General features: G+C 47.5%; 6 protein-coding genes and 3 pseudogenes across 7 annotated transcripts; 5 read left to right on the forward strand and 4 right to left on the reverse strand.

Annotated features, from left to right (window-relative positions):
* The first annotated feature begins 2,423 nt into the window (after positions 1–2,423).
* On the forward strand, positions 2,424–5,999 carry LOC136475222 (NF-X1-type zinc finger protein NFXL1-like). Its single transcript, XM_066472774.1, has one exon. The coding sequence runs from the start codon at positions 2,467–2,469 to the stop codon at positions 5,743–5,745; it is 3,279 nt and encodes a 1,092-aa protein (XP_066328871.1). The 5' UTR covers positions 2,424–2,466; the 3' UTR covers positions 5,746–5,999.
* A 1,027-nt stretch (positions 6,000–7,026) lies between these two features.
* LOC136475225 (uncharacterized) lies at positions 7,027–10,691 on the forward strand. 2 transcript variants are annotated; one of them, XM_066472777.1, is made up of 12 exons: positions 7,027–7,158; positions 7,633–7,888; positions 7,981–8,055; positions 8,155–8,213; positions 8,292–8,427; positions 8,577–8,673; positions 8,761–8,827; positions 9,084–9,182; positions 9,714–9,801; positions 10,092–10,248; positions 10,354–10,455; positions 10,557–10,691. In XM_066472777.1, the coding sequence occupies exons 2-12, from the start codon at positions 7,636–7,638 to the stop codon at positions 10,654–10,656; spliced, it is 1,233 nt and encodes a 410-aa protein (XP_066328874.1). In that variant the 5' UTR covers positions 7,027–7,158; positions 7,633–7,635; the 3' UTR covers positions 10,657–10,691. The 2 variants fall into 2 exon arrangements, with proteins under 2 accessions (XP_066328874.1, XP_066328873.1); XM_066472776.1 differs by lacking the exon at positions 9,714–9,801 and having other exon boundaries at positions 10,094–10,248.
* Positions 10,692–10,880: 189 nt separating this feature from the next.
* Positions 10,881–14,489, forward strand: LOC136475224 (pentatricopeptide repeat-containing protein At5g38730-like). The gene is made up of 2 exons (XM_066472775.1): positions 10,881–12,159; positions 12,347–14,489. Exons 1-2 carry the CDS (start codon positions 10,881–10,883, stop codon positions 12,889–12,891), a joined length of 1,824 nt encoding a protein of 607 aa, XP_066328872.1. The 3' UTR covers positions 12,892–14,489.
* Positions 14,490–33,906: 19,417 nt separating this feature from the next.
* On the forward strand, positions 33,907–36,750 carry LOC136478398 (uncharacterized). Its single transcript, XM_066476843.1, has 8 exons — positions 33,907–34,303; positions 34,451–34,538; positions 34,661–34,749; positions 35,443–35,521; positions 35,604–35,663; positions 35,754–35,875; positions 35,965–36,036; positions 36,418–36,750. Exons 1-8 carry the CDS (start codon positions 34,050–34,052, stop codon positions 36,518–36,520), a joined length of 867 nt encoding a protein of 288 aa, XP_066332940.1. The 5' UTR covers positions 33,907–34,049; the 3' UTR covers positions 36,521–36,750.
* Positions 36,751–36,960: 210 nt separating this feature from the next.
* On the reverse strand, positions 36,961–41,869 carry LOC136478397 (uncharacterized; annotated as a pseudogene).
* Positions 41,870–44,873: 3,004 nt separating this feature from the next.
* On the reverse strand, positions 44,874–49,209 carry LOC136478404 (uncharacterized; annotated as a pseudogene).
* Positions 49,210–49,388: 179 nt separating this feature from the next.
* On the reverse strand, positions 49,389–54,814 carry LOC136478407 (uncharacterized; annotated as a pseudogene).
* Positions 54,815–54,986: 172 nt separating this feature from the next.
* LOC136478406 (transcription factor MYB77-like) lies at positions 54,987–55,818 on the forward strand. The gene has a single exon (XM_066476854.1). The coding sequence runs from the start codon at positions 55,026–55,028 to the stop codon at positions 55,653–55,655; it is 630 nt and encodes a 209-aa protein (XP_066332951.1). The 5' UTR covers positions 54,987–55,025; the 3' UTR covers positions 55,656–55,818.
* A 152-nt stretch (positions 55,819–55,970) lies between these two features.
* LOC136478403 (sucrose transport protein SUT4-like) lies at positions 55,971–60,695 on the reverse strand. The gene is made up of 14 exons (XM_066476852.1): positions 60,051–60,695; positions 59,284–59,349; positions 59,086–59,184; positions 58,937–59,001; positions 58,773–58,857; positions 58,611–58,644; positions 58,423–58,522; positions 57,848–57,923; positions 57,364–57,714; positions 57,115–57,258; positions 56,786–57,019; positions 56,639–56,702; positions 56,510–56,553; positions 55,971–56,420 (listed from the first exon to the last, which is right to left on the reverse strand). Exons 1-14 carry the CDS (start codon positions 60,321–60,323, stop codon positions 56,250–56,252), a joined length of 1,806 nt encoding a protein of 601 aa, XP_066332949.1. The 5' UTR covers positions 60,324–60,695; the 3' UTR covers positions 55,971–56,249.
* Positions 60,696–60,948: the final 253 nt, after the last annotated feature.

Below are 60,948 nucleotides of genomic sequence, written 5' to 3' on the forward strand. Positions count from 1 at the left end.
CCGACGCCAGGGCTTGTTTCAAAAACCTAAAAACTTCCTCATTCGATCCCTGGCGCGCACCGACGCTAGGATCATTAAGTTCTGTCTCAATCCAATCCCCGCGCTTAAAAACACCTCGGCTGCACAATGACGCCATGGTTAAACAAAATTCCATCTCAAACTAAAAACATGCATAAACGCCTGCTAAGACAACACCCCCAACTGGTTCAGCCTGAACCACCTAGGGCTTGGGGGCTACACCCACGAGTGCGCTCGTGTGCACCCGCCGGCAAGACAAAAATCCCCCAGACGATTCTGTCCGAATCGCCCGGGGGCTCGGGGGCTCCTATCGGGTTCATAAACCCGGGGTCCCTTGGGGACCGGCTTCCATGCCAAGGCTCGGCCTAGAAGAACGGCCTTTTCTTCTTTCTGGACCGGCCCAAAAGTCTAAAACCAACAGACCAGAGCACTCGCTTCAGGCCTAGGCCGCCTTCGGCCCATCTCTCCGACCGGAGCACTAGCTCAGGATCAGGCCAGCTCCGAACGGCCTCTCCGATCGGAACGCTAGCGTCAGGCCCCGGCTACCTCCGCACGGCCTCCACTCGGAAAGCCTAACCCGAGGACCGCCTCTGACTCCGACCTCGTGTCTCCGACCGGGATTCATAGAAAAACACCACCATCACTATTCTTCGACTGGCGTGCTAGAACCGACTAGGGACTATCCGACCGGGGACGCCCGCTCGGAAAGAACCAGAAGGCATGCGAAGAAAGGCAAGACATGGCTCACAAGTCAAAACCACTGTACCAGGGACCATACCCTGCATGGAACAGTGCTTTGCAGCCACCCTGACACAAAGTATTGTAGGGGTCGTTAGAAACTCTCATATGGTAAGCCCCTCTGCGTATCTCTAGACATCGATTGCGGTATGGGCTCTAGGATTTGCCATACCGGGTGAACATAGCGTAGCTCCTCACATGCCACTAGGCATCCAGAAGTATTTTGCAGGTACCGACGTCATCCTTCCTAAAGAAGATAGCTCGACCTTCCATACACATCTGACATCCTACAGCGACATCGACAATATCGAGGGGCTTCCACCATTATCCAGTTTTCATCACCGTAGGCATCAAGGCTCAGAAATATCTGTACTCTCTCTCTCTCTCTCACCTGTAAAAAGCTATCTCCTTCATCTATAAAAAAGGATGCGCCCCCTCTGATGAGGGGAGATCGACTTCTTCAAGCTCAGACTCACTAGATCGACACCAACCCCTTACAACCGCAGTACCACCAAGTTCCGACCGCAACCCTTCCGGTCGGAGCCTTCCGAACCTCTTGTATACCCCCTCCTTTCTCCTTCTCGTTTGTAACCCCACTATAGACTTCGAGCACCTAGGCTCAGGAATAAAGTCGCCGACCGACCCTGACTGGACGTAGGGCACGTTGCATGAACCAGTATAAATCATGTGTCATTGAGTGCTAGGCCACCTCCGATCACAACATACAACAAAACTACAAATATTTACTAGTTGGTCACTTTCTGCACCGACAATACACTTGAAACACACGTGCATAATCATTACAACATTTGCAACACCGATACGAAACAATTGCAACATATCTCTAAAATATCTGAAACATATGTTTGCAACATGTGCTTTCAGTATGACATCTCCTTGTTGCTTGGGAATGGAGGCTCGTTGGCGTGTAGAGTTCACCGGTGTAGAGCTCGCTACTCTGGTGGAGAAGGTCGCGACGGATCTGGCGCGATTTGTCACCGCTCCGGTGGAGGAGGCCGTGTTGTGCGTTGGAGAAGGCCGCGGCGGACGGGAAGCGCGACAGAGATGGAGGAAGGAAGGCAGCCGTAGCAGGTTGGAGGCGTGATGGAGACGGAGGAAGGCGGGCGGCCACGCTCGGACACGGTGGAGATGCCGGCCGACGGGCAGTCGGATGTCATGGAGAACGTCGAGGCGGCGAGACAGAGGGCGGCCACAGTGTTGGAAGCCTTATGGAGTACGGAAGTGTCCGAGTACTAGAGAGAATATTAGGCCGTTGGGCCGGTGTCGCGGCCCGCGATCTGGAGCGTCCGATCGGACGCCCTTAGCACATCATTTCCATTAAAAGATTAACACAGCAGCTAAAAAAACCTTTGGCCAATACGTTTTGTTGTATTTGTATATAAATATACGAGCATGCATCTTTGTTAGTATTTCCTAGGAAATAAGTGTTGTATTTCTAACTTTTTAAAAAAATCTCGTGCGTATTTCCTATCATATCAAATCTTTTGTATATTCTTTTCTGTTTTCTCAAAAAAAAAAAACACGAGGATTCTTCCCAACACATGAAGATGAACCGACGAAGGAGTAGAACGGAGGGCCCACTTGTCAGCCACGCGTGCTTCTCGAACCAAGGATCCCTCAAATACCCGGCGTCCCGGCCGCCTCCCCTTCCACACCACGTCTTCCACCACTACCCGCCGCCGTAACCGTATGCCGCCCTCCACGGATCGCCGCCGCGGGGGTGGATCCGTGGCCACCGCCTCCCGCCTGTGGCGCCCCCGCTACGCCGCCCCTGCCCCCGGCCCCGACGGCGCCGCCCCGATCCTGCCCCTCCCTACGCCCGCCCCGGAGGCCCGCCCACGCCACCGCCGCCCGCGCCGCCCCAATCACGGCAACAGCGGGGATAATCGCCGCCCCGACCCTCCTCAGGAGCAGAACGGCGACGCACTCCACCATCACCACGGCCCGCCGCCGCCTGCCCCGGCCCCTGCCCGTGAGACTCGGGGCGATGGGGCGGTGCCGCAGCTGGTGCAGGAGATCCAGGACAAGCTCGCCCGCGGCGCGGTGGAGTGCATGATCTGCTACGACATGGTCCGGCGGTCGGCGCCCATCTGGTCCTGCGGCAGCTGCTTCTCCATATTCCACCTCCCCTGCATCCGCAAGTGGGTGCGCTCTCCGGCTTCCGCCGCCGACGCATCCCCGGCAGCAGCAGACCCCGCCTCCGCTTCCCCCTCCTGGCGCTGCCCGGGGTGCCAGTTCGTCTACGCCACCCCCGCCCGCGACCTCGCCTACACCTGCTTCTGCGGGCGCCGGAGAGATCCCCCCAGCGACCACTTCCTCACGCCCCACTCCTGCGGCGAGCCCTGCTCCAGGCCTCTCGAGAGGGCGGAACCGCCGGGCGCCAAGGGGGAGGACGCTGACGCCACCAGGTGCCCGCATGTCTGCGTCCTTCAGTGCCACCCGGGCCCGTGCCCGCCCTGCAAAGCATTCGCTCCGAATCGGCCCTGCCCCTGCGGAAAGCAGATCATCGTGCGGCGGTGTGCGGACCGGAGCACGCCTGTCACCTGCGGCCGCCCTTGCGAACAGATGCTGACCTGCAGAAGGCATCGCTGCGACAAGGTTTGCCACACTGGTTCTTGCGGGGATTGCGCCGTTCTCATCTCTGCGCGGTGCTTCTGCAGCAAGAAGAACGAGGCATTGCTATGTGGAGACATGGTGGTAAAGGGGAATCTATCTGAGGAGGACGGCCTGTTTTCTTGCAGTGAGGTGTGTGGCCGCACACTTGCCTGTGGCAATCATGCCTGCAAGGGTATGTGCCACCCAGGGTCTTGTGGGGAGTGCGAGCTTATGCCGGGGAAGGCCAGTACATGCCATTGTGGCAAGACAAGGCTGCAGGAGAGGAGGGAAACCTGCTTGGACGCAATCCCCACCTGCGACAAGATATGCGATAAGAAGCTTCCATGTGGAGTGCACAGGTGCAAGGTCAACTGCCATGATGGAGAATGCCCGCCTTGCTTGGTGCGCGTTGAGCAGAAGTGCCGTTGTGGCTCATCAGGTCAGATGGTGGAGTGCTATAAGGTCTCAATGGAAGAGTTCCGCTGCAACAAGCCTTGTGGCCGCAAGAAGAACTGTGGGAGGCATCGGTGCAGTGAGCTCTGTTGTCCACTGTCCAGAAAATTTGCACAGCTTGAAGGTGGCGACTGGGATCCCCATCTCTGCCAGATATCATGTGGCAAGAAGCTCCGATGTGGGCAGCATTCGTGCCAGCTACTCTGCCACAGTGGTCATTGCCCGCCCTGCTTGGAGACTATATTCACTGATCTCACTTGTGCCTGTGGCAGAACTTCTCTCCCACCACCTCTGCCTTGTGGAACACCAACACCATCTTGTTCGCATCAGTGCTCAGTTCCCCAGCCTTGCGGACATCCAGCCTCGCATTCATGTCATTTTGGGGACTGTCCACCTTGTGTGGTGCCAGTAATGAGAGAATGCATCGGGGGACATGTGATGCTGAGGAACATCCCTTGCGGATCGAAGGATATCAGGTGCAACCAACCATGTGGGAAGAATCGCCAATGTGGAGTCCATGCTTGCAATAGGCCCTGTCATCCTCCCCCTTGTGATCAGCCACCTGCAAATGGAGATGCTAGCTCAAGCTCTGGTGGCAAAGCTTCTTGTGGACAGGTATGTGGTGCTGCAAGGAGAGAATGCAAGCATACATGCACTGCCCCATGCCACCCATCGTCCCAATGCCCAGATTTGAGATGTGAATTCTCTGTGACTATTACCTGTTCTTGCAGACGAATCACTGCAACTGTTCCCTGCGGTGCTGGTGGAGCCTCCATGGGTGATAATATGTTTGAAGTCTCCATCATCCAGAAGCTGCCAATGCCTCTCCAGCCAGTGGAATCAAATGGGAGAAGGGTGCCTCTTGGGCAGAGGAAGCTTTCTTGTGACGAGGAGTGTGCAAAGATGGAGAAGAAGAGGGTCCTTGCTGAAGCATTTGACATCACTCCACCCAATTTGGATGCATTGCATTTTGATGAGAATTCAAGTTCATCGGATTTGGTTGCTGACTTGTTCCGGCGTGAGCCGAAGTGGGTGCTGGCCATAGAAGAGAGGTGCAAGTTCCTTGTACTAGGGAAGGTGAGAGGCAGTTCTTCAAGCAATCTGAAACTGCATGTCTTTTGTCACATGTTGAAGGACAAGAGAGATGCTATCAGTCTAATTGCAAACCGATGGAAGCTTTCTGTTCAGGTGGCTGGTTGGGAGCCTAAGCATTTTGTTATCATCCATGTCACACCCAAGTCGAAACCGCCTGCTCGCATCCTGGGGTCCAAACCAGGTGCACCTGTTACAGCTGCCCATCCTTACTTTGATCCACTGGTTGACATGGATCCGAGGGTGGTTGTCGCAATGCTGGACCTGCCACGGGATGCTGATGTCAACGCTCTAGTCCTAAGGTTTGGTGGGGAATGTGAATTGATCTGGCTGAATGACAAGAATGCCATAGCTGTCTTCAATGATCCAACTAGAGCAGCAACAGCGCTGAGGCGGCTGGATTATGGGTCTGCTTACCAGGGTGCTGCGATGTTTATGCCAAGCAGTGCTCAGGCATCTTCTTCAGGCAATGTTTGGATTGGAGGGCAGAAGGATGGAGGTCTCGCTGCTAGGAGTAATCCTTGGAAGAAGCCTGCTTCTGCTGAACCTGACATGTCCTCTGGAGACAGGACTGGTGTTGCTGGGCATGCCCCAGCACCAGGATGGAGAGGCGCCAGCACTACCTCTCGAGTCATGGGGACTCCAAACCGATGGAATGTTCTGGAATCAGATGCTGCTGCAAGCTCTGTTCCAGGCAACGAGTGGAGGAGGGCTGCTCCACGCACCGATGCTTCATACAGCGCAATACCAAACGCTGGGAATGCTGGGCCATCGACCAAGCTGCAGCCAGATGTGGACGTGGACGACTGGGAAGAAGCTTGTGAATGAGGTGGCATCGGCAAGTTCAGTCCAGATGTTTTTTGTTCTTCTGGGATCGTGTATTAGTTTAATCTGCTTTGCTGGTAGTGGTACCATGTTGGTACCGAGCCTTTATGTTCTAGCACACATTTTAAAGTAGTTTGGTGATTGCCTGGTGGACTGTTTAAGTCAGAAGTGTTGATTTTTTTACGCAGACAAATGAATCTCTGTAAGGCTGCTGCTTATTTTTGCATGCCTTTTGTTGAGTTGAGAAGAAATTACTATTCCACAAGGTTTCTGTCTTTTATTGGTTATTATAGGTTAAAAAAACGTGGGATGTAATTTGTAGTTTTCCTCTGGCGCCACTTCCCAAACCTTCTTGATTCTTCCCCGCAGGCGCAAACCCTAGGAGACGAGAGGAGAGTAGCTCATCTAGGGTTTCGTTGTGGATTCTATTATAAACTACCACATGGAAACGAAAAAAAAACTACAAATAATCTAGGTGGAATGATCTCAGATTCATTCGAACAAGTAACGATATACAGTTATTATAACCATTATTGTTAGTCCCTGCTTTTGTTTGTGGTTCAAATTCTCCTGCATAACGAATGAGTTTTGTTTGTTAAATTCTGATTAATCTGACCCAACGTTGATTTCACGTTTTTTTTTTTTGTAATAATAAAGGATTTCAGATCTTAATGCCAATCTTCTCGCGGTTTCCCTTGCTGCTGGGTAACTCAGTTGGAATTTGAATCGGTAGCGGTATGATGCCTTGGGGGTGTTTCTCGTCTGTTTGAAAGTTGGAATAAGCAATTCTGGTGTCTTAGGATGATCGACTGACGAGTTTGTGTGCTATTTCCATTTTCATTTTGCCTATCCATATCCAGACACTCTAATTTTCAGTTTACTTCTCAGTTGAACCGCGTCATTACCTTCTTAAAAAAAAGCAGTTTTATCCTTTTCTTATGTTATGTTAACTTTGTTTTGGAGAAACAGGTGATACATTGGTGCACTGATTGCAGAACGAAGTGCATATGTGGCGTGGAACCAAACTGCTCCAACTGAAGGTGGAGAGGTAACTTATAAAGACAAAAAGTTACAGTTGGAATTAGTAATTTCTTCAGGATTAGTACTGGGGAGGTGGAGACGCCACAAGTTTTCAGCCATACAAAGGAGGAGGGGTGAATAAAGCGAAAAATCTGGTTGTGAGATTGTTGACGTGTCTTCCTGGGGCATGTGAGCTCTCAGCCACTTTGGTTGTTTGATGTCTATGTGATGCTCGTGACAGACTTAATTGGTTCCCTCTGTTGGTTGGCATTTATTTGACTAAATCACTGCACATTTGCCTCTTCAGTTTCTTTTCCTTTTACCTTTCCCCATTTCTTTTGAACTGCTGATCTTGAGCTTACGTGCTGAAGTGGATTCTCCAAGAGGTGCCACCGTGTATGCCCTTTCATCCATCCTTGAATTTGTTGCTGCTCCAGTTTCTTTTTTTCTTGAACAAGCTGCTTCCGTTTCTTGCTAGTGCCATGCCCTTGTTATGGCTGCTTCTCCATTCTTCAATGGCACTTTGATTTCATCTTCGTTCAGAATAAAAACCCTTTGATTCCGTGTGCTAGGGTGTTCTATGGGTAATTGGGTATGCCAGATTGAAGTTCTTTCATTGTGCTAATATTTCAATGACCGGTAGCCTTCATTTTATTTTGTTCTACTGAAAGGCACACAATTATTTTTGAATCACCTATTCAATGCTTGAACCTAAACGCATGCACATGTGTTACCTTAAACCTTCTCTTTTTTATTAACTGATTCAGTTTTCAGCAGAGCAACTATTCATCTTCTGGTCCACGACTTGATGCTGGGTCATATGTTGTTTCTTTTCCAAAAATTCTTACAGAAAAATCTGCAAACTTGCAGGAGATGGGGTGCTTCAATTCTAAGCCAAATGATGCCGGTGCAATCAGAAGAAGACCTGGGAACATAGGTGAGGTTGCTGTGTTTATACCTGGATTGCGGGTTCCTGAGAGTTTGGAGCTATCTCAGCCGCTAGGCGATGGCCACTCGAGGAGGCTGACCGAACGTTTGGCTGCGTTGAGGAGCCGAATAGTGGTCATGGCTGCTCATGAAGCATTGTCGGTGACTAGGCCCAGGAAGCGCACCTTTACACAGCATGGTTTGTCCATAGTTTGCATGATGGCTTCTTACTAATGTGAGCGAGCCAGAGAAAAGAGAAATACTTAACTCTCCGAGTATGATGCCCTGCAGGAGGATCTACATCAGCTGATCTTCCGCAGGCTTTGGAAGATTACTTGCCAGTTCTTCTTGGACTGGTAAAAGAGGGTAAGTATTGTATACTTTTCTCTTCCATCTTGCTCTGAATCAGACCAAACAAATCTGTTCCGATTGTTGTTGCCTTCATTTTGGTTCAATGCTTAACAGGGAGCAACTTGGAAGATAAGATACAGTTTTCCTGGATGGACCAAGAGGATGATGCAGAGGTCTGCTTACCCTGACCCTGTCAGTGTATGTTTTACGGTGCTATTGAAGAGTACTGATTAGCTGACTTCTGCTGGTAGGAGAAGGCATTGCCCAGTTCTTGGTATGAGGTGTTGTCAGTTTTGCACATGATGGCTATGCTGCGTTTATCTCAAGCAAATTCCCTGCCTCTTCCAAAGACATCACTTGAGGGTTACCATGCTAAAGTATCTGAAGGTCTGCAATACACAATACATTCATCGCTGCTGCAGAAATATATAATTATCTTTTTAAGGCTACAGAGGTGCATTTACAGATTTCAGCAACTGTAGTTCTTGTCAATTGCATTATGGTAATTAAGTTCTGTGATTCCATCCACTTTTCAGATAACAAACGTGCTTCCGTTGAAATATTTCTCAAGGCATCTGGGTTCTTGGAGTGTGCTATCCAACATGTTCTTCCTAGGATATCCCCAGAAAATAGGTGGGTGGAGTTCCTTCCCACTTGCAGAAGGCTCATAATTTTGTAGTTAGTGCAGGAGTTATTGTTCTTAACTGCCATTTCGTGTAGGAAAGGTCTTCCTGTAGACTTATCTGAAGGAGTCCTGAAAGCGATCTGCATGCAAGCTCTGGGTCAAGTATGTGTTCCCCTCTGTCTGTTTGCCATCCTTTTCTTCTCAGTTCATCTTTCTTGACAATGGCTGCTTGAAATCACACGATTCATGTGAAGATCAGATCAACTGTCCACTTCATAGTTTATCATGCCATTCATTCACGCCATGCATAACCTCACAATCTCACATAGATGATAGTTTTATGGCTCCTTTTACCTGTTTTGCCATCTGAAACACAAGCTAACCAATTATGTCTACATAAAAAATGTCATGTTGCCAGGCAATTGATGTCCAACTTGGGTTGGCAATTGACAGTCCAAAGGCTACCCTAGCAGTAAAAAGGAGGTTAGCATGTGAGATGGTCAAGTGTTGGCAACAGGTACGATTGATTGTTTCATCGTTTTTGTTTTCCTGTGTTTGATGTTTCGAACATATCAGAATTGCTCAGATGTTTGCACTTGTCAGTTGGCTCAGTTCAGTCCTGTATACTAATACTGACAGTAACAAGGATTTGCATGGCATTTGAAACATTTTAGTGATGTTTTGCCCTCGCTGGTTCTGCATACTGATACTATCGGCAATAAAGATATGCATGGGAAAATGGGATGTGATATTTAGTGTCACCCGGAGGCAATGCTCTGAATTTACGCAAGTTCTAAGTTGAACCACCCTTGGAACGCTGCTTTAGTCTAAAACTGTTGTGCCCCTAAAGTTTATCACGCCAATCTATGTAATACAATGAAGATTCTCATGTTCACGTAGAGCCCTGAAACTAATTAGCAGCAGAACAAGAGTTTCAAACAGTTATCCACTCCTTCTGCCTTCCTAATATTGTCATATAGTTTGAGAAATTAAGAATCAATCAATATACACGTTTATATCCTTAGAATCATCCTGAATTTATTCACAGGCACATGAAAGTATGGCGGATTTATCTCTGATTGATAGCTGGGGTGAGAAGCACTGGCTCTTTGTGACGTGGAAGTCTATTGAAGCAAAAAGTATGCGGTCTTTTCGCATTTCTTAAACATCATACTTTTTTCGTAATTTCTCTTGGCAAGTATGTTTCTTGTAAACTTTTTTTTTGTATGTAAGCAAAGCCTGTATCTGTCCCTTACTGTTTGGTGTAGAGTGTTAATCATACACCCATAAAAAAAAAAATTAACCATATAAGGTGGTAGAACTAAAAATGCTTTGCAGTTAGTGCCTTCGGTTTCAGTAAGTATGTGTAGAAACGAGCCATACAGCAAAAGGAGATAACTTTTGTATATCTCAACTAAAATGGTACAGGCTGCAGCATACTATTATCATGGTCTTATCCTTGACGAAGGCAACACGGAGAAATCCCACAGGATGGCCGTGGCAGCATTGCAATCTGCAGAGGAGTTTCTCAAGGAGAGCAAAGATGCGGCGGAAGCCTTCCACGCAGCACCTCCTGTTTCAAGGCAATGGCAATGCATCCATATCCCTGTATTAGTTACCTCTGCGTGTCTTTCGTCTTTGGTTGATTGAGCTGTGGTGTTCTAAAATAAAAACTGTTGGTTGCGCAGAAGCCCACCTGCGTGTGGATCGATGAAGTATCTCCACGTGAAGATCCAGAAGGACTCGTCCTGCAAAGTTCGCATCAACAAGGACCTCTACAGCAACGACAGGTGCTTGCTGTTACACTGATTTTACTCCCAAGACAGTTTACTTGCATTGTTGGTCTGGGTCTCTGTCTACAAGGCTGAACCTGTGTCGTGTGTTGTTGCAGCATCCGCGAGGCAGTGCCGGCGCTGCCGGATTTCGCTGTGGCTCTGAAGCCCGAGGAATACCGGCTCCCTGCTGTGACGGTAGGCGCGTCAAATGACTAGAGCCAGGAGGCATCAGGAGAACTCATGTGTTAAATTAAATGACAAAACGGATGTGTCGTGCAACCAAAATATGATCAGGATCAACGAGCTAGATGATATCCTTATTGGTGTTGTGGAAACCAAGAGAGAGTAGGAGAGTAGTTTGTAGGGAATTTTCTTGCATCTCTTATTACTGATGATGATGACGATACACGTCAACCGCTTTCCCGCCAGAGCGGCCTGCCATGCCACCCATGGCGGCATCCCGCGCCGCCGTCGACCTCTCACGAGAGCTCTGCGCCGCCATCATCAAATCCACCCTCCGGCCCAACCTCCACCTCGCGCTCCTCGCCGCCGCGCCGTCCCTTCTCACCGCTGTCCTCCACCGCCTCTCCCCGCTCCCCTCCGCCGCGCTCGCCTTCTTCCGCGCGCTGCCGCCGCCGCACCCGCTGGACGCCTCGCTCGCCCTCCTCCGACTCCTGGCGCCGCACCCGCGCCACCACCCCGCCGCGCGGGCGCTCCTCCGGGACCTCTCCCTCCGCCACCCGCTCTCCTCCCCGCTCCTCCTCCCCTCTCTCCTCGCCGCCGCCGACCCCCGCGTCCCCAGCTGGCTCGTCCTCGTCCTCGCCCAGTCCGCGCGCGCCCACGACGCCGTACGGGTGTTCGACCAGATGCGCGCGCGCGGCCTCGCCCCCGACGCCCACGCCTGCACCGCGCTCCTCACCGCGCTCGCCAGGGCCCGGATGACGGCCACCGCGCGCAGGGTGTTCGACGAAATGGCCAGGGCCGGGCTCGCCGTCAGCACGCACGTCTACAACGCCATGCTGCACGTGTGTCTCAAGGCCGGGGACACCACGCGCGCCGAGGCGCTCGTCACCAGGATGGACGCGGCTGGCGTGCCCTTGGACCGATTCTCCTATAACACCGTCATCGCGCTCTACTGCAGGAAGGAGATGAGGTACGAGGCCATGTGCGTGCGGGACCGCATGGACAAGGAGGGGATACGGGCAGATACCGTCACATGGAACTCCTTGATCCATGGCTTGTGCAAGAATGGCAGGGTGAAGGAGGCGGCTCAGCTCTTTGCAGAGATAGTAGCGGCACAGGCGACGCCGGACAATGTGACCTACACCACACTGATTGATGGGTACTGTCGTGCCGGCAATATTGAGGCGGCGGTCAAGCTCCGAAGCGAGATGGAGGCGACGGGCATGCTCCCAGGTGTCGCGACTTACAATGCCATTCTCAGGAAGCTCTGTGAGGATGGCAAGATGAAGGAAGTTAATCAGTTGCTTAACGAGATGGACGAGAGGAAGGTGCAGGCTGATCATGTGACCTGCAATACGCTGATCAACGCGTACTGCAAGAGAGGGGACATGACCTCAGCATGCAAGGTCAAGATAAAGATGATGGAGTCTGGGCTGCAGCTCAATCAGTTCACTTACAAGGCTCTCATCCATGGATTCTGCAAGGCCAAGGAGCTCGATGAAGCCAAGGAAGCCTTCTTTCAGATGGTCGATGCAGGTGCTTTGATTTCGTCTTATGGTTCCAGTTAGTACCACTAGCTAACTATAAGGACTGCATTTGGCAGTTTAAATGGCACTAAGATCATTATGTTGCGATCATAGGCAACCAGTTTGCAATCTCACTGATTGTCTTTCGATCATATCATAAACTCTGATGATGATGTGGTTGCTTTTGTTGTATGCAGGGTTTTCACCCAATTATAGTGTATTTTCATGGCTTGTCGATGGTTTCTGCAAGAAGAACAATGCAGATGCAGTGCTAGTCATCCCCGATGAACTTATGAAAAGAGGTCTTCCACCAGATAAAGCAGTATATAGATCTCTGATTCGAAGGCTTTGCAGAAAAGGGATGGTTGATCAGGCACAAAAAGTATTCGACCAGATGCAAGGCAAAGGCTTAGTTGGTGACAGCCTTATATACACCACACTTGCATACATGTATCTGACTGAAGGAAAGCCAGTTGCCGCTTCGAATACCTTGGATGATATGGCAAAGAATCAATTGTACATAACGCTCCAGATTTACAACTGCCTGTGTACCTCTTATGCTGATGAGAAGGAAACCCTCAATATGCTGTGGGTTCGTGCTATTGAGAGAGGCCTAATCAGGAAGAGTGTGTACAAACTGATGCACCAAGCAAGGCTGGAATCAACGAAGCTTGCAGTTGAGACTGGGGGGTGTGCTCCTGTTTCAAGGCCAGACTATCTAGAGGCTACACTTGGTACTTGAATACAACTGGATCCAGGACATTCATGTTCGGCTGGTATTAAAGCCGGCTGAAGCTGTTTTGTTGCGAGAGAAAAGTACTGTAGATTCTAGCTAATAAGCCGGCTGATAATTTCATCTCCTCCCATGTGCAACTTTGATGCTGTTGTTCCATGTGTCACACCCAGAATGAATGAAAATCTGATGAAGGAATTCACATGGGAGGAGATGAAATCGGCTTTGGATAGTATTGGGGACCCCAAGGCCCCGGGGCCAGATGGTATTTGGATAGTATTGGGGACCTCAAGGCCCCCGGGGCCCCGGGGCCAGATATCTGTCACCAAGTCCATGTGTCCCACTGTTATCTGGATAGTATTGGGGAGTGGGACAAAGGACTTGGTGACAGATATCTTCTGGGAAGAAGATGCAGCCACCATTTTAGCTCTGCCGGTACATGAAGGTATGGATGATATCATGGCTTGGCACTATGATGCAAAAGGTGGTTTTTCAGTGAAGTCTGCCTACAAAGTGCACTGCGATGATAGCCTGAGGACGAGTCGGTGAGAGGCTGCATCTAATAGCTCCAATGAAATCAGCACTGACCATATGTGGGGGGAAATATGGAAGTTAAATTGTCCAAACAGAATTAAGCACTTCCTATGGAGAATGGCTCATAATTCTTTGGCCTTATGCTGTAAACTCAAGAGAAGGGGAATGGATGTGGATACAAGCTATTTTGTGTGCAGAAGGCTAGACGAAGATGGAGGCCATCTCTTTTTGAAGTGCAAGTATGTAAAACAGGTATGGTGTGAGATGAACTTAAATGAGACCAGGGAGCGTTTGGCTTCATATGGGCCAGCAAAGGAAGTAGCTGAACATATACTAAGACTTGAGAGTGAACAGCAATTCAATGTCTTGGTGTCTCCTGAATAATTGGTGGTGTGAAAGAAATAGAATCAGAGAAGGGGAAAGGAAAAGAGAAGGATGGGAAGTTGCTCCCATAACATCTAGACAAGCTGATGAAATCAGGAACTTGCAACACAAAGAACACATAACATCTAGGGGCGGAGGAAGCAGAAGTGGCAGCGCCAGTACCAGGAACTCTAAAGATTAATGTAGATGGAGGTTTTGATCGAAGATGCAGCAAGGGGAGCTGGGGTTATGTTATTTGCGATGAGGGAGGCAGTGTGATTCAAACGGGTGCAGGGAGCCTGGAGCATATCTTTGATCCGATGCACGCAGAAGTGATTGGCTGTATCAAAGGTGTAAGAGCAGTTGTACAATTGGGAATTGCACGTATTTGTCTGGAGACTGACGCCTTGCAGGTGAAATTGACTACGCCTGGCCAATTTGGGAGGCCTCATCTATTACACGATGGCTTTGCTGATGCTGGTGTAGTAGCTTAGAGGTGGGACTTGGGCCGTGCCGGCACGGCCCTCTCGTGCTTCGTGCCGCTTCGGGTCGTGCCCTCTAGGCACGGGAGGCACGTCGGGCCGTGTCGATATGGCACGGTAAATCTTTCTTTTCGGCCCAAGCACGGCCTGTGGCACATCGGCACGCCTTTGTGTCATGCCGGCCTAAGCATGGCCCTCAAAATGTATCTGGTAGTTTTCTTTTTTTCACTCGTGATATGAAATATATATATTTTGTGTGTACTATTTTAATGAAAGTTTTAATCATTTTCATAATCTATTCAAGAATTAGATGAAAGAAAGTATAATAAATGCTAGAAAATTACATTGTATAGTTGTAGAAGTGTCTACGTGTCGTGCCGGTCCAAGCACAGCCCAAAATGCGGGCCGGGCCATGTAGCCCGCCGTGCCGAGATCCTGGGCACGGCACGACCCTTGTGTGCATGTCGTGCCGACACGGCCCAAAATATTTAGTGTCATGCCGTGCTTCGGGTCGTGCCAAAAGACCATGCCATGACCCGCCCTCAAATGGCACGGCCCAAGTCCCAGCTCTAGTAGTGTGGGGGTATTAACCCCTATACCCTTACGGCTAAGCTTGGGTCGGCCCGGATCAGTGGGTCCGGTCCACCAAAAGACGACGCGCGGCCCGGCCAACCTGTTCGGAGTCCCGCGCAAGGAGTTAAGACAGATTTGGCGATCAAGTAAGATCTTGGTCGGTTAGAATAGGAATCCTTATCCGGCCGCCTATGACAATTGTAACTGACTAGGATTAGTTTCCAGATCTGTAACCCTGTCCCTCGGACTATATAAGATGGGCAGGGGACCCCTCTAAAAAATATCTCTCATTGACATACAGCAATATAATCAGACGCAGGACGTAGGTATTACGCCTTCTTGGCGGCCGAACCTGGATAAAACCTCGTGTTTGTCTTGCGTCACCGTTTTGTTTGTGGCTTGCGCATCTGTCTGTCAATAATCTACTACCTTGGGCATACCCCTAGGTAGACTGCCGACCATATTTCGTCGACAGTGGCGCGCCAGGTAGGGGTTGTGCGTACTGCTCTCCAAGCAAACAAGATGGTCATCATCCCCGGTTCTATGGCTACACCGAACGGCCTCACGTTCACCGTCGGTCAGATCACCTGGACCACCGACTCCTACAACCTCATCGCCATGACCACGGAGGAGGCGCAGATTCAATCTGCGTCGACTACTGCTTCACCTGCATCGGCTACGGCTTCGACCACGGTGGATGCGGCTCCGACCACGGTGGATACGGCTCTGACCACGCCCGCATCATCTTCAGCCACGCCGACAACCCGTCGTCCGCTTCCCTGCTACAAAGGGAAGCAGATCGACAACACCGATCTGCTCGACTCCATCGATCGGGTCGGCACCAAACTCGTTGAAACCCTAGCTCTGGTAAGTGCAATTCAAGGTCAACCTAATGAGCAGGTAACCACTCCCCACAACAGATCTACCCGACCAGCTTGGGCCAGTCGTCCTGCACGACTTGGTACAGATCTCATGGTCATATCTACTCCTGAAGGGCGCTCCACTCGTCGCCGGTCAGCCTCCGCGATGGGTCTCCGGCTCTCCGAGTACGAAGCCTCGACGGAAAACTACCAGGCCCAGCCCTACGACATGCGAAACGCTGCCTCCAACTACGCGTATAATATACAGCGCTGCTCAGATCTGTGTCTTGTACATCGACCTCGGCCGAAGCCACGCAACTTCGTCAACATGATCCGGATTAAGGATTATCAAGAAGGATCCGTCCACACGGCCCAAGAGGGTGACTCCAGCTCCTCGTCTGGCATCGCATCTAATGCCTCCATCCACACCGAGCTCCAGCATCACGACGATGAAGGCGTCGAATACGATCTGGATATCCCAGACCACGCCTCGGGGTTCCCACAATTCTCGTCTTTCCCGCCAAGGCGAGGGGATTTGATCAATGTTGTCAGCAATGACGAACCGCCAGCAGTTGGCGAAATAGAACAAGAAAGGATTGCACGCGAGGCACGCAATATTGACCAGTTTAATCGTCGGCAAATCAAAGCTGAAGCAGAAGAGGAGGCACGACACATAAGGGTCCAGCCACGCGACCTCAACAATGCTTTCAATAGGGTGGGGGACAAACAGGTCTTCAAGACTCCAAGCGCCAACGTAGCCGTCGCCATGGCGATAATGCAACAGCTACCCAACACCCCCGAAACCCAAGCAGTTCGTGATGATATACAAGCTTATCTGACGGCTGCTATGGCTCAGACCGTAGAGATGGTGAATCAAGCCCGGGCTCCATCCGTTTCAGTTGAATCAAGCCACAGTCGCCAATACTCAAGTCGCTCACAGCCACCCAACGACCATGGCTCGCGTAACAACGACCCATCAGACAACCGTCAAGGCGGAAACAGTGGTCATGATAGTGGTTGGGACGACAACTGCCGTCGGGAGGACAACCGCCGCGATGTTCGGGATGACAACCGCCGAGATAACCGCGATAATCGCCGCGGTCACCACGGTCGCAGGGTTAATCAGGATGGCAACCGGGATCGTCGTAATGGCAATAACGATCTCTGCCGCTACCTCAGGGAACGCGATCTACGCGATCGCATCAACCAGAGAGCCAACGATCGAGCATCTCATGAAAGTTATCACCGTATGGAATATGACACTGCCCACGACCCGCCGGGTTTGAAGCAGTTTACTCCGTACCTTCGCCAAGTCATATGGCCCAAGAACTTCAAGCTCGAGAAGCTTCAGAAGTACGACGGCAAGGAGAACCCCGAATTATGGGTCATGCTCTACGAAACTACGTGCAGATCAGCCATGGCTAACAAGCACGTCATGTCTAACTACTTCCCAGTCGCTGTTGGCCATGCGGGTCACCAATGGCTTGTCAGCTTGCCGGCGAACTATTTTGATTCTTGACAAGAGCTCAAGCAAGCCTTCATCGACAACTTCGTTGCTACTTGCGAACAGCCCGACAACAAATATGATCTGCAACGGATTCGAGATCGAAAAGATGAGCCACTGCGCGAGTACGTCTGGCGTTTCTCGGAGATGCGCATCAAGGTTCCATCAATCTCCGACAACGATGCAATCGAGGCTTTCATCACTGGCCTCTGCTTCCACGACGCCCTAAGGGACAAGCTCCTCCACAAGAGACTTGAATCGGTCACAGCGCTCCTGGCCACCGCTAAGAAATATATGGACGCCGACGACGCTAAAAAATAATTATTGAAGAAGCAGCAAGGGTTCTATGCTCCGACCACCCCCCACACCACGATGACTACCGCGGCAACCATGGTCAGAACAACAATTTTGACCGCCACAACCAGCGCAACGACTCCCGCGACCATCGCGACCAACGTAATCAGCGGCATAATCATCGTGACGATTACAGGGGCAAGCGTGCTCGGGAAGACGACGGTGAGGTCAACATCGTTAAAAAAGGTGGCGGACATCGTAACTACGAAGATGACTATGCCAAAGCATTGAAAGGGCCCTGCCAGCTCCATCCTAAGTCAAACCATACCATAGAGAATTGCCGCGTTCTCAAGTCTATCTACACGCGTCAACAGGCTTCGGATACATCCGATAAGCCTAACGACGCAGGAGAACAGCACAACGAGGATAACAACGATGAAGACACAGATCCTCGTCACAAGTATGTTAAGCCAACCGATCGTGTGCACACCATCATCGGAGGCAAAGTGTCCATCGAGACCAAACGAGAACGCAAGCTGCTCGCCCGTGCTTGCTTAAACGTGGCCAACACCGACAACCTCCTTACCGATCCGTGGCTCCCTCCATGGTCTCACCGTGAAATCTCCTTCAGTAGAAAGGACCAATGGGTCGCAATACCTAAGTCAGGACATTTTCCCCTGGTCCTCGATCCTTGTATCAACAAGGTTTAGTTCGATAGAGTACTGATCGACGGCGGCAGCTCCATCGATATACTGTTCAAGAACAGTCTGCCCGCCCTGAAGATAGCCTAGGCGGACCTCAAGCCGTACGAGGCATAGTTCTGGGGTGTTCTCCCCGGACAGAGCTCTGCACCTCTCGGGCAGATCACGCTACCTATGTAGTTTGGGACCCCAGACCACTTCCGCACTGACTACGTCAACTTCGTGGTCGCTGACTTCAACGGCACCTACCATGCTATTCTTGGTCGACCGTCGCTCACCAAGTTCATGGCCGTACCTCATTACAGGTATCTGGTGCTCAAGATGCATACCGAGAAAGGAGTTCTAACCCTCTGAGGCAACGTGTACGCAGCTTATACCTGCAAGGACAATAGTTTCAAAATAGCAGAGGCTCACGACCTCTCTATTCGCATGGAAGAGACCATGCTCGACGCCAAGAAGACCTCGACCGACCACTTGGAGATCCCAGAGCTCGAGGCTCCATGCAAGAACATCAAGTCCAAGGAACACAAGGTGATCTGCTGGTCGACGGTGATCCTAGCAAGATGGCCCTTATCGGGGCCAACCTAGATCCCAAATAGGAAGACGCGCTCGTCAGGTTCTTGAGGAGCAATGTGGATGTGTTCACATGGAAACCTGCTGACATGCCCGGTGTACCTCGAAACTTGATCGAGCACTCCTTGAATGTCAACGGCAAGGCCAAACCTATCAAGCAGAAGCTACGACGGTTCGCTCGCGACAAAAAGAAGGCGATTAGGGTAGAAGTTACGCGGCTTTTGGCAGCCGGATTTATCAAAGAAGTGTATCATCCGGAGTGGTTAGCCAACCCGATTCTTGTACGTAAAAAGAATAATGAATGGAGAATGTGCGTTGATTACACTGATCTCAACAAACACTGCCCAAAGGACCCCTTCGGCTTACCTCGCATAGACGAGGTCGTAGATTCAACCGCCGGTTGCGAGCTGCTTTCCTTTCTCGATTGCTACTCTGGTTATCACCAGATCGCTTTAAAAAAGGACGAGCAAATCAAGACATCTTTTATCACGCCTTTCGGTGCCTACTGCTACATGACCATGTCGTTCGGGCTCAAGAACGCCGGGGCTACCTACCAACACGCTATACAGGCCTGCCTCAAAGACGAGATAAAAGACAACCTCGTCGAGGCTTATGTTGATGATATAGTTGTCAAAACCAAGGAAGCACATACCCTTGTTGACAACCTAGAACGCACCTTTGCAGCCCTTAACACATTCCAGTGGAAATTAAACCCAAAAAAGTGCATCTTTGGTGTTCCTTCTGGCATACTACTTGGCAACGTTGTCAGTCACGATGGCATACGCCCTAACCCGGAGAGAGTCAAAGCTGTCTTAGACATAAAGCCGCCCAAAAAGGTGAAGGATGTTCAGAAGCTCACCGGATGCATGGCCGCCCTCAGCCGTTTCATATCAAGATTAGGCAAAAAAGGATTACCGTTCTTTAAACTGCTCAAAGCATCCGAAAAGTTTGAGTGGTCGGAGGAAGCAGATGCTGCCTTCACATAGCTGAAACAATACCTTACGTCACCTACGGTCCTCACTGCTCTCAGAGAAGACGAAACACTCTTGCTTTACATTGCGGCTACTAATCGAGTGGTCTCCACGGCCATGGTGGTCGAGCGCGACGAGCCTGGCCACGTCTACAAGGTACAACGACCAATCTATTTCATCAATGAGGTACTCAATGAGTCCAAGACCAGGTACCCACAGATTTAGAAGTTGATCTACGCCATACTGATAACATCCCGAAAGTTGAAACATTACTTCGACGGATATCGTGTGGTGGTCATGACTGAGTACCCTCTACGAGACATTATTAGCAACAAGGATGCGAACGGCCGCATCGTCAAATGGGCAATGGAGCTATGCCCCTTCTCCTTGGAATTTGCAAGCCGTACTACAATCAAGTCTCAGGCACTCGTCGATTTCATCGTCGAGTGGACAGACTTAAGCACGCCTGCCTCTCCGGGGTCCGACGAGTATTGGAAGATGTACTTCAACGGCTCTCTCAACATTGACGGTGCGGGAGCAGGAGTCCTTTTCATGTCACCATCCAAAGAGCAGCTCCGGTACGTCCTCAGGATTTATTTCCCAGCATCTAATAATGTCGCCGAGTACGAAGCATGCCTACATGGTTTGCGCATTGCGATTGAGCTCGGCGTTAAACGTATCTATGTCTATGGAGACTCGGCTCTGGTCATCAACCAACTCAATAAGGACTGGGACACGACCAGTGAAAAGATGGATACATACTGCAAATCGATCAGAAAGCTGGAAGGCAGGTTCTATGGCATCGAGTACATACACGTGGTCCGAGACAAAAATCAAGCAGCGGATGCGCTGTCAAAGTTAGGATCATCCCGAGCCAAAGTCCCACATGGCATATTCGTCCAAGACCTGCTCACGCCTTCCATCGAAGAGGAAGATTCCACGGTGGACAAGCCTCCAGACCAGCAATTGGTGGCTACGGTTCTGGCGTCGAGCACCACCGAGCTGCCTCCGACCACTCATGAGCCCGACTGGAGAATACCTTTCATCAAGTACCTAACAAATGGTAGTGGTTACACTGATCGGACAGAAAACGAGCGCCTGATGCGTCGTAGTAAGCAGTACCTGCTCGTCAATGGCAAGTTATGGCGCAAGAACACAAAGGAGGAAATCTTGATGAAGTGTATAACCTAGGAGGATGGCGAACATCTCCTGGACCAAATCCACTCTGGCTCCTGCGGCAACCACGCGGCCTCAAGAATGCTGGTCGGTAAGGCTTTCCGAGCAGGATTCTATTGGCCGTCAGCAGTAGCCAACGCAGAGAAGCTAGTCTGCCACTGTAAGGGTTGTCAGTTCTTCGCCAAGAGAATCCACGTACCAGCACATGAGATCTAGACAATACCAGCCTCTTGGCCCTTCGCATGCTGGGGACTGGATATGATCGGGCCCTTCAAACTGGCTCCTGGGAAATTTACATGCGTCTTTGTGCTGATCGACAAATTTTTTAAGTGGATAGAATACATGCCTCTGGTACAGGCATCCTCAGAAAAGGCTATCACATTCCTCGACTAGGTCATCCACCGTTTCGGCATACCCAACAGCATCATCACTGATCTGGGTACTCAGTTCACCGGGAACGCTTTTTGGGACTTCTGCGATGAAAGGAGCATAGTAGTAAAATATGTCTCGGTGGCGCACCCTAGAGCTAATGGACAAGTCGAGTGGGCAAATGGCATGATCTTGGACGCATTGAAGAAGAGGATGTACAGAGAAAATGACAAAGCTTCTAGAAGATGGCTCAAAGAGTTGCCAGCCATGGTCTGGGGCCTCAGAACTCAGCCCAGTCGTAACATCGGCGTCTCACCATACTTTATGGTTTACGGCGCTGAGGCAGTCCTCCCGGTAGATATAGCTTTTAGATTAGCATGGGTAGAGAACTTCGATGAAGGCAAGGTCAATGAAGTACGGGAGCTAGAAGTGAATAGTGCAGAAGAGAAGCGGCTTGATTCTTGTGTACGTACAACCAAATACCTTGCTGTTTTGCGTAGGTACTACAACAAGAACATTAAAGAGCGGTTCTTCGTGGTCGGGGACCTGGTCCTGAAGTGAAAGACGAATCAGGCTGGTGTTCATAAACTCGCAACCCCATGGGAGGGGCCCTTCATGATCAAGGAAGTCATACGACCAACGTCTTATAGGTTAGCTCACCTAGACAGTACGGACGTACCAAATTCATGGCATATCGACAAGCTTAGACGTTTCTATGCTTAACTACTGAGATATATACTCCTCTTGTACTTTCGATTTACTTCAATAAAGTTATTATGATTTCTACGACCACTCTAATGTGTCACTTTGAATTTTATGGTTATTCTAACTTAGCCAGTAAAAGTCGACCACCATTCCTTCCACGGTTTTCGGAGCAGGCTCTATCTCCGGTTCCTCCCAACGCGTGCATGGGATCCGCTCTCTATGCTACGGGTGATCGGCAGGTCCCCCTGGTTTGACTTGTCCGCGTCTACGTGTGCATAGGTCACGCACCTCACACTCTGACCACATGGCAAACTAGGGCCGCACAAACTTTTTGGGATGACGTGTCGAGTAAAATGGTACAGCGAAACAAAATGTTAACATGTTCTCACTCAGTTACACTAACATGAGTTTCAAGCTTAAATATGTTTTATACAAAACAAACAAGCTTATAATGATATACAGTTACGTTATTACAAGCTTGCCTGAAGAGGTACAAGTTTACAATAACACAACTACATTCTTCTTCTATAGCTCTAGCCTATCCTGTTGGCTGGTCGGGGCACGCGGCACCTGCTGCTCACTACTTCTGACATCCCACTCGAGTCTTGGGGACTCTTGTACTGGTTGAGCTAAAGAGGATGGCCCTGCCGATGCCTGGCTAGTCAAGACCGCAGGCTTCGCCGGTTGGCTCACAACTGATGGTGTTTCTAGCTAGCTTATTGATGGCGTACCCTATACAGGTGTTGTCCCACCTCCACACAAGTTAATATCGCCAATTATCTTTGAAGACAGGTCCAGCTGGGCCATCCAAAGCTCCTCAGCCTTGTCTGGATTTACCTCCTTCGGGTACTTAGCCTCCAGGCGCTTGAGATCGATCAGGGGGTAGTGGGCATGCACCATGCTTAGCACATGTGCGCCTGTGTACTCACCCGCTTCCTTCACGAACTCTTGGAACCATTCCCATGCCTTTCGGCATCTCTCGACCAATCCGAGCTACGGCATCCTTGGCGTTTCCTCTGTAAGCGCTGGGTCGATAAGGTTGAGGACGGGCAAAATACCAGTTGCCACTTCCTAGCACCGATTCTTTCATGTGTCCCGATCCTCAGTGATCTCTAGGCATTGCGCCTTCCAGCCATCATGATCTTTCATCACGGTTTCCAGATGCTTCTTGGCATTGACTTTCAAAACTGCAAACCGCACAAGACATTAAAATGTCACACCACGGCAAGATAACGCGGGCAACAGAATGAGCAAGGTGGTCTGGAACACTTACTTTTTAGTTCCTCTTTCATCTTGGTTGTGCGGTCCTAAAGTTGCGACTGGTCATGAGCCAGTTTCTTGTTGCCCTCCTTCAGGCGACCACACTCTACGGCCACACGGCTATTCTCCTATTGGAGACGGACTACTTCGGCTTCTAAGCCTGCACTACAACTGTTACTACCAACAATGCAACAACACGCGTCATGCACTTGTTGTGATAAAGTGACAACTTACTTGTTTTCTTGCTCTTTGTTACTGAGCTGGACGACTAGGTTCTGTTTTGGTGCCTCTTGCTCCATCCTCTCCTGGTCGGCGGCTTCAAGTTGGTGGTGCAAGCGTTCCACCTTGACCGCTAGTTCTCTATTGCTTGCCGCGATCCCCCTCAATCTGGTCAAAGCACTTTTTTTGGTACTTTGCGGTCTTCATCAAGTCCTGCATGTAAACAAGCTAAGTCAGACAGTTCGACTGAGTAGCAGGGTCAAGTGGTCAAGCCAAACATACCTAGACTTCCGTCACTAGATGTTTTGCCGCTCGTTCAACTTTCAGGGTCTCTTCGACCTCTGGGATTTCCTCATACATAACCCACTGGTCGTTCCGCCAGCGCGACACATATATATGTTGTCGTTTGTCTTGGGGACGGCCCAGGACCCCTTCTACTTCGTCCTCTTCGGCCTCTTGTTCAGGAAGCGGCACTGGTCTGGAGTTTGTAGTCTCTGCGACCACTATGGCTTTCCCACGAGCCGTAGCATCGGCAAGCGTGCTCTGTGCCACCTCCGGCCGCTGCTCCTCGGCTTAGTCTGGTCACCTTGGCGCCGAAGTATCCCCCTCAGCAGGGTTAGTGCTCGGAGCACTTGTACTTGGCTCGGCTCTCTTCTCGACCAGCTGCTCGGGGACTGTCGTCTAGCCGCTCGTCTGCTGAGGTTTCGGTGGATTTTCTTCTACAGGTTCCTCCATAGCCGCCTGCTGGGTAGTTCTCTCCGCCATTGCTGGCGAAGCCATGCCGCACCCGGCTAGCTGGTTAGGATTTTCGGTGGACGCTGATCTAATATATCAGAGATAAGTTCAGAAGACAATAGTATTCAATATAAATTGAGAGCTTACATCAAGGTTACAGATACTTATAGCTTGGAAGCATGGAATGATGTGGCGAAGGCGCGTCTCTTCATCCGTGCTTGCTCCACGTGCTCTGCGGGTGCCACTGGGTCACTTTCCACGACCAGTACCAACGCCGAGGTTTGATGCTCGACCCCTTTGCTGCTTGTCCTCGGCATTGCAGTGGTCGGTGATACGAGTTCCACTGGCACGGAGGAGCCACCCTGCTCCATCGATTCTAGTTGTCTCCTCCTCTTTCGAGGGACGAGTCGAAAGATGTCTGCATCCTCTGTTTCATCATCTGATAATGGGAAGATGGCCTAACAATGCCTGCTGGCCGCCGGCCGCTTGCCAGCAGCCCTAGACGTTGCCTCCTCCCCAACCCCAAGTATAGCCCAATTGACGTCTTCGATCCTGGCGCTAGTCTGGGTGGTTGGGCTGACAACTTGAGGCCAATCCACACCAGGGGGTGGAGACACGAACATTGCTGCTCTGTCACGACCATTAATCTGAGAAATATACAGGCAACAACACAGTAAGTTTTTGTTACAACATAACTCTATGGGTACAAGGTAGCATAATTTACCTTTGGGGGAGGTCGGGCCAGCTTGAAGGCGTGCTCGATGTCGCTCAATCTGACATAATTTAGATCGGCTAAGTTGAATAGCTCTCCAATCCTGGCTTTGACTTCGATCTTGCCAAGCGCCTCTTTCCAGGTCCTCGTTGGATCTACGCTACCCTGGTATTTGTAGCCAGGATGTACCCTCCTCTAGCAGGGCTGGATCCTTCAGCTGATGAAGTTCCCGACCATGCTTGGACCATCCAGTTTCCCCCATGGGATTATCCCAAGCAGTTCTACGATCGATTCCAAGTGCTCGGGCTTCTTCGACCAGCTGTTCTTCTTCTTCGGAATGAACCCCATGTCGCACAAGGTGATCGTGTTCGGCTCTTCGCGGATGTAGAACCACTTCTTGTACCAGTCATCCAGCGATGTGTTCCAAGGGCAGTGCAAGTACTAGGCCTTCATCTCGTCACGCAGATTGAGGTATACGCCTCCGGCTATCTTCGAGCCACCACTTCCTTTCTTCCACAGACAGAACAGATGGCGAAAGAGGTCGAAATGGGGCTGGAAGCCACCATATGCTTTGCAAAGATGGATGAAGGTGGAGACAAGAAGAATCGAGTTGGGATGCAGATTGCAAATCTCAATCTCGTAATACAAACAGAGCCCCTGAAGGAAAGGGTGCACTAGAACCCTAAAACCCCGCTTGAAGAAATCCTCAAAAACCACAATCTCACCTGGTTGTGGATCGGGGTAGCTTTCTCCTTCCGGCGTGCGCCATCCCGCGAGTGCCTTGTTGTGGAGCACTCCCATGGTGACGAGGTCTTCGATGGTCTACTTGTTGCTCCTTGATTTCCACCACTCCTTCGTCATGACTCCGGCTTTCTTCTGGGCATCTCTCTTCGCCATTAATTCATCCTTGCTAAAGGGGTGGATACGGTGGAGGGATAATTGGTGATGATTTCGAAGGTATAGGGTTTGGCAAGAGGAAGAAGAAGGCTACGGTGGCGAATGATAATGGGGATCGGTAAAAAGTAACTTACCAGTTCTATATTATAAATAACCAAGAGTTCCGTCGTTTCGTTCGCCCGAAATTCTTGGGAGACGTGCGCACGCATCGCAGACGGTTGTTTTCACAACCTCGAGATCTACGCCAATAAACGCGCCCCTTCGTTACCAGTGTACGCGCCTCTTCGTTGTTAGTGTGAGGGGGCCCACACTGATGCACCTCTTTACAGATGCCAAGCGACTGTCTGCTAGAAAGGGCAAGAAGATAGTATGACGTCCTATACCTGTCTGTTTTTTTGACCAGACGTGTACGATTGGACTTGACAGAACAAGAAGATAAATAAATACACCAAATAATAGTACAAGAGGCGTCCGTTTCTTTGCTGCATGTCTTGTGCTCAAGGATGGCCCAAACCATTGCCATGCTCGGGGACTGCTCCGACCACTACCATGCTCGGGGACTGCTCCGATCATTACCATTCTCAGGGACTGCCCAGACCACTACCATGCTCGGGGACTACCCAGACCATTACCATTCTCGGGGACTGCCCAGACCACTGCCGTGCTCGGGGACTGCCAGACCACTGCCGTGCTCGAGGACTGCTCCGACCACTACCATGCTCAGGGACTGCTACAACCACTACCATGTTCGAGGACTGCTCCAACCACTAATGTGCTCGGGGACTGTCCCGACCACTGCTCGGAGACCGTTCTCCTTGGCTACATGTGATTTGTACTCATATACAGTTGAGAGACATTTATTTAGACCTTGCTACAAGGCTCATACTTCACCTTCCAGCAAGCTCAGGGACTACATCAGTACGATGCACCTGCCGGTGCATCTCGTATCGCCTGTACGATGATTGGATTCTTAACTCCAGTGGAAATTCTTTTTAGACCCTAGCACCATGTGCCTACGTCACCTACTACTAGGCTCGGGGACTAAGTGGGCACACTTCACCTTGCGGTGAATGTGTTTATTTAATCGACCCCTATGCTTTGAATGATTGTAAGGATTACTATCGTGCTCGGGAACTATCCCGACCCTTGCTCGGAGATCGTTCTCCTCGGCTACATGTGATTTGTACTCACATACAATTGAGAGACATTTATTTAGACCTTGCTACAAGGCTCATACTTTGCCTTCCAGCAAACCCAGGGACTACATCGGTACGATGCATCTATCGGTGCATCTCGTATCGCCTGTACGACGATTGGGTTCTCAACTTAACTGGGAATTCTTTTTAGACCCTGGCACCACGTGCCTACGTCACCTACCACTAGGCTCGGGGACTAAGTGGGCACACTTCACCTTGCGGTGAATATGTTTGTTTTTGACCCCTACGCCTCTGATGATCAAGGATGCTACGCTTCAAGATTCACTTACATTTCTTTTTAGAAATACAAGTGGGCACACTTCACAGGACGGAAATCTTTTTCTTTTTTCTTAAGAGCACCATACATTCTTCGGACAACCTACTTCTCCGGCGACAATGGTAGTCAGAGATGTCAAGGACTCAAGCCTTACTATTCGGAGAAGGCTAAAATGGCATGTCGCAGCATAATACATGGTGCTCGAGGACTAGCTGTGGGGGTATTAACCCCTATACCCTTATGGCTAAGCTTGGGCTGGCCCGGATTAGTGGGTCTGGTCCACCAAAAGATGACGCGTGGCCCGGCCAACCTGTTCGAAGTCCCACGCAAGGAGTCAAGACAGATTTGGCGATCAAGCAAGATCTTGGTCGGTTAGAATAGGAATCCTTATCCGACCACCTATGGCAATTGTAACTGACTAGGATTAGTTTCCAGATCTGTAACCCTGTCCCTCGGACTATATAAGGCAGATAGGGGACCCCTCTAAAAACATCTCTCATTGACATACAGCAATATAATCAGACACAGGACGTAGGTATTACGCCTTCTTAGCGACCGAACCTAGATAAAACCTCGTGTCTGTCTTGCGTCACCGTCTTGTTTGTGGCTTGCGCATCTATCTGTCGACAATCTACTACCTTGGGCATACCCCTAGGTAGACTGCCGACCATATTTCGTCAACATGTAGTAGCTCATATTCCAAGAGAATGTAATCATTAAGGGACAATTGCATTACTGCCTTTGTTTTGAGCTCTAACTGTACGTTTGCCCCTATTTTTTTTAACTTTGCATGTTTGCCCTTGTTTTTTGAAACCTAAGTTACCATGTGCCCCTGCTTCTGAACACCATGAGGTGAAGATAAATCATGGCCTAGAAAAAATGTTTGGAAAAAAGAAAAAGGAAAAAAAGACTATAGTACCCCTTATCCAAAATACACAGAGTCCTCCCCATTCTCTCTTTCACGCGACGTCTTTCGAATTGGAAAAAAGAGCCCGAGCAACCGAGCAGCGCTAGGGCATTGGGAGCGCAGCGAGCGAGTGGCGCAGCTGTAGATGCGGCTAGCTAGTGCTGGGGTGCGGTGGGCGGGCCTAAGCGGCGGCCGACGCAGCTGCCCTGAGCATTGGGTGGCCGGTGCGCCTGGCTTGAGCCGCCGAGGCCTAGAGCGGTGGGTGGGCTGCCCCTAAGCAGCGCCGTGGCCTAGGAACGTGGTAGGAGAAGCGACAAGGGGGGCGCACCGCTTGCTGCGACATGGAACCGCTTGGTTAAATTTCTTGGACTTCATCATTTCTACATCTACAGTAGTGGTTGTTCACTTAGGTCTCTAGGATGAGTTAGCTTATCAAAAGTGTTGTGGTTTGTAGGACAAATGAAAACCATATAAAACTTGTTGTTATGGTTCATGCACATTGGAGCTTGTCGGATGGGGTCCAGAGAGATATAGAAGGAGGGAAACCTTGACTACAATTGTTGATAGTCATGACTATAGCTTGCTGTAGCTAGTAGATTTCATTAGTGAAAGCTTTTTATGGGGTTCAAAGCAATACATTTCTCTATGGCGGGCATTGGAGGATGATTTTATTGAGATTAAAACTGATGAATAGTTGTTCGAGTGGTTTGAGCTCAACAAAGAGAATGGGGAAGTCCACATTGTTGGTCAAATCAATGACTTCGATGGTCCATTGCAGTTCTCACTGACCAAACGTAGGATTCACCTTACTGTTCGGGACTTTCCAACTCTTACTCCCAGTACTGCACCTATTGATTTGGACCCTCTCATAGATCCAGCACAGCCCACTTAGCCTACAAAAGAGCCTATCAAGGAAGACAAGAAGGTGCATAGGAAAGTTGCAGAAGATATGAGGAAGAATGCAAACACTCTGACACTGAATCTCTTGCTGCACTAAGTGATAGCCGCTATGACTTTAAATTGGCTGCATCTTCTGACTCTGACTTGGATGCATCTTCTGACTCTGACTGCTCTGACCCTGAGTATGAACCTGATCATAAAAAATTGACAAAGATGACAATGATGATATTTCTATCTGTTCTTATGATGTCGATGCTCCATGTGTTGATATTGGTTATGTGTTTCCTGATGTGAATTAGTGCAAATCGGTGTTGACCCAACATGCAATCTTAAATGATTATGCTTTTCGTACTGTGAAGAAAGATAACGAGCGATTTCAAGCCAAATGCTTGAGAGATGATAAAGCCTGTGAGTGGACATTTTATTCATCTACTAGCAAGAAATTTATTGGATGCAAGGTATAGCAGTTCCTTTCTTTTGTTGGGTTGTTCCATAAATTTTGATTTTTTAGACTGTCATCTTCATTCATAGCTTGTTTGTTGGGCTGTTCCATAAATTTTGATTTTTTTTAGATTGTCATCTTCATTCACAGCTTGTTTATTGGTCTATTCCATAAATTTTGATTTTTTAGACTGTCACCTTCATTCACAGCTTATTTCCCTTGCAGGTTAAGACGAACGGGCCCATTCACACATGTAGTTCAGTTACGACAGGGTATTCAGGGGTAAGAAAAAGGCTCTTGACATGATATTTGGTAAGTGGGATGACAGTATGACTTACTGCCCACATATTGAGCTGAGTTACTCAAATCAGTTCTAGGAAGCATTGTTGAGCTTGATACGAAAAATCATCATGGGGATGTTTGTTTCATGAGATTCTTTGTGGCCCTCAAACCATGCATCGAGTGGGCCTGGTGTAAGCGGTAGAGTCTTACCATCTATGACCGGAAGGTCCTGGGTTCGAGTCGCGGTCTCCTCGCATTGCACAGGCGAGGGTAAGGCTTGCCATTGATACCCTTCCCCAGACCCTGCACAGAGTGGGAGCTCTCTACACTAGGTACGCCCTTTTTTATGTAGGCCCTACATTGCTATAGATGCTACCCACCTGACAGGAAGGTCAAGGGGTCAGTTGGCAGGTGTTGTTGCTGCAGATGGGAATAATTGCCTTTTTCGGTTGCATATGGTGTAATTGAAACTGAGTCCATAGAAAGTTGGACATGGTTCATCCAGAACTTGAAGGTTGCTATTGGTACACCTATAGGTTTGGCTATCAGCACAGACGCATGCAAAGGTCTTGATAAGGCTATGCAAGATGTGTATCCAGGTGTGGAACATAGAGAATGTATGAGGCATTTGTGGAAGAATTTCAAGAAACATTACTCTGATGATTTGTTCAACTATAACATGTGCCCGGCTGCCAAGGCTTGCACTATTGAGAAGTTCAATTGACACATGGAGAAAATACAGGAGAAGTGCACTCAAGCAATTGCTTACTTAGATGAGAATCATCCATACTTGTGGAGTAGAAGCAAATTCTCTTATCAGTGCAAGGTAGACTACATCAATAATAACCTCTCTGAATCTTTCAACAACTGGATGAGAAAAACTAAAGACTTGCATATTTTGGAGATGCATGATATGATAAGGCAGACGATCATATCCAAATTTCATGCAAGGAGGAAAATTGTTATGTCAATGGAGGGCTGCATAATCCCTGATATAACTAAGGCTCTTACAGCTCAAAGCAAATCTATCGAGGACCGTGAGATTTTAAGATGTGCCAATAACACAGCTGAAGTTACTGCACATACATCATCAGGAGCAGTTTTCAGGTATGCAGTTAACTTGGAGCTCAAGACATGCTGTTGTAGGGCGTGGCAAGTGAGAAGAAAGCTATGTAAACATGCTTTAGCATTCATAGCAAAACTTAGTAGAGAGGTGCGAATGGATGACTTTATCCATGATTATTTCTCTGTTGACAAGCTGAGAAAGGCATATTCAGGCGTGTTCAATCCAATGACATCAAAGCATTTTCTGGCAACATGTTGATCTTGAATACAAAATCAAAAAGCCTAAGTTGAGAAGAAAGCCTGGCAGGCCAAGGAAAACTAGGATTAAAGCATCAGATGAACCTGCTGCTAGAAAAAGAAAGAGGTGCTTTGAATGCCATGAACTAGGCCATACAACAAAGAAGTGCCAAGAGGGACTAACTGCTAGGCAGAAAAGGGGTACAGGTAGATGGTCATCAACTACAGAGTCATCCAACTATGTCATCCATGTGTACTCTTTTCCAGTTTCTTATACTTTGAACAAGTTTATGCCACATCCCACATTGGATATTTACTGATACATTTTTACTACTTTGTTTTGAAGTGACGGTGCCACTAATGTTGGAGGAAGACCACCAACTAGGAGGGGAAGGGGGAGGGGGAGGGGTAGAGGCAGAGGAAGAGGAGGAGGAGGAAGAGGTGCTTTAAGGCTTGCTGCTTTGCTCAATGTGTAGAAACGACCACTGCTTGGGATATGTAATAACTAGTAGGTGATTTGTTGTGTATGTGCTAGGCCATGTATGACCTGGACATGATCTTGGCATGTGATGCATTTATTTTGGCCTGCTTAGTTGTGATCAGGACATGACAAACTTGATGTGGTTCCTGTCAACTCTTGCATTATGATGCAAATATTATGCTTATATATTATCTAGAATCTCTTCATGTCATGTTTGCAAAATATTATACTTTGATATTTATTCAAAATATGTATTGTCATTTATCCAAAATTTATGGACAATGAGTCTGTACATAAAAAATTCGATTGATTCTTGTGTCATTCATGTACATAAAAAATCAATCTGATTTCCAGGACTCAGGGGCGGGGGCTTGGAGTCCCAGTTTGGACGGGGACCTGAACACCCGGGACAGGAGAGTGATGGGTTGGTCCTGCTTGTGCCTAGAGTACAAGTGGGGCGTGTGTTTTCGGGGTACCCAGCTAGGGGCATTGATTCGCGAATCGTCGGGCGATCCGGTACGACTTGTCTACGGTTTAGCATCGTAGTAAGAACTGGAAGATGGAAGATGGAAAAGGGAATCTGATTGCTTACCACCTGCTTGAAAGTAGCACATGTGCTTACATAGAATGGTTAGTTAATGAACCAATGCGGCTATTAATAAAAATCGAATATAAGGACGCACGCTTAGTAATGCTTTCTGCAAATGCAATAAACCCATAAGCCAGATAGCCTTGCATATCCTTAGAGTCTTTTCTTTTCTCCGTCGGGTAAGTCTTGCTGAGTACAATTGAGTACTTAGGGTTTTATTTCCCCTGCTGCAGGTGACAGGTGGATGCCAAAGCTGACCTTTGTGTGTGGATTCCTCCTAATGGGCTCAGAGAGGATTTCCTTTACGCTGCGATCGTAGTTGCTATTTATAACTCTCACCAAATGTTTTTATAAATGAAAGTTTCATAATCTGTTGTCGTAGTGTATATATCAATACTTCATCATGTCATTAATAGATGTTTATTTCCGCTGTAACTCTGTTCACATGTTTAAATTCCGTTGTTTAATTAAATTATTCATAACTCTGATAATATGATTTCATTCCGCTGTTATATTAATAAATATTGTACTCTGATGTTGTATTAAAAGTGATGTAAGAAATGGTTCAGAATGATGTAAGCTTTATTCTCTCATTTGTGATCCTGATGGCAAAAATGTGGATTTTCGGGTTCTCTCCTGGGGTGTGCCCGACGGAACCAAGTAATTTAGTATTATCCCTTGAGTGCTTAGTGTCTAATGAAAGACAAGCACTCCTGTGAGGCATTAGATTAGGCGGTTCTGCCACACAAGCTTATGCCACATCCCACATTGGATATTTACTGATGCATTTTTACTACTTTGTTTTGAAGTGACGGTGCCACTAATGTTGGAGGAAGACCACCAACTAGGAGGGGGAGGGGGAGGGGGAGAGGCAGAGGAAGAGGAGGAAGAGGTGCTTCAAGGCTTGCTGCTTTGCTCAATGTGTAGAAACGACCACTGCTTGGGATATGTAATAACTAGTAGGTGATTTTGTTGTGTATGTGCTAGGCCACGTATGACCTAGACATGATCTTGGCATGTGATGCATTTATTTTGGTCTGCTTAGTTGTGATCAGGACATGACAAACTTGATGTGGTTCCTGTCAACTCTTGCATTATGATGCAAATATTATGCTTATATATTATCTGGAATCTCTTCATGTCATGTTTGCAAAATATTATATTTTGATATTTATTCAAAATATGTATTGTCATTTGTCCAAAATTTATGGACAATGAGTATGTACATAAAAAATCGGATTGATTCTTGTGTCATTCATGTCAAGGGTATTTTTGTCTTTTTAGCCTGTACTTAACACCGTTAACTCTCCTTCACGGAACAGGGGCAAGTGAAAGCTTCAGATCAAAAAAATAGGGATGAATCTGCAAAGTTAAAAAAAGAAAGACAAACGTGCAGTTAGAGCTCAAAACAAGGACAGAAATGCAATTGGCCCAATCACGAATCAATTAGCTCATGCTCTAGCAGTACCAGGGAATAGCTGCCCTTTTGATTCAGACTTTGTAATGGCAATGGCAGGTGTGCCAGCGTGTGCATCGGTTGCGGTGTCCAGCGATTTAGCTGGCTTGGTTATTTAATGGAATCACTCCGGTTCCTCTCAAAAAAAAAATCTTCAGTTGCGTTGTGAATTGTTCCTCCATGTTTTGCTAATTATGCTTGATTGGCAGAAATCTTCAGTTCAAAAGAAGCCCCCGCTAAGAGCCTAGACCCGACCTGTGCTGTGTGACCTGTCCAATTGTATGTATTTTGGCCCAAGGCCTATGAGGAAGAAGATAAGCTCCTCTGTGGCTCTGTCGCATGTTTTGCTTTTCTTCGTCTCGTCCTTCTTCTCGAGGGAACGACTCTCACTGTGAAATTTCACGGCGATGTCACGGCTACTGCCGCCTGCTAAAACCCTCCTTCTCTCTCCCTTCCCGGCGTTCTCGCCGCCACCGCCACCGCCTCCTCATCCTTTTCCTCTTCCTCGCATCCACGTCCGTACATCAGCGGGGAGAGGCGCTGCGGCAGAGAACGCGGCAGCGTCCGGGACGACGGCGAGGGGGCGGCGGCTGGTCAAGGTGCGGGAGGAGCGCCGCCGCCGCGAGTACGACCGGGAGCACACCTACCCCGGATGGGCCAAGTACGCCACACACACACACTATTTACTGGCTGGAATCTGGATGTCTTCGTTTGTTCAGTTTCTTGCTTGTTTCATCTTGGCCTTCCCATCCTGTCGAAATCCAGATGGCGGCCTGCTGTTTCTTAATGCTGTGGTATGGTAATGCAGGGTTCTGGAGAACGCCTGCAGAGATGATGAGGAGCTCCGCGCCATTCTCGGTGATAGCATCGGCAACCCGGAGCTCATGAAGCAAAGGGTGAGCGCTGCTGCTGCGTTCACTGCTCTTTTGCTCTTCCCCGTTTCGCTGTTTTACTGAGAGGATTTGTTGCTACCCTGATAGACAGTACTTATGCCACGCCTTGTGTACATGATTCACAGATCCAAGAAAGGGTGCGCAAGAAAGGCAGGGCTCAATTCAACAAGTCCAAGACAGGCTCCATTGTTGCTTTTAAAGTCAGCTTCCGAGAGTGAGATTCTCTCACCCGCTGTAGTCACGTTTGTATTTCTCTGTTTGCCATGTCAAAGGATCAGAAGTGGAGTGTGCTAATAGTTCCTACAGCACACATGATAATGTGATAGTTTCAACTTAATTGGACTACCTGAGCTGCTAAACACATATGTTTCTAATGAAACGGCTCCATGTTTCTGCAAAAAAGATATATTTGGCATTTGCACTCCTCTGACCTCATATTTTTTTGATCCTGTATAATTTTAACGGCCTAAGATAAATAGATGATCATCTCCTCAATTTACATCTTCAACCAACTTGTGTTTACATGCTAAAACTTTTGTTATAATCGGTTTTCTTCCTCATTGAAAGATTATAAATCTGAAATGGGCCACTCTAGCATATGAAGATGAATCAACACTGAATAACTAGGTGTCTGGGTTAATGGCACTCACATTTCACAGGCAGTAGATTTGATCCATGTCGTCACACCATTCCTCCTTGCTCTCTCTATGTCTGATTCTCCGAGTCCAAATGAGTTGTGCCAATATCTGAATATTCATGTTTGTTTCTTGTTTATTCCACTTTCAGATGTAATAGACCTTAGATCCTGCCTTCCGTAAAAGCTGGGGGTTGATGAAATCCTTGTTTTCGTAAAAAAAGATCTTTAGCAAGTTAACCTTGATTGACATTTGTTCTTTTATTATTGCAGCTTCAACCCGTTGAATTCATTCATTTGGTTTGAGCTCTTTGGAGAACCAACAGATCGAATTGTTGACCTGCTTGGCGGTGTAAAGTGGCACTGTACACTTCCATTGGATTCTCCTGATTCAGAAAACAACATACTGTCTTGACATGAAGTGATTTTCACAGGTAATTCAGGCTTGGTACGTCATGGGAAGGCTAGGAGCTTATAATTCTTCAAATTTGCAGGTTGGGTTCATTCAAATGTTCCTTTTTATTTCCTTTGTTGGCTAACCTGTCAGCTCTTTCGAAAACATGTAATGTTGTCAAATATGTCAGCTGGCCAACTCAATGATGGACTATGACCCTTCATATGATTCTGAAGAAGCTTCCTCAGTAATGCCATCATCTTTCCATGATATCAGCGATGTCGAGTTCCAAGATAATTGGGCCAGGGTTTGGTGAGCATTGGAATCATTTGACAGTTTGGGCACTTAAAAAAGGATGTGTGCAAATTCTGAAACTCCCCTCACTTTTTTCCCCCTTTCAGGGTGGACCTTGGAACCTCGGATTACCTTGGCTTGGATGTATTACTAAACTGCTTAACACAGTTGAGCTCAGAGTAAGACATCTTTCACTGACCATGTAAAATATAGTTGCAATTTTTGCTTGGAGGTGGCTTTATTACTGGTCGCCTCATTATCACCCCAAATATGGAGATCAATTGGCTCCGGAAACCTGATATACGTATGTAGCCAAACTCGATCTGTGAAGATTAACCTAGAAAGAATCAGAGAGACCTTTAACCCCTCCAGGAGGGTATATACTCCTAAGTGTTAACTAAACTAGCCATTTTTGCACTCTTGAGCGCTAGCTTTGTACATGACCACACAACATCACTTCAAAGCAGGCCACATGCATAATGAAATGCTTTATATTATTTTTGAGATTTGAAAACATTGCACCTTATAACTCAGCTTTGTTGCCTTCACTGAACCTGCAGGCACTTGGGTATCAAACAAGTGGTTTTTGGAGGCAAGAAAATGGGTGACTGGGAAGAGGGCATGACGAGCTCAGATTATGGATACAAGCATTTCAAGATATGATATTGACAGGTGACATGATGTGGTGATGCAAGGCTGAGCGAGAAATTTGAGCAAGGACTGACTGAAGACTGCCTGTATCTCGATGTGCTCTTGTATGTAAATAAATAAATAAATTGTCATGGGTTTTATTGAAACAGCAAGGCTAGGAAAATAGAAAAATACGGATGCAATGTCAGGAAAACTTGATGAGTCAATCAGGTGATTTTTACATACTGATCAGGAAATTTTATAAAGGGAAGTAAAGTGAACAAGGTGTCACAGTTGATCACATGCTTTTGCTACATCATTCTTGAACTTGGGAAAAGTTGCGGACAAACTAGTAGCGTCTTGGCGCGTTGTTTATACAGCCATGGTGGAAGGCAGGCTGCACGAGATGAAGCTGGTAGCCAGACCGGCTGATACTCCATAGTCTTGTCAAAACGGATCCATTGGTACCTGCATTTTCCCAACCCTTTTCATAGTATTCCACAAGCTGATATGAACAATTGAACATGAAGTTACAAGTACATCGCTCATCCATCCACGCATATTTGCCACCGTTACATAGATCAGCTCTCGTGGAACCCTAAATGTCGCAACCGCTCTACAAATAAAGCATACAAGTTCAGCCTATACACCATTTCCCAAATCAATGAAACAAAGATGCCGATCCTACATCCTCGCTAGTTACTAGTCCTCTTGCTAGTTACTAGTCCTCTCCATGCTGTTGGTCCTGGCATTCTCTCGCATCTTCTCCACCATATGCCTCCCTTTCTCTTCGATAGTCCGCCTCTTCTCCTCCAGCTTGTCTCCCATCCTCTTCCCGAAATCCATCATCCGAGCTCGCCTCCCGCCTTTTCGCTTCGTGTCCTCTCCAATGGGTGATGCTGACACCTGCGGCTGCTCCCCTGCTGGTATCACTGCCCTCAGAGATGTGGACATGGGAGACATAACTCTACTTTCTGAAGCATCTTCCTGGAGTTTCTCTGTGATCAACAGCGGCTTCCTCAGTTCCTCATTTCCATCGCTATGGACAGATTCACTAACCTGGAGCAGATGAAGACTGGCTGTGCAATGATGCTTCTGCCATAGGCTCTTGTTTTGCCTCGTCAATGGATGCCACTGCTCTCAATGATTCCTCGCTCCCACTTGATGAGTTAGGTAAACTTGTCATCGGCCTTTTGCTACTAGCATCATCATTTGCGCCACCTTCCTCAGGGTGAGCTGGTGGTGTAACTGTAGCATGGCTTCTCATCTCAGTGGGTTCGTGATTTAGCCAAATAAAAGGAGCATCCTTGCGAGGTAACCAGTCATCCTTTTCTGCCAACATCCATGGCATGGAGATGCTTTCACAATTTGGAAGCACTAAGCTATCTCGAAGCGAAGCCTGAACAGTGAACCATGTTTTACAATCAAAACAACTTTACCAAAGCAAGAATATGCTCAGAGCAAAAGGTGCATTCAATACCTTGAATCTGTTACCAATAAGTGCAGCGATATGACTGTTGGTGATTTTCCTATCCCCAACAGAAGATTCCAAATCCCATTCTAGATCAGGCATTGACGTAAATCCATACCAGATTTGATCAGAAGGAGGGGGCTTCATATGCACCCGCAAGACACCTCGAACAGATGAAATCCTTATTGCCAGAGAAAGAGGAACCTGCAGCGGAAGGAAATGCATCATACACGTGAAAGTACTTCAGTAATAATAATAATAGCTAAGGTTTTGAAATTAAATGTCCTATTTATGGGGGGCCTCCTATGGTGCACTGGTAGAGCCCAGGGTTGTGGGGGTTAATAAGGTCAGGGTTCAATACTGACTCTCCTCATAAACAAATATCACAGTGTATTGCCATTTCCATTATCTTGTTATGCTTTCATCAGGCATAGAATGTATAGAAGTCCTACTTAAACAGTTTTAAATACTTAGTCAGCACCTATCAGGACAAAGGTGACATGACGCAGAAAATTGCAGCAAAACGCATGGAGACAGAGGGAGGAGCAAACCTGCGAGACATGATCGGCTATTGAGTGCAGGATAGTTTTCCATCTTGATATATATGCTGAAGTCCATCCAGTGCCCTTTGATTGACTTGATGCATCTGTTACACAAGCATTGAACTATCACATTCATGATCCAAATCGAAGTTTGATGCATACGAGTTTTTACCCTTTTCCTTTATGATTCTCTCAGCTCAGTACTTTGTCACAAAGATATATTAGCAAACTAAAGAAAGGAACTGTGAATTCTAGTAATGTGTACCTAATGTCCTCTACATGGATAAATAAATCCTAACAATATTAAACAGTCAACCAAAGGAATGAAAAAGTTGTTGGACCATACATTCTAGCAATGTAATACCTTAAGTCTGAACAATCATAAATAAGAAAAAACAGGACAACATACTCCTTAAGGTACACAATTGTATGATTTGTCTTTATTGTTCAAACAACCATTGAATCACTTCACTACATAAGAACAAATAATGGTTCCAGTAGATATATTAAACAAGGAAAGACATAAGAAACTAAAAGAGACCTGCTTCATCATTCTCCCCAGTTGAAGAAGCTGATTTATGCGAGCCTTTAAATTGGTTACCATACTGTTCAATACTCTCAAGAAGATCAGAATCAACCTCTCCATTAGCATCTGCTCCAAAATTACTTTTCATGATGTCCTTTTGCAGCTCCGGTTCCTGAACCTCAAGCCTTGTTTCAATGTGCAGCAGTATCCCACTCGAATACTCAAAGTCAACTTCAAAGGCCCATAATTCATTAAGATCCAGCGGAAGGACTCTCATCGCATGCACATAAGGTGGAAGTTCTCCAAGGCTAAAGTTCGTAAGTGTAATTTCACCCACATAAGATGGAGTCCTCATATTTGACAGAGTCCTCTGACCAAACAAAAGATCAATTAATAAAAGATATTGATACAAGTGTATTTAAAGTGAGCAGTGTATCAAACCTGAATGCGTGCTTTGATGGCCTTGTTTATCTCATCACTCATTTGAGCATCGAAAAACAACCGTGATGACAGGAGGTTCCAACAAAGTGTACCTTCATCAGCAACGCGATCATCTGCATTCACCTCAGACGAAGTTGAAAGCTGTCCAGTTTGATTCAATGCAGCAGGTGGGGCAGTGGCTTTTACAGTATCTTGCGATGAACTGCTACCGAGCTTGTCCTCTTGTGGACCTATTAATGCTTCAATAAATGGTGCACCCTGATAGCTGCGCAATTTATCGAGTATCTTTTTTTCACCTTGCACTGATGACCCCGAACTTGTTTTGCCATCTAAGGGTGCCTTCGTAGATGCCTTCTTTGCCAACTTCTTGAGGAAAAGACGGACTTTTGAAGATCCATCAGTCTTTGATGTCCTGTCCATAACCTCATGGTCCTCACCAGAGAGTATTGGAGGCTTTAGGAAACATGGGTATTCAGAATTTAATGATGATATATAATTGAGGAACTTTTCGCTCAGCTTGGCATGCCAATTTAATTTTTCCTTGTCAGCAGTAGCTGCAATACGGAGTGCTTTACACCATGATTCCTTCTCCCAGGAAGTGTCTGTATAAAGATAGCATACCTTGCTTCCATTATAAATCTCACTGTCCTTGCTTTCTAATTTTATTGGGTACCTCTTAGCCCTGACAGTTAGCAACAGAAGTAAAGTTACATCAAGAGTGAAGTAAGATAAGTCAATGATCAGAATCAATCCTAAAGAACCTCATAGGCAAAGAAATTTGATTGGCAAGCACACTTAACTACATTGTACGATGAATTTCATTTGTACAGAAGTTCTTTCAAGAAATAAAATGGACTTAAATTTATCCAATTGCAACATATACATAACCCTAAGGCAAAGCTTCCAATGTCCATATTATTTAATAATATACTTAAGGATTATATCTGATAACTAAGAACGCACAGTCAAATTCAACAAACTTGTCATGTTTACACAAGCAGTGGTTGATGAGTAACTGACAAATGGTATTTAGTTTGCTAGCACTAACCATTTACGTGAGGGCATACTTGACGCAGAAACTGCAAGGACCGTGCAGTTCAAAAGCTCAATGGTTGCTTGGGAGCCATCAGGAGCAGACAAACAAAGGGAGTGTCCCTTGATTTTAGCCATCTTCTTTGCAGGGAAAACCTCCACGATATTCTTCTTGTCTTTTGTCTCTTTGGGACCTCCAACTGACAAGCGTTCATTATTAACTTTTGGCATTTTTTCTGGCTCCAGTATACACAGAGAACCCTGCAAACATATAACGCTACCTGTCAGTGTCAAAGGTAATCTAGTTTAAAACAAAATACAGCTAAGAAAGGGCATCTATAATAAGTCGATAAATGTGATACACAGGAGTTGGGATTACATCTTACAGTGGCAGAACAAACAAATGGTACAGACAAGAGGGCTTTGGAATCAATTTGCAGTAAGAATTAAGAAAGCAGCAGCACTGGTTTTAGTACTTCGCAGCAACTAAAACTTACGATTGAGACGCAGACTCCCAAACTATTTTTGGAAACGAACATCAAGCAATTGGGGGGTCGAATTAATCGACATGGATGCACACATCAAGCAGCAACGCAAGGAAGAAAATACACATACTGCCATGAAAATCAAAAGGGAGAAAATACACATAATGCCATGAAAATTAAGAGTCCAACGTTTGGAGGGTCATTTTTACGAAGTCAACTATTGGAGTCCTAATACTGTGAAACGCGACGATTAGAGTCACAAATATGCAATTTTTACAGCTACAAGCGGTGCGGCCTACATAATACAGGCTCCATCACATCACATGAGGAAAAGCTCCTGGAGTGAGCTTCCGCTCGCTCGAAAATCAAGCAGGCAGCCAAGCGGGGAGGGGACGATGGATCCCTAGAAACCGCATCTCCTCAAAGCTCCACTCCAGCAAAGGCAGCTCCTCTCACCCCCACGGCCGTGGATGCCCTAAGCTAAGGGCGGACACGAGCGAGCGAGCCGAACCGAACCGAACCGAAGGGAGAGCTGAGCCTAGGCGCAGCAACAGGACGAACGCGGCGCCCCCACTCACCTGCTTCTCGTAGGGGAAGGGGCGTTCCCCGGGCAGCTCGTCGGCGGCCGGCAGCGCGTCCTCCGGCGCAGCCTTCCTGCGGCGGAGGCGGCGGAGCAGCAGCAGGAGCGCCGCCGCCTCGAGCGCAGGCCAGCGCCAGGGCGCCGATGAGGAAACCTAGCAGGAAGGGCAGCAGCGCCATCGCCGGGCGCCGGCGACGTGGGGGACCTGTGTGTGAGGTTTTTGGGCGAGCGGGGGAGCGGATTGTAAAAAGAAGAAAAAGTGGGGGGCGCTTGCCGCGTCTTCTTCGTCAGCCGTGGACTGCCTGCCTTTCTCCTTTTCTTTTCTTCTCTTCTCTTTAGCGTGTCGCCGTGTACGAGAGTCGAGAGCAGAGGAGGAGCGCGTGGACGCGGAGACGTGTGGGTCCGGTTTACGGTAATGGTCTTGGGCCTACATGTCGGTGCTTGCTTCACGCAACGGTTGTGCAGCCTTTTTGTTTTATCTCTTAGGGCGCGTTTAGTTGGTCGGAATTTGGATGTGCAAAGTTTGCATAGTGCCAGATTTCCAACTGTAGTATTTTAGTATTCCATGCATGTATCGTAAGTTTGATGTGACGAGAAATCTTCTTTTTGCATAGTGCCAAAGTTGGGAACTAAGGCCGTGTTTAGTTCACCTGAATCGCAGCCGCCGAAAATACTGTAGCTACATTAGCATTTTATTTTTATTTGGTAATAATTGTCCAATTGTTGACTAATTAGGCTCAAAATGTTCGTCTCGCAAAGTACAACCAAACTGTGCAATTAGTTTTTGATTTCGTCAACATTTAGTACTCCATGCATGTACCGCAAGTTTGATGTGACGGGGAATCTTCTTTTTGCATAGTGCTAAAATTTGGATTTTGGGGTGAACTAAACATGGCCTAAACAAGGGCTTAGCGTCCAAACGAACCCCGCGTCCCGACGTCGATGTCATTGCTCTGTTTTCCGCGCCTACACCCTGGTACGCCCATGTGGGGCCTGCACCACCTAGACCGTGCGCGCCGCTCGCCCGACCAACAACACGCGAAGACCGCTCGAGCTCGACGCTTGTGCCTCCTACGCTTTCCACGCGCTTGCAAACGGGGACCGCCCGTCTCGTACGCTTTCCAACACCCGAGCAACTGCAGCAGGCAACTGCAGCGGGTGGTCCTACTTTTGCAACAACTAAATAAAAATACTAGTAACATACGTCCAAAAATAGTTGAAACACTTATAACATACGTCTGAAACACTTGCAAAACACCTGAAAACACTTGACAACCATTGCAAACGCATACAACATCAAGATCAGTTTTGCAACATCCAGATAAAACACTTACAACATACATCCATACGCTTGCAGCATGCATGTTATGCAACATCTAGATATACATCTGCAACATCCAGATGAAACACTTGAAACATACATTTGAAACAACTAAAACACTTGAAACATATATTTGCAACATGCGTATATAGCCATTACAACATACGCAACATCCAGATAAAAACACTTGAAAACAACTTCTGAACACACTTGAAACATGGCGTCGCCGGTAGCCATAGCCTACCTGGTGGGGAATTGCGGTAGCCAACAAGCGGCACTCAGGTGCAATGGAGAGGGAGGATGGCGGCAGACAAACGGCTGGGCGCTTTGAAGAACGCGGTGCCGGAGCCGTCGCCGTGGACCACGCCGCGTCGGCTCGAAGAACTCGGGGACGAGTGGTGAGTGATGCTGGAGAGACAGGAAGGTAGGCGGGAGCGCTCGGGCGCGGTGCAGCACGTCGCTGTGTTGCGGGCGCGGCAGCGCGGGCGCGGTGGAGCATGCCGCAGCGATGTGGGCGCGAAGAGTGGGTTCGAGAATGGATGCAGACACAACGGTGATTCAAGAGGAAGGTGAGAGTGGAGATTTTTTTTATCTTGAGCAACACGAGACGGATGCGTCCGTGCAGATGACAGTGTTGCCTGTTGGGCCGTTAGGGTGGGCGTCGAGGTCCACCAACGCGTGTCTGGACGAAACGGACGCTCTATCCAGAGCTAGCATTTCCGTTTCTTATTTGCAACTCCTCTGCACATGAGTGTGTCGATTTTTTAGGATGACCCCTTTGCGGTATTTTGTTTTAAACTAGATTTATCTTTGACACTGATATGTAATGGTATTGTGTTTTCAGAGAAAGCGGTCACAAAAAGAAAGGAGGGCGGCATAAGTGGACCTAGCGCCGATGACGCAGCCAAGGGCAATAACAAAACCACCAGAGATAAGGGTCAACACGTGCACGATCGAACACGTGATTATAATTGAACTTAGGCTCATGTGGTCGAGTGTGATAGCTCATATCGTCTCCTATGATAATTAACAACATAAACATCTTCCATTTTTTTGTGTTTGTGAAGTGAAGCCATGTCTGTTTGGCAAGACTTCTTGATAGGTTAAGCCATGGATTTCCTAGCTTCTTAGATGATGCCTGCCACACACTGACTCAAGAAAATGGTTACGCGAGATAAGCTCTAGAGAGCAAAAGCTGCCTTTTGAACTACAAGAGTGAAGCCACCTAAGAGCATACCCAACGGCCAACGCGACAGGTTGGCTGGTAGTCTCGTCATGCCAGGTAGGCTTGGATGCCATATAGAAGTAAAAAAAAAACATGGAGATAGTAGCCTTGCATTGCAGGTTGTCAACAAGTGCCTCACCTGACTTTGTGCAGAAGCACTCACCGGAACAATGCGTTGTGACTTGTGAGAGATGAATACCTTCAAGATAGATGTGTTTTCTCTTATCTAGAGGTGTCCACCCCTCGCACGTGAAGGCTTACGGTTGGAGGCTTGGAGCTAGCAGCTGCTTGCATGTTGAGGTCGAGAAAGGCAGAACAAGTAATAGGACTGGTGCGAAGAAAAATATAGTATGTGGCTTGGATACGATAACATTGGTGTCAATCCCTCGGATCCTATATCCTATATGGAAGATATAACTTTTTGTTGGGACACAGTTCATTTTATACGCCTGTGTTGTTGGTGCTCTAAAAAGTTATTTCTTTGGCTTCCCTAACTTCCTTGGTGAAGCTGGTTAGAAAGAAGTCCTATGAATCAGGGCCTTAATTGGAGGGGTCTTAAACTGGAGAAAGGAAAACAAAATAAATAAATAAAAAGGAGGTGTGGCTCCACTACCAACAGGAAAGTAGGGGAGAAAGGACTTGATAGTATGATTGGTGTGTGATCCTGTGTTGATGTAGGGTACTGAGAGCTCCAGTAGTTGTAGTGCATATTTTACTTAATACGTTTGACATGCAATTCTTCCGTGTGTTCTCATAAAAAGGATAAAAGAAATTGACACAAGAACCTGTCTGAGTGTGTTTGACTGTTTGTGCTTTTGTCCGAGACTGACGGAAAGATACTTGTCCCTTTTTTTTCACCAACAGACAGGAGTTGAAGTGTATATGAAAGGAAGGAAAATACATGGCATTGGCATCTGTATACTCATATATGATGTCTCCTGCTCCTGCTATCTGATCGCAGAGCGACTGAGCTGTGAAGAAGTTAAGTCAGGATGGTGTGCTCCCACTTGCTTCAGCCAAGAGGATGCCGCCAAGTAGAGGTCAGAATGGGATGATGAGACTGATAACCTAGCACCACCAGCCAGCAGCATTTGGTGATCCACCACCACTGCCACTACCACTACCAGCAGCTGCAGGCATGTGATGCGGCTCCGTCCAGAGCCGCTTCCCTGCTTCCATTCTGTAGGTCGCCAGTCCGAATGGGGAAAGCGCCACGGTCCTGTCGCCACCGCATCTCACTATGATCTCATCTGCAATGCAACCAACCCATTCATTTCAGTTCAGTTTAATTTGTCCGTGCCAGGAATCACCATCGCCGCAAACACACGTTATGCAGCAATCTTGTTACATGCATATGTAGTATGGCCAACCCATTAAGATCATATGCACGCATGCACTACAATACTGAAGTAATTACAGGCCTGTTTGTCTTTCGGGGAGGTGGAAACAACTTCGTTAGAGTAGGCTCTTTCTCCACAATGCAAGAAGACAGGATTGGATTGCAGCAACTACATGCTGAAGCATATATAATGCACGAAACTAAGTCAAAAGTTTGCATGCAACGAACAAGAGATGTACTGTGAATGGAATTCCTTTCGATCATGCATAGAACAGAAGGGTACCTTGAAACACCGTTGAAATAGAATGATAGGTAAGGAAACATGCAGAAATTCCCTTCAGGTTCCCATGATAAGGGATATGGTAAATAGGATACCTGATGAATGAAGGATAAGACAGAGCAAAAGTGAACATATATATCTCGGAAAGGCAGAATCACAATGGACAGCGCTAGAAAAAGAATGAATCATTAAAGGCATCTATAGCTTTAATTATTATAGCTTCTTCATGTTGCTGGAATCTCATTCTCTATAGTGTCAAAAAGGTAACAGTAGATATTGTTCTGCCATATATAATCCAAGACAAATTGCAATAGATGGATGAAATTTGGTACAAAAAATGAAGTACCATGCTACCGATAGCCAGCTTGAAGGTGACAATTCTGCGCTGTTCAGCGATGTCAAGCACGGATAGTCTTGTGCCAGCTCTGCCACCTGATCGTAAGTAACACACTACTTCAAATTTACTGCTGCATTGCTTTAGTCTTTCAACTTGAGAGATCATTAGACTGTTCAGCAACCATATAGCATACATATGTTAGGACTAGTGGTACCTTGTCTGCAAGAGGAATTCTCTCATAGGGTGGGTCGCATTCACTGTACTGGAAATTCAGGTATCCATCCTTGCTTTGAACGAACAGTAAGATCATCCAAGTCTTCATGGCTCGAATCATACGATGACGCGACATCCCAAGACCTGGAGTCCTTGTCGCCGACGCTATTATCGTCGCTCCAAGAATCAGTCTCACTTTCCATGCTCCTGCTGTGTGGTGTGGGTTTTCATCAATTCCAATCGGCATGCACGGGAAATTGTTGGTCAGTTCCCAGAGAACGAAAGAGCTAGACTAGAATGTTGCCTGAAATGCAACTCATGAGAGCTAGCTAAGCAAGTCAGGCATCAATTCAGATAATAAGTAGGGCGAACCTGGGGACACCAGCAAGAGCCTTGGCGGTGTATATCTGAATAGCTGATAGGTAGGGAACGAAATGCTGGGTGATGGACTTGCCCGTCGTCTGAAGATGGACAGGAACAGCGAGGCCGTACGCGCTGCTCTCTGAATAATGCTCCCACAGATACTCCAGGGTGAAGTAGTCGACCGAGTGTTTCTTCTCCAGCTGCCAGACAGTGTCTGGCCCTCGGAAACAGTCCTTGTATATAAAAAGGAGAAGAAAAACAGTAGAATTATTGTTGGCATTGACGAGAACAGAGCCTGATGGTGTTGGTAACAGCAAAGTTTTATTTTATTTTATTTTTTATTTTTTTGCTCACAGGTGCAAAGCGGCATAGTGAGCAATCACTAGAAAAGCATCATACAGATATTATCAGTAAGTGCAAAAATGGACATATCTATTAGGAATGATCAGACTAGAACACTTGATTGTGGAGAATGCAAACGTGCACAAGATTGGTAGGAGTGGATATCAGAGGTGTCGTCTCACCATGGGCGCCGATCGCCACGGCAACCTTGGAGTGGCGGCCTCCAGGAAGACCTCAAGATTGCTGCTCCTGCTCACCATCCTCCCTCCCTCAGTCAGTCTTTCAAGTCCAACACAACACAACACAGGAATGCGATGACTGACGCCTGTGTATTTATGCTTTGCTTAGGTGATAGGAAAGAAGAAGAAGAAGATGATGAAGCGAGAACCTCATCCACGGCGTTGAATAATAATAATAATAATGCCAGCCATAGCATGCAGCACAGGTAGGCGTGCCAGTCGTAGGCTAGCACATTCAGAGGCAGAGCCTGCTGCTGGTCAAGTCAAAAGCCGGGTGGATAGCATAGCATGCAGTAGCACAATGGAGATGGAGATGGTTTCACAGCACAGCACAGCACAGGACTTGATCAATGTGCTGCACTGCGCGCCTGCACGGAATTAATGAAATGAGTCGCCTTCCCTCCCTCCATTTGCTGCACGCCTGCACCCAGTGACAGTGATGCTATGGCCTTGGCTGGCAGAGCGTTGAGGTTCAGAAATGGCTGGCGGCTGGCTGGGTTCCTCTGGGTTCGTGGTGCTATTGCAGTTGCAGGGCCAGGGATGGTGGAATGGAACATGAGATGAGAGGAACAAAACAGGCTACTTTATTACTTGTGGCGCAGGCCCTGCCGTTGGAATGGAATTGGGTTGGGAGTGGGACAGCCACAGCCTGCAAGAGAAGACTAGTGTAGTGGCTGGCTCCAAAATTGTAAGATTTGGCAGTAAGTGGTGGAGACCCAAAATGGCCTAGGCTCCACCCAAAAGGGCAGCAAGACAAAAAAAAAAAAAAGAGGAGGATAAACGATTTTATTTATTATACTAGTCAAAATAAGGACAAGATAGGGAAAGAAAGCGCGCCATGGTATGGGATGGGAGTGAGACCTACACCAAGCTAACCTTTTTTTAAAAAAACTCACCAAGCTAACCTTGAGGCCGAGGGAGGCGAAGAGCAGGGCGCTGCTGCAGCCGGCAGCCGGCAGCCGCACACAAGAAGAACTCAACGAGTGGATGAGGAAGGAAGACGGAGGCCGTCGCGACGCCACGTGTCCCACTCCCACCCTTCACCGCAACCGTCGTGCTCCTGCTCCAGCAGCTCCACTCGGCTGGCCGCCCGCAGTTTCAGTAACCATCAAGCTGCAGCAGTACCAGTACTGTACTGCAGCAAGTCATTCATATACTACTAACGAATCTCAGCCGCACACAGGACTCAATAGTTTATAGTACTAGCGATACAAAATGAGATCAAGTCAAACTATTTTAAGTTACTAAATCAGAACCGGGTGATTTAAACTAAACAAATACTCCTACTTACCACAAGGGAAGGCTGGTCCAAGAAGGCTCTCAAGATCCTGAAAGAAGCAATATGGGCACTTCGATGTATTCCCTGGTACAATTTACCAACACAGAGTTCTAGCAATTCCCAAATTTCTTTGCCAACACTAGCTCTTGGCTGAAGAAATGGGGATCGTTTTGCATAGGGAGTATGATCGATCGATTCACCACGAAGAAACGCATGCCATGCCATGCCATGACGCCATGACATGACACACAAATAGGCTAGTGGTGGCAGTGCCATGACTATTCAACCGAAGTTAACTGCTCAACAGAAAATGAAAGTGCGTGCAGCATGCATCACTCGGGATCTACTAGTCTAGAACTAGTAGAACTGAGATGAGAAGTGGATAAATGCATGGCAACACGTCAAAGAAACAGCATGTGGAACTGCCTGTAGAATAGAAGAAGAAAGAATCCATGGAAAGAATCCGGCGGAAGTAGCTAGTGATGCGAGTCCCGTTCCCAATGCGCCAAAAATCATGCCCAATCAGCTCGATCCCAATTTCCCCCATCAAGGTGGATAAGAGAACATCTGTCATTAATACCTGCTCGAAAATCGCCAAGCTAGCTAGCGATCACCGTTCACAGATGGGGTTCGGTTTCGTTTTCCGAGTAGCGGAGCACTGGAGTAGGGGATGGGTGGGGACGGAGAGGCTGAGCCACGCGTCAGGCGGCGGGCAGCCGGCGGTTGCTTAGGTGCCGCCGGCCGAATTGCGAGTTTGTCCTCACACGCTGGGAGCACAGCAATTTCTGTTCGGGGCTGATGCTGATTTGTTGTGAAAGAAAAACACTGTATCATGGCTGATAAGTTCAAGCAAACAGGGTGGTGTCACATTGTTCTTCAGAATCCATAGTAGTCAACTTGGTTTTGGTTCACTACTTCACTCTGAATTTGGGTAATCTGGAACCTAAGCTGCAACTCGACTCTGCCCTCTTCAGGGCACATTTTGGTAGCCCTCGTCATGGACCCTCTCAAGGACAAGGAGGATATCCATGGCTCATGTGCTTCCAGGCAACCTGTGATTAGTTACATTGTTTTTGCTCCGACTTGGATAAGCATGGAGACATTACATGTTAGTCAATACAGTACAGTACAGTACACAGGCTGCTCTGCCCTCCCTAGAACTTGAATACCTTCTTTTTCGACTTCCCATCCTTCTCCTGCTGCTTCCTCTTCCTCTTGCTTGCGTTCTGCACACCAAACGCGCCACTGTTGGTTGTGTTCTCTTGTTTAGGAGAAACCAAGCCAAAAGAATAAAACAAAACGTGCGTACCTCTGCCACCATGTCGCCGAAGTCTTCCTTCTGATTCCGCAGCTTCTCCTCCTCTCGTGCTTCTTCATACCTGTTTCATGGTTGGCAGATTATTAGCAATTTAGCTCGGCTCGGCAGCAGCTGACATCTTGCCAAACGCCCGATAAAGTTACATCTATCTTACTTGGCCGCCAATACATCATCCATAACCTCCAATTCCTCAGGATGTATGGTGACATCCACCTTATCAGACTTCTGGTTCTTGAGAAGATCAACCTGCACAACAGAACCAAAACAAGGCCTCAGCGAGCCACTCAGCCAGGCATACAAACAAGCTGCTACTTGCAAACATAGTGGCACAAGGGACTTCAGAGCTCACCCGTTTGGGAGCGGCTTTGTCCTGTGCTCCAAGCACATACCTGTAATATAAAAATGAGATCTCTGTTAGGTTTGGCAATGACAAAACAGCAGAAAATACTAGTTCGTGACTGCATCTCTCAGTGTTACTGTGTCACATACGTGTGGCTTGATCCGTACAGTGTCCCAGGGGCGATTCTTTCCTCTTTCTGCTCGAGAACCTTCAGATAAGAAAAATAAGTAGCACTAATGTCAGTTGTGAAGTGCAACAAAACTACCAAAGAAACAGATTAGCTTCAAACACTACAATAATCGCAGGCATGTCCTCACTTGGTATAGCTGCTTCTCTGTTTGCCTTTCAGGCTCTTTCCTCTGCAGCTTCCGAAGATCGATAACATCAGGTGTTTCCACGCCAGTGGGAGTGCTATTGGAAATGAAGCGTCAAAACCTAGCTCCTCTCTCTACAGAAAATTAATTGAATAAATCAAACAAAGAAATATGGTCACCTTGATATGGTGTCAACAGATTGAATTCCATCTTCCATATCTTCATCTTCCATTTGTTCTTCCTCCTCCTCTTCCTCCTCTCCTTCCTCCTCTTCCTCCTCTAGGTCTCCCCAGTACTTGCTGCGGTCAACAGGCTCCTCCTGAAATGCAATACAGCACTCAGCAAATTCAACCAGGGTAGAGTACACAAATACTACACATGGATCAAAAAAGAAATGTTCCGAGTAGACATACATCATAATTAGGTTGATCCTGTTGTAGGACCCCGAAAACATCTCCATATAAGGGACGTCCATGCTGTCAATATTAGGTTACATGAGAACTTTGTAAATCCAATAAGGATAAAGTTTCACTAGATCAAATCCCAGAGGGAGAAATTTGAAAATTAGCATACCTCATCAACAGGAGGTTTTCCCATTCCCCAGGTCGATATCCAAAACTTGCACCAGCAGGAATTGGAGCATTCAGACCAGGAATCTTCAGCTGAGGATAGGAGGGTGGGGGACCATAACGCTGCAAAATTTATATGATGTCAATAGGTTAACACTGATGGGGTTTATCAAGCAGAAGACTGGCTGCATAGGAATTACTATTACCTGCATGTTTATAAGCCATGGAGGCGGCGCACCATCAGGCATACCAAGAGCTTCTTTTAGTTCTCGGGATAAAATACCTGGCTTCATTTCCCTAAGCTTGACCTGTCATGCACATAAATATTAGCATTATGCTCAGTGAGTCATATGTGAAAAGCATCTGTACGTCATGAACAATTACAGTCATTTTTAAATATATCTCAACAGCTAGCTGAATGAAGAAGTACCTTGAACTCCTTTCCTTCATAATAGAGTTTACCATGGCTAGTCAATTTAGGCTTTGTTTGATACTTGAAGAAAGCGTCATGCAAAACCTGCACACAACAAATCGTGTCATGAGTTAATAGGTTGAAACCATGTCTGAAAAAATGGGACAATTACACCCTACCATATTATTACGCTTCAATATCACTGTTAGTAACCTAAATGTAGAAACAACATGCCAAAGTACTCCAAACAAAAGATTTTAGGCATGTGAGAAAAAAAAACAACGTAAGAGACAAATATAACCAATTATATAAGGTACACTACAGATGAACACTATCATAATCAGTACCCTATATGTATAAACAACAACCCACAATAAGTGCATTATTGAAGATGCATAGATATTAAGTTTGCAAGACAATCAAGTCAATAAAACACCTTCTGTTAGAATACACTCTCTCATAGAGAAGCAGGGGAAGGCAATTGTACAGGCATAGTGATAGGGAAAAACTTAAAACAGATGAGGCCTTCTAGGATAAATTAAAATGCTTTAAATAGGATTCGACAGGAACAAATTGACCTGATAATCTATATCCATCTTTCCCATTTTTGGCTGCATACGCTCACGCTGCTTCTGCTTTAGCTTTTTGCTGTCCTCCTTCTCGATATATGACTGAAACAGTATTTAATGGTCTACTTATATTTGTAAATTCAAATAAAGTTTCGACCAATCCACAATTCCTAGGCTCCATGTGTCCCAAGCAAGTACTAGTAGCCTAGATATTAATGTACCTGTCTTATTTTTTCTATTCCAGTAGCTGCAATGAAGTCAGGGAGTTGGAAAGGTTGTTTCTCAATACCACTCTTCCCCTGGAAAAAAACAATGATGGCGTAAAATCTGAAATGTGAAAGGTAAACTCAGAAAATATAAATGTTACAGCACTGCTCAAGTTAACATAGAATTCGAGGTGTGTGACTTCAGCAAGGCTAATGCACACAGGTTACAATGGAATGTCAAAAGACCATAGATCCTAGGGAAACCATAATCTCACCGATGCCTCACCTAAGTTAACTAGATTAAAAACCCTAAATCCATCCATACTACAGAAACCACTCAAGTACTGTATCACCAAGCTCTTGCTCCAAGGTTGTTACAGCATCCCTGCAAGAATTTACATATCTGTATAAGAGGGATGAAACCTTATTGATATTATGTTCCCTCAACCCTTCGACTCCCAATCCTTATGAGAAGCATGCCGTATTTATTAGATACTAGTTAATTGATATATTCTCGGCTTTTCCAAGTCAATAATAAAGCAGAAATATAAGCACAATTTGCAACTACTTTGGAAGCACAGCTATTAAATTAATTGAGCAAAACAACATGGTCCATATTCATGGCAGATAAATGACAAACCTGCAGAAATTTCCTCTTTTGACACCAGTGCCTTGGGACAGGTACTGTGTTCCTGTAGGACTTCAGATAGGCAAGTAACTTGGGATCTGATGCAGTAGCATCCCATACAACGCAAGCACAGTTGTATCAAACGAAGACCATCTAAGCAGCCTTACAGTAATAAATGGCATTAAGAGTTAAATACATGCACAAAACACAGAAATAGTTTAACAGGTTCTTTAGTTAAACTTACTCCCTTGAGTAATACTAAAACCAACTTTCATGTTTGTTTTAACAGTATTGCAATCATGGTCTGCAAATGTGTTTTTGTAAAGAGTGGGGGGGGAAAAAGCTACCCACTTCTCTAGCTATCTACCCAAATCATAACAATGCTAGAATCTAGATGAGTGTAACTATTACATAGGTAAAACAGAAAGGTTCAATAATGTCCTACACAACCTTAATGAGCAATAATAATAGGGGCAAAGAATGCTACTACTGCACATCTAATGATAACAGTAAGTTGATAAATCAAATGCCTGAAATCTAAAACAATTTGTCATAAGCAGTTCTACTTGAGCTATATCATCTAAGGGCGTACATCGTTAGACACATCTCTGGATTCACTTTGGTTCCAAGTGCATGATGCTACCATCAGCAGTTTTTGGCAATGCAATGCTACGTGGATAAATACAGTAGGAAGCAAAATCAACCAAGGTTAGACATTAAACTTTCCAGAGCAATTATAATAAGTATATAATATAATAGGAGGCATGCTACCTCAACCACATCTGGCCTGGCACATATATGTTTCAGTTTTGCAATCTTCATCCTCCGTTGCAACTGGAAAAACACAAAAAGAGATGCAATTTTAAGGTAGGTAATGAGCACACAACGTAATCCCTGATTCGGTGTAACAATAAACAGTCAGAGACGGAAGAACAAACTTTCTTCTGCTTATTGGATACACCCCCTTCCTTCTTTTGCTGGGCCTCCTGTACGTCATCGTCTGAGTCAGATCTATCCCCCTTCTTCGCCGCATCAGTGCCAGCCTCATCCTTCTCACCATCCTACCAGCAAGATAGGAACCCAACAGTCAAATTACAGAAACAGCATCAAGAGCACTAACTACACTGCGACGTCACTGTCTCCGGGTCCTTTGTTCAAGTTGGTAAAAATGGCAATCACTGAGAATAGTGAGATTACCTCGGTGGCAGCGGGGGCGTCCTTGAAGGTGAACTTGTCGAAGATTTCCTTAAAGTCGGCGAAGAGGGCGTCGTCAAGCTCGGCCTTCTCCGGCACGTACTCCACCTCAACCTCAACCTGCGGCGAAGCCAAACACCACGTGGTTCCGAGAGGTCAGGCCAAAACCATTTCCAACCTAAACCGTCACGAGACCGATAATTTCCTCCGCATCTGCGGTTTCGGATCGGCGTTCTCCTTGGCGCCGTCAGTCCCCGCCTCCTCGTCAGCCTCCGCGTACGCCGCCTTGTTCTTCTTCTGCCTGCGGCGGCGGCGGCGGCGGCGCTCACTCTCGCGGGACTTCTTCCGGTCCTGGATGGCGAAGTCGGCAGACCCGTTGTGGAGGTCAGAGGTAGGGTTCGATGCCGGATCAACCTCGGCGGCGGCCATGGCGATCGGCGCCGGTGGTAGGATTAGGAACGAGGAGGATTCCGGTACCATTGCGGCCGGTACGAGGAATGCCCTGTCAAAGGCCTTCTCCTCCACTCCCAGGCTGGGCCGTTTGGGCTTTTTTCTGGGCCAATAGATAGGCCCATGCCATGTCGGACTCGGCGACTGGCCAGCTGAAAGTTCCGACGGCTTTCCTTCCATTCGATTTTCGGACTCGAGCTCGGATTACGATTCGCTCCAATGAGCGCCGAGCGAGGACGATTAGCGCAAAATCCTAATTCCTCGATGCTTAATTCGAGTCGGACCAAGATAAGAATCCGACTAAGCATGTTTAGTGTGGTCATCAATCAAGAATGCTACTCCTAATAAGAGAGATAAATATACATATCCCCTTCCCCACAGCGGGCAAACACGCAAATCCCATCCCACCATCGATCAATCGATCGGTCCACTCAAAGTCAGGATCTTGGAGAAGTGCGAGCGATTTCGTTCGTGCGGATCCGGCGACGTATATACGGCGGTCGTCCTCTCGTCACTCGTGGAGATGGAGGGATCCGCGTGCTCCGCCGCGCCGCCAGCCGCCGGCGCGCGGGGGGCGACGGGCATCGTGGTCCGCCTGAGGCTGCCGCGCGCGTGGACGCCGGAGGAGGACGCGCGCCTGCGGCGGCTGGCCAAGGAGAACGGCTTCGGGCACTGGCACCGCGTGGCGCGCGGGATGCCGTCGCCCGGGCGGTCCGCCAGGTCCTGCCGCGACCGCTGGCGCCACCACCTCGCCCGCGACGTCTACCACCGCCCCTTCACCGCGCGCGACGACGAGGAGCTGCGACGCCTGGTGGCGCGCCTCGGCGGCGGCCGCTGGAAGGACGTCGGCCGCGCGGTGTACGGGCGCACGTCGCGCGTCATGAAGCAGCGATGGAGGGAGATCCGCGAGACGCCGCCGGCCAAGAAAAGCGGCGGCGCGCCGCTCGCGCTGGCGCTGCCATCCGACGACGACGGTGATCAAGACCTGGAGGAGATCGCCGAGGCGACGGCGACGGTGCAGCAGGGGCCCGGCTGCTACTACGAGGCTGACGACATTCTGGCTTCGAGCTTCGCTTCGTGCAACCTTGCCATGGACGCCATGGATCCCAGGGCCGGAAGCCTTGCGTTAGGTTTTGCCTGCATGGCGGTTTGAGGGCATACACTACGCGCTGGCAAAGACAGCCAAACTAGCCTTTCTTTTTCCGTCAGTCAAGCTAGTGCAACTCTTGGTTCATGTCCTTGTCTCAAAACTATGCAGGCATGTAATTTTTTATTTTTATTCTTTGCGAGGAGGCCAGTAATGTGTTACTATTGTGATATAGTATACAGTTCAACTGTATGTACATACAGAATCATCTGAATCTGATAAACACTTGTAAGCATGCAGCAGTGGTAGTAGTGCAAGGTACAAACAGATAAACATGTGGTAGCAGTTGTAGTAGCACAATGTACAAAAGAGGGCAGGTTAGGAACAAAACATGTTACACCACTTGTAAAATTTATCCACCATATGGGCAGCTCTTACATACACTGTCAAAAAAACGAAGATACAGCTTTTACACCTTTGCATTGGCTTGTATGCACATGAACCTAACTAGCCTCTCTAACCTAATTTTCTACTTTCACTATCATTATTCTGTAGGGGTGCGAGGAAAAAGAATCATTTCTCTGTAAACGAATGGCAAAATGGGGCTAAGTGTTGGTGTGTATCTGGATGTTACATGGCAGACGGCTATGGGCATGAGCATCAGCCAAATCCATGGAAACCGGCAGATTGGTACGAGTTCGACAGCTTTGGTAGCTTGAGAACTGCGAGCACACCTGCTGCCAGGGAGAAGACCGAAGCCAAGGCGAATGCTGGGATGTTCCCTCCCCCATACAGAGCATCCCATGGACCTGCTCCGAGTGAGACTACTATCTGTAAATAAAATGGAAGCATTAGTGTATGGACATCTTTCACAGCTATGCATACAGCAGACGGTTCAAAACAAAATGGTAGCTGCTAACCTGCGGAACTACAATAGCAAGATTTAGGACTCCTGTGGCCAAACCTGGAGATGGGGCACAAACAATATCAGTCAGTGTGATTCACAAGGGCATAATAAATAACAGTGCTAATATATCTGCAACACGAACCTTGTCCACCTCCTGTACCGGCAGTCAGCTCAGCAGTCACAGAAAATGGAACGCTATAAGTGATCTGCAATGCTTAAGAGCAAAGCATAAGACAGCTTTCAACTTAATTCACAAAGAACAATGTGATGAGTCTGGTTCTATACTTACAGAGAGTGGTAATCCGAGAAGAGAGAAAACAATCAATGCTGCAGTCTTGACTGTTTTATTTGCCCCAATGATGTGATGGAGTTTGCTTGAGTACAGATCAGAAGAGATCCAACTTAGTATTGTTGTAGCCATCATGCAGATAAACACAGTGAAGTTGCTAATGGCCCAAACCAATCTTGCACCAATCATCCGGCATAGTGGATCAACAAGGAAGGAACCAACGCCAAGGACAACCTACACAAATGGAGTAAATATTACAGTTACAAACTTACGTTGAGATATACAAACACTAAAAACACTAGCAATACAAATTGATCGCGAGTTCTTACTGAATTCAATAGCAAACCAAATGCACCTTCTCGGACACCATTGTCATAAGCTTTCCTCTCACTCAGATCTCCATTTGGATCCCCATGGTAAACTTCACGCCCCATCCAGTCAGTGTCAAAAAGGAAAAAGGGAAACCATGACAACTGCAAAGCAAATAAAACAAGGGTAACATCATCAATCTAGAAGATAGAAAACAAACCATCAGCAAGTGGTTGGCACGCATGTATATATGTAATCTGATAGCATACCCATGTTAGGGCCATAACTACAAGCACTGAATGCATCCCAGGAGGTAGATGCCTCATGCTGGTCAAAATGTTAACCAAAACTGCTCCTGGTCCATCATTGAAGACTCCTCCATTGTCTGTGTTGGGATTCGCATTTGTAAATTCCTCAGTGTTGTTGTTAGCCGACACATTGTTTCCATCAACATGGCCATTAGGAAATCTTTCATTATTTGGTTCATTCGATGCATGGGCATCATCTCTAGAGCCGTTCAGTAGAGGGGCAGAATCTGATAGTCCTTGTGCATCCTTTGGCTCTAGTGGGATCTCTTCAGCGAAGTACAGGGTAACAGACATACAAAACAAAAGAAATACCTGCAAAATTCAGCTTGCTAAGCTTTGACATACACAGTCCTTAAAAGGACCATAGAACATCTAAGAAGGATCCTTAGTGCATAAGTACTAGCTTCAAATTCCAAGGGCAGTTACAGAATTTCTGAAAACTTACAACTGCAACTAAGAAAGCTGCTTTCAAATTACCACAAGCTTCACAGCAGGCTCTTGTCGTTAGAAAAGGAAACCACCTGCACAAAGAACAAGCAGGCAAGCTCAATTCTCATAAAGAAGTAGATTTTGTTGACTACAGAGAATTTGGGGGAAATTATATGTGAACTTGGTGGACCAAGAAGCACTTAATAAGAGGACCAAATGTCAAAAGATGGCATGAAGAGCTATACATGCCATCATTGTTTTTTCATAAGCTTATCTGACTATGCGAGGATTTTCATCATGAAAAGGAAAACTGGAAAGGTCAGAGAGCAAATTTACGGGATTGCTAGTTTCCTCTACTACTTTTACAGAATAAACAGAGAAAAAATCAAAATGCCACACAAATTTTAGCCTATTACTTTTGGATGCAAATCGGCACATATCTTGTGGTTTGCTAACTGCACAAGGTTAGCATTTATATCAACTAGCACAAGTTAAATCAAACGTATAATAACTATCTTAAAGAGAACATCAACTGCCGAACCATAGTCATGTTTACGCAAGCACAAAAGAGAGCACATAAAAAAGGCATACTTGTGCCAATCCCCGCTCGCACCAGCTGAAAAACCAAGAATATTTCCAACAGCCATCCATGAGCAGAATATTGCATTTGCAGAACTACACTGATCAGGACCTGCATAATAGAAAGGATCATTGAATAACTAAGACTTGATGGTGAATCCAGCATTAGTAAACTTTTTAAAATTTAAGGTAGTAACCACCTGAAAGATCAGCTAGAAGAGCACGAGCAGGACCCTAAACATATCAGAAAGGAACAAAAATGTTAGGAGAACGTCCATTAAAAGGTCTTTTAGTTTTACAATATAACTTCAGCACCAAAGTTGATAAAGACATGGTGCAGGCATGCCAGAACGCAAGCTTACTTGCACTGTATTGTTTGCCAGGTCCAACATCCAGAATCCTAGAATGAAAACCATAGCAGCTCGAAATCTTGAACCTTTATATGTTCTGAATTAAAAAAACAGCATTTCAGTGACAAGAAGCTTGATGCAAATAAAAGCAAGCAAGGAACCATTATGATGATTACCTGCAGTGCTCGGTGGTATCCCCTAAGATGTAACCGAGGTCTGCAGAAAACCCGATTAAAGTTACCTATGTATGGAGTCTATCTATTAGAACATGCGGAATTGCGGAGAAAAGGAAATACAATGACCTAGGAAACTTCATCTAACTCACAGCAGCACATATCATTATGCATCCAGCCAAAATAAATGGTCGTCTTCTCCCATACTTTGAACGGCACTTATCACTCCAAACACCAACACAAGGTTGAACCTGGAAAGGCGACGCATCAGCACATAGCTCTAATCCTGACTATGAATCAAGTCAAGAAAGAAAAAGGAGGGGGGCCTTATTCTCCCCGGGGTGACTTACCACAAAACCAGTTATAGGCCCACAGAGCCAAATAAATGATGCCATGGCATGGTCTATTCCTAGGGTCTGCACAAAATCGAGAAATGAGCAACAGGTGAATACATGGCAGAAATGAGTTGTGGGGGCATAAAAAACATAAATGCAGGTCGACCCAGGTGGTTGTTACAGTACATTTTAATCAGCATTCCAGCATTTATATGCGACATTACTACAAGTCTTAGACGGTTCAATCTAGCATAGCAATGTGGTATCGATATGAAAACCGAGTGGCAGTTTTGCCTGCTAGCCTGGAGTCTAGAGATGTTTTAGCGGCCGTAATTTGTTTGGTGTTAGCCAAGTTCCTAGCCAGATAGTGAGTCTTCCCTGTCTTGAGAGTTCAATCTACTGGCTGCAAGCGTTAGTATATCTGAATCTGAAAACAATTGGGTATGTGGAACATTTATACAGCAGACAAGAGTAGGAATAAGCAGTCGGTGTGCGACTGTAATCGGTGCGCGGTGGAAACAGAAATGCAGTCACCCAAAAGAGAAAGCGGTGGGCAAGACGAGATCCACCGGCGCTGCTATCCTAAATGCGCAGAGCAAACAAGGCAGGTCGCGAGAAGGAGTGGGGGATCACAGCAGGGGACGGCCTCCACCAAACCCAAATGAGAGGCCAGGCCAGGCAGCGGAATCTAGCTAGGTAGTAGTGCAGCAGCTAGCAAGAGCGTGAGCGAGGAGCGAAGCAGAGGGGCGGGCAGGTGGTGCGCCAACTTAGTAGCAGAATACCTGGATGTATGGCGTGAGGAGGGAGAGCTGCAGCGCCCATCCGAACTGGACGCCCGCGGCGACCATGCAGGCGAGCACGAGCTTGGTCCTGTCGGTGGCGCCGCGGCTCCGCGGCTGGTGCGGCCCGGACGGGTCCGCGTCCTTGGGCGTCGGCAGCGTCGGGCCCGCGTCCCCTCCGGGAGCGCCGCCGTTGAGGCTGACGAGCTCCATCTCGGCGTCGCGGAGGTGGCGGTAGGGCACTCGGATGGCCGTGCCCCCGGCGCCGGCGTCCATGGCGGGCGCGCCGCAGATCTGGGGCCCGCGGCGTGTAGGGCGCGGTGAGATCTGGGGCTCAGGCAAAGCCGCGGCGGGCGGGTGGGCAGGAGTCGCTGCCGCGGCGGTGGTCGGTCGGAGTCGGAGGGCAGGGCCGGCTGGAGTACGAGGAGGGTCTCCAGGCAGGGCAGATCACGGAGAGACGCCTGCCGTGCCGGTGAAGGGGAAGGAAGGGAGGGAGGAGTAGAAAATGGGAGGGAAATTGCGCGGAGCGCGTGATGTGATCTTCTGATGCGCCAGCCCTCCAGGCTCCAGCAGCAGACGCGGCAAGCAAAAGACTCGCGCGCCGACGCCTGTCCGTCCATCCTGTTGACTACTCTACTCTGGCGCACTGCCATTTGCGACTCGACCCATTCAACCGTTTCCTCACTGCTCCCTTCCTTCCATGTGAAGTGCGCTGTGGTGTGTGAGGCCGCGATTGGCGCTCCCGGAGTCATCGCTGATGGATGCCGATTACACATACCAAAAAAAAAAAAAAGAGAATACACCTGTTTATATTACAATAATAACTCGGTCAGACGCTGATTGCGATTGTGATTGTTGTTTGTTTGGTGAGCTTCTGTCGGTCAGTGTCATCTGTCATGGG

The sequence above is a fragment of the Miscanthus floridulus genome, chromosome 8 (genome assembly GCF_019320115.1).
Source record: "Miscanthus floridulus cultivar M001 chromosome 8, ASM1932011v1, whole genome shotgun sequence".
In the NCBI taxonomy this organism is placed as follows: domain Eukaryota; kingdom Viridiplantae; phylum Streptophyta; class Magnoliopsida; order Poales; family Poaceae; genus Miscanthus; species Miscanthus floridulus.

Excerpts from the sequence above, each read along its gene's own strand:
- LOC136475222 (XM_066472774.1), top strand. The coding sequence starts at position 2,467 with ATGCCGCCCTCCACGGATCGCCGCCGCGGGGGTGGATCCGTGGCCACC.
- LOC136475225 (XM_066472777.1), top strand. The coding sequence starts at position 7,636 with ATGGGGTGCTTCAATTCTAAGCCAAATGATGCCGGTGCAATCAGAAGA. Across the intron at positions 10,249-10,353 it reads GCAGCACCTCCTGTTTCAAG|AAGCCCACCTGCGTGTGGAT; the intron begins GCAATGGCAATG and ends TTGGTTGCGCAG. Across the intron at positions 10,456-10,556 it reads GACCTCTACAGCAACGACAG|CATCCGCGAGGCAGTGCCGG; the intron begins GTGCTTGCTGTT and ends GTGTTGTTGCAG.
- LOC136475224 (XM_066472775.1), top strand. The coding sequence starts at position 10,881 with ATGCCACCCATGGCGGCATCCCGCGCCGCCGTCGACCTCTCACGAGAG. Across the intron at positions 12,160-12,346 it reads CTTTCAGATGGTCGATGCAG|GGTTTTCACCCAATTATAGT; the intron begins GTGCTTTGATTT and ends TGTTGTATGCAG.
- LOC136478398 (XM_066476843.1), top strand. The coding sequence starts at position 34,050 with ATGTCACGGCTACTGCCGCCTGCTAAAACCCTCCTTCTCTCTCCCTTC. Across the intron at positions 34,750-35,442 it reads TTTAAAGTCAGCTTCCGAGA|CTTCAACCCGTTGAATTCAT; the intron begins GTGAGATTCTCT and ends TTATTATTGCAG. Across the intron at positions 35,664-35,753 it reads ATAATTCTTCAAATTTGCAG|CTGGCCAACTCAATGATGGA; the intron begins GTTGGGTTCATT and ends CAAATATGTCAG.
- LOC136478406 (XM_066476854.1), top strand. The coding sequence starts at position 55,026 with ATGGAGGGATCCGCGTGCTCCGCCGCGCCGCCAGCCGCCGGCGCGCGG.
- LOC136478403 (XM_066476852.1), bottom strand. The coding sequence starts at position 60,323 with ATGGACGCCGGCGCCGGGGGCACGGCCATCCGAGTGCCCTACCGCCAC. Across the intron at positions 59,002-59,085 it reads GCATAATGATATGTGCTGCT|GTAACTTTAATCGGGTTTTC; the intron begins GTGAGTTAGATG and ends CTCCATACATAG. Across the intron at positions 58,858-58,936 it reads GATACCACCGAGCACTGCAG|AACATATAAAGGTTCAAGAT; the intron begins GTAATCATCATA and ends TTTTTAATTCAG.